Here is a 72,089-nt window from a genome sequence, read left to right on the forward strand (position 1 = left end):
GGATTCCTCACCTTATGAATAGAGTACCACAGCAGTACCGCACTCGGAGGTGGGTACCTGAGTGGTCACACCAAGAAATCTTGCAGCACCAACCATGAAAAATGGCCATGCCTCCTAACCTCCGAGTCCAGGCAATAATGCTTAGCGAAAGTGTGGAGGGAAGCCCAAGTTGCTTCCTTACAAATGTCAGCCACTGGAACACCTCTAGCCAAGGCTGAAGTGGCAGACTTAGCCCTGGTGGAATGAGCCCTAATTCCAACAGGAGGATCCTTCTTTGCCAAAGAATAACAGATTTTAATACAAAGAATTACCCACCTGAACAGTGTTCTCTTATGGAAGGCCTTTGCTTTCCTCTTCCCCACATAGCCAATAAAGAGTTGATCGTCCACTCAAAACTCTCTGGTCCTTTCAATATAAAAGCTTAAAGCCCTCCTTGGGTCAAGCCGATGCAGTCTCTCCTCCTCTTTCGATGGATGGGGAGGAGGGTAAAAGGACGAGAGTGTGATGGATTGCCCCATATGAAAGGGAGTAACTACCTTTGGTAGAAAAGCTGCCCTGGTTCTCAGAACCACCTTGTCTGCATGAAAAGATGTGAAAAGGGGTTTAACACTAAGAGCCTAAAGCTCACTCACACGCCTAGCAGATGTGATGGCTGTGAGGAAAACTGTCTTCAAAACCAAAAGCCTTAATGGGCAAGAATGCAAAGGTTCAAACGGTGAACCCATCAGAAAAGTGAGAACCAAATTCAAATCCCCCTGAAGCATAACAAAAGGAGTGGGAGGAAACCTATTGGTTAGTCCTTTTAAGAACATTACAACTATAGGGGACAAGGAAGGTTGATCAGGAAGGCACAGAAAGGCCGACAGTGCCGATAAATAGCCCTTGACAGTCGCAACTGGGCAAGCCTTCCGCACCAAGGGCAATGCAAACAATAAAATGTTTGACAAATGGGCTCGTAATGGATCAATTTGCTTCTCTCCACACAAATCAACTAATTTTGCCCATCTGCCAGCATAAATAGTCTTGGTAGAGTGTAGCCTGGCCGATAAAATAACTTCCACCACTTCTGGGAGGAGAGAAAAGGAACTCAGATTGCCCCGTTCAATCTCCAGACATGAAGGTGCAGGCTCTGGAGGTGGGGGTGTAGAACCTGCCCCTGCGACTGCGAGAGAAGGTCTGCACTGTAAGGGAGACGGAGCAGAGGGCACATTGAAAGCTGGAGAAGGTCTGTGTACCGCACCCTTCTCTGCCAATCCGGAGCTATTAAGATGACATGGGCCCGGTCTTGGTGAATCTTCCTCAGAACCCGAGGAATCAAGGGTATGGGGGGAAACGCGTAAAGCAAATGGCCATTCCAGAACATCTGAAAAGTGTCCTCTGACACTCGTTGCACCGGATACTGGAGGCTGCAGAACGACGGGCAGTGCGAGTTTTCCAGAGTGGCAAACAGGTCTACCTGGGGAAACCCCCACACCTGGAAGATGTAAGGGATCAGGTCTAGATGGAGCCGCCACTCATGATCAGCCGAGAAATGCCGACTGAGACTGTCCGCATGCACGTTCCGAACTCCAGCCAGATGGTTTGCTACAAATCAAATACGATGGTCCTGAACCCAGGACCAGAGCCACAGAGCCTCTCTGCAGAGAAGGTATGACCCTGCTCCTCCCTGCTTATTTATATACCACATTGCTGTAGTGTTGTCTGTCAGGACTTGGACCAACTGACCCAAAGGGACGGGAGGAAGGCCTTGAGAGCCAGACGTATTGCAAACAATTCCAACAGATTGATATGAAACATCTCCACTGGAGACCAATGACCTTTGACCTCCAGGTCCCCTAGATGAGCTCCCCACCCTAGAGTGGGGGCATCCGTTATAACTGTGGCCACTAAAGGCGGTAGTGAAAACGCCCTTCCTTGGGAAAGGTTGCCGTCCACAGCCCACCATTGTAGGTCCATTGCAGTGTCTGTGGAGATCGTTATCGACTCCTTGAGATCCCCTTTGTGCTGAAACCACTGCCTGCGGAGGCACCACTGAAGAGCCCTCATGTGCCAGCATGCATGAGTGACCAACAGAATGCATGAAGCGAACAGACCAAGCAGACGAAGGACCTTGAGGACTGGAACGACAGCTCCACTTCGAAACATTGGAATTAAGGCCTGAATGTCCTGAATCCGCTGAGGCGGAGGCAAGGCCTGATTCAATGTTGTATCCAGCACCGCCCCTATGAACAGGAGGCATTGAGAGGGCTCCAGGTGAGATTTGGGCACGTTTACTGAAAATCCCAGACCGAACAACAACTGGGTTGTCATCCGCAGGTGATGCAGCACGAGCTCTGGAGACTTGGCTTTGATCAACCAATCGTTCAGGTAAGGGAATACCACTGTTCCCTTCCTCCTGAGACTTGCTGCAACCACCGCCATCACCTTCGTGAAGACTTGAGGTGCGGAAGTAGGACCAAACGGAAGGACTGCAAACTGGTAGTGTTGCGAACCCACCACAAACCGGAGATACTTGCTGTGCGACTTGAGAATAGGGATATGAAAGTAAGCATCCTGCAAATCGACAGACACCATCCAATCCTCTTTGTTCAACACTAGGAGCACCTGCGCTAGAGTCAGCATTTTGAATTTTTCCTGTTTAAGGAACTAATTCAAAACCCTCAGGCCCAGGATAGGCCTCAAACGACCATCCATCTTCAGGATCAGGAAATATCTTCAATAACAACCCTGACCCCTTTCCTGCTCTGGAACCAACACCACTGCACCTTTTGATAAAAGGACTAGAACTTCCTGCTGTAACAACAGGAGATGGTCTTCTGTGCAAAAGGATGGACGGGGAGGGATGGGAGGGAAAAACTCCTGAAAAGGAAGGGCATAACCTTTCCCCTCAATATTGAGGACCCAGGAGTCCGATGTGATTAACTCCCACCCGCAGAGAAAATGAAATAACCTTCCTCCTACAGGAGAAACCTGAGACGTAATGGGTGTAGAACTAAGGCTGCTTTCCTTGCTGCACCCTCCCAGGGGAAAAGGAAGATGCAGGGTGCTGCTGGGTGCCCCCTCTTGTTCTAACTCTACCCCGCCCTCTATAGGATCTCTAGGGCAGACTTGAGGGTTGTTGGCCTGCTGTTTGGAGTACCCCACGAAAGGAAGCTCCTCGTCCGAACCCCCTAAACCTCCTAAAGGATCTGAATGGGGTGGCAGTGGAAGGACTTGGCAGTAGCACTACTCTCCTTAAAGCGCTCTAATGCAGAGTCAGCTTTAGTGCCAAACAATTTGTCCCCATCAAAGGGCAAGTCGAAGAGGGGCGTCTGGACATCCGTAGAGAACCCAGAAGACATCAACCATGCATGTCTTCTGGTGACAGTGGAAGTGCCCATCACTCTGGCCACAAAGTCTGTAGTGTCCATACTCGACTGTATAACTTGCGTAGCAGCAGCCTGAGCATCCGACAGGAGTCCCTGCATCTCCAAAGGCAGATCCGGTAGCACAGCCTTGGCCGCGTCCATCAGAGCATGTATGTATCTGCCCAAAACACAAGTCGCATTGGCAGATTTGAGGGCCATGCTACACGAAGAAAAGGTATTTTTGGCAGACTGCTCCATCCTCTTGGATTCGCAGTCTGAAGGCGTACCAGGGAAGGAACCAGGAGCCGAATGAGATGGGCATGAAGACTGGACCACCAAACTCTCCGGAGTCGGATGTTTCGACAGGAAACCCGGGTCCCCCGGAGCCACTCTATACCTCCTTGCAACCGATCTGCTAACAGCAGATGAAGTCACAGGCTTATTCCAGACTTCCAGAATAAGCTCTGTAAGAGCATCGTTAAAAGGCGATATAGTGATAATAGTGGTTCCACAGCAGCTGAAGCAGGATGGAGGACCTCAGTTAAGATATTAGTCTTGACCTCTGCAGATGGTAGTGGGGGGTCCAGAAAATCTGCCGCCTTCCATACCACAGTATGAAAAGAGGCTGCCTCCTATGTAAATTCCCCAGGAGAGGCTAGATCCCACTCAGAGGAAGTGTCTAGTCCACTTGCCGAGTCCAGCAATTTCTCCTTCCTCCAGGAGGTGCCTCTGATACTCTTGTTCCTCTAAAAGCAGGATAGCCTTTCTCCTTGACCTTAATCTGGCCTCTATTCTTGGCGTAGACATGGAATTGACTGACGTCGAAGATCTCGGCTGACGCGGACCAGGAGACACACTCCGCTCCAAGGATCCATCAGACGCCAGAACCAACTCCATCGGCGCCGAGGACACGCGGAACTGCTTCACCGTGCCAAATGAGTATGGGGCAATATCATTGGCACCATTGGTCTCGCACGTGAAGACACCCGCATCGAAGGTCTTCCGGGCGACACGAAAGGTATCGGCCTAGGCCGGACCAACACCCTCCGCAGGGCAAAAGGGCATAAACTGCGCCGGTCTATATGGAGCCGGAACGCCTATTGAAAAGACCAAAGGACCTGTGGGACCAGCCGGTGCACCACCATGGGCCATAGAGTTAAAGATGTTGAACATGGCATTTAAAAATGCTGCTGAATCCGCACCAGGAACTGGGAAGGCAGGATACCCCTGTTACTCCTGTGGCGTTGGAGCTGGATCCAGAACGTCCGATTGCGCTCCAGGCGAGAAGCGAGGACTCTCCTGAGGCCCAACCACCTCAAAGAATGAAGGTGCCAGAGAGGCTCGAGGACTCTGAGGTGATGGAGTCGTTGTCAGACTAACCTCCCATGTTACACAACGCCGACTTGATAGAGACCTCGATCGGGACCAACCTTTATTTGACCGACACCGGGAATCATGCCGACGCCATTTCTTGTGTGACCTCAAGGATTTTCCGGAAGAAGACCTCCAATGACTCCTATGCTTCTCCTTCTTCTTCACCTTGGCCAAAAAGAGTTAGGTCTCCCGCTCCTTGAGGGCCTTCGAGTTCATTGTCTGGCATGAACCACACTCCTCCACATCGTGCTCAGAACTCAAGTACCACAGGCAGTTATTGCTCAGGTCTTTCACCGGCATGCGCCACCTGCACTCCCGACAAGGCTTGAATCCGGATTTCCGAGGAGGTAACATTGTAACCTACAATTAAACACCTTCGACAACAGTAACTCCCAAGAGCTAGGAAAAAAACTTTATGCTTTGAAGGCACGGAAAAAAGGGAACTGACGTCAGCACGCGGGTGAGGACCTCTTATTGCCACCATGACGTCAGAAGGATTCACGTGGGAGTCTGGCAATTGTGACGTCCTCGTCGACGTGGAGAGCTGGGAAGAAAAATTTCCATTGAATGCTGGTGCATTGGGAGAATTCATAAGGTGAGGAATCCACAGGTAGTTGTATCCATCAGAAATATTACGACCAACCTGTTGTTGGTTGTCAGGTTACATCTTTGACCTGCTTTTACTCTCCTAGGATTGTGTTGTTCCTGCCTTACATTGTTTGTGTGTGAGTATTTGTGTTTGGGGGTACTTGGGCTTCCTGTACTGTTTGGGCAGTTTGTGAGGGTGTGTGCAGTGCTTTTGTCTCCTTAGGATGGGCTATGTATTGTGTGATTAGCATGTGTATGTTGCAGACAAGTTGTTGTGATGGTATTGTGTTGTGTACGTGTGGACATGTGTTTCTTGTTGTGGTGTGTGGCTTTCTGTGCTTTGACTGTGTGAGTGTGCAAGTATTGTGCAAGGTATGATAGCTATAATGTGCTGTGTGTGTGTGTGATGTGTGTGTCAATTGCTAAGTTGTATGATTATGTAAATGTGTGTGTTCGTTTCCTGTTACTTGTATTGTGTTGTATGTGTGATGAGTCCCTGTCCAATGATGGTTGTGAGTGTTTGACAATGTGTTTGTTTTGGTGCGGTTGTGGTGTTATTCTGATGTGTCAGCATGTTGTATGGGATTGTGTGAAACTGGGCCTGTGATGTGTTTTGTGTGTGTGCTGGCTGCAGTGTTCGTGCTGTGTTTGTGTGGGTGTCTATGTTGTTGCACGTGAGTATGCATGTCAGTGTACTGTTAGGTGTGTGTGTTTATGCCCTCGCAGCCCCCTCCCTATGTTATGTTATGTTATGTGACTAAACAACATTTAACAATTTACAAATGTGACAGGTGAGAGCATTTACTTACGTTACTGTCGTCCTCGTTGGCGATGGTTCCATTGCCTTTTGGCAAGCAGGAGCAGCGGGATTACATCTAGTTGTGGTTCCATGGGGGCTCCAGATGAGTATGGCTTCCTGGAGGTGAGTGTCTCCTTTTAGAGAATTTGTTTCTGCCTGGGTTACCGTGGTAGGCTGACCATGGCGGAAATGTTGGCGGTGTAAAGCCTTGTAATAAGTCCGCCGGAAACATGGCCTCCGCTGGCCTATTGGTGGATCCAATCGTCCGTAGTGGTCAGACTGCACTGGCGGCACTGGCAGTGCTTTGGCGGTATTCCATTGGCATCACTGTCAAACTCATGATTTGGCAGTCCTCTATGCCAGCATGAAGGCGGTCTGACCGCCACTGCCAACATGGAGGTCCTCAGACCGCAAAACTCATAATGAGGCCCTATGTCTTTGACTATTTTGGTTGTGGGTTACTGGGAGCTAGTGCTTGATTCCCTTATTTCCTGCAATACCTCCCTGTTGGACCTAGCCCTTTTTACAGGGTCATCCTCAACTTGTTGCCTTCTTCCTCCTAACTTTTCTGACCAGTTTTTGTGGGCCTTAGGACTCTGGGCACTTTACCACTGCTAACCAGTGCTAAAGTGCATATGCTCTCTGTGTAAATTGCATTGGTGAGTGGCTTATTCATCACTGACAAATTTGATTTACTAGTAAGTCCCTAGTAAAGTGCACTAGAGGTGCCCAGGGCCTGTAAATCAAATGCTGCTAGTGGGCCTGCAGCACTGGTTGTGCACTTACATTGGTAGCCCTATACACATGGCTCAAACCTGTCTGCCTGTGCAGTTTTAAACTGCCAATTCGATTTGGCAAGTGTACCCACTTGCCAAGCCTTAACCTTCCCTTTTTATACATGTAAGGTACCCCTAAGGTAGGCCCTAGGTAGCCCCATGGGCATGATGCAGTGTATGTTAAAGGTGGGATAAATACTGATGTATTTTACATGTCCTAATAGTAAAATATTGCCAAATTTGTGTTTCACTGTTACAAGGCCAATCTCTCTCACAGGTTAACATGGGGGCTGCTTTTAAATATTTTTTAAGTGCAAATTCCCTTTCAGAGCAGATACAAATTTTGAGTTTGGTGTCTCTGAACTCACAATTTAAAAATGCAGCTTTTAGTGAAGTTGGTTTTCAGATTGTTAGTTTGAAAATGCCACTTTTAGAAAGTAGCCATTTTTTTGCTTAAACCATTCTGTGAATCTGCCTATTTATGGATTCCCTGACTGGGTCAGACTGGCGGTTGGACTTTTTGTGAATCTCCTCTAGACAGTGACACAAAGGGAGCTGGGGTGTTGCCTGCTTATCCGGATGAGCCATCTGAGCTAGAGTGGAGGGAGGAGTGGTCACCTACACCTGAGTGGAATGTGCCTGCCCTCACACAATGCAGTATTCAAATCCCTGGTGTGTGTCTGGGGGCCTGACCTCAGGAAAGAAGGATCTTGTGAACAACAGAGACTTTCCTTTGAAGTTTGCCTACTTCAAAGGCAGAAAGGAGTATAATTAGTGGACCCAAAATCTCAGATTTTTAGATCACTTCTGGAACCAAGAGGAACCTCTGCCAAAGAGAAGAGCTAAAGATCTGAGGAGAAGAGCTGCCCCTGACTGTGACGCTGCTCTGTTGGGCTATCCTGTAGTTGCTGCTTCTGCCTGTGAGAGGGGACAAAAACTGGACTTTGTTGTGCATTCGTGCTTGAAGAAGAATCTCCAAAGGTTTGAACTGAGCTTGCCTCCTGTTTTGAAGTCTCAGGGCCATCAGAGATTTCCTCTGCCAGCACCTTGACTCTCTTGAGACTCCTGCCCTACCAGGTGGTGCCCTGTCCAGTTCTTGGGCCGTTGAAAGGTGAAGTTGGCAGAAAAAGAGCTGAAATCCACATATAGAACGCCATGCAGGGAAAGTTTCGACACACCATCTGTGCAACATGGCTGATAAATTACACACCACCCGCTTTGCTGCTGAAATTGATGCTCCACCTGCATCGTGACTGGGAGATCAACGCATCGTGGCTGGAGAAACGACGCAACACTCGCATGCGGCAGCTGATAATGAAGCAAAATCCACGCAGCACGTTTTTCTAACACCGTGCAACCGGATTTCTCACGCATCGTCCGTGGGCGTCAAAGTCATTGTGAATCTGCACAGATCCAAGGTGCCCCGTCCAGAAATCGATGCATCCCTCTCTTGCAAGGGAGAAAAAAATGCCCACCTAACCGTAGAAGAAAACAATGCACGGCCTCACTTGCGAGTAAGGGAACAGCGCATCGCTGACTTTTCCTATGCACACTTGCCTGTGCGGCTTTATTTTGAACGGAAACTAGGTACTTTGTGTAAAATCAACATTTCCATTGTTTTCTATGGAGTAAGGCTCTTATTCATTTGAAAATTCATATCTTGACTTGGGTATGTTGGATTTTTGTCATTTTAGTCTTGTTTGATTTAGATAAATTTGACCTATTTTTCTAAACTGGTGTGGTGTCCATTTTGTAGTGTTTTCACTGTATTACTATATGTGTTGGTACAACTACTTTACACATTGCTTCTGGGTTAAGCCTTTCTGCTTGTGCCATGCTACCAAGGGAGCTAGTGGGGGTTAACCAGGTGTGTTTCTCCTTTGTCCTGACTAAGGTGAGGGTCCTTGCTTAAACAGGGGGTAACCTGACTGCCAACCGAAGACTCCATTTCTAACACTCCCTTAGCTCTATTTCTATTATATTTGGAGGGTGGTTGTGCTCTCTTACATGAATTACAACATCATCTTTTGTAGCTGCCCTCACATAGCATGCGTATTTGGAACATTTCCAATTTACATTTTCAGTTGATCCACTTTCTTGCTTGTAGGTGTAGTTCATGTAACTTAGGGCATGATTATGAGTTTGGCGGTTGGACCGCCAGGATGCTGCACCAGCAGTCCCTAACCCACCGTATTATGAAGCAAACAGGCAGAACCGCTGCCAGCCAAGCAAAAAAACAGACTACCAGCGACGCAGTGGTCTACTATCTAGGTGGTTCGACCTCCACCGCCGTCAGCGCCACAGCCAACCACCAAGACTTTTACAAACACACAGTCATCGTGGTGGTCTCCTTGCGGAGGTGAGCCAATGACAGTCGACCACCACAGCCCAAGGTCAGCAAACAGACAAGTGCACAATGAATGAATTAAAAAACAACTCAGCTGATACACATCGGTCCAGTGGACACACCTGCAAATCACACTATAAAACACACCCATTACCGGACTACAATCATTTGCATCTGCACTGGAAGACAAAGAACAATGACCACTGTTATGTGGATTTTCTATAGATTAGGCACCCCTTTTTTCACCATCCCATAATACCTTGCACACACTTTTGTCCATTCACTCCCTAATGCACTTCCCACGTCAACTAACTCCCTGTCACCCAGTTAGTTGTCCACTATGTCGCATCCCAAAAATCCCCATTTTTCTGAAGATGAGATTAGAGTCAAGGTGGATGAAATCTTAAGAGTATAGCCACAATTGTTTGGATCCCAAGTCCAGCATGCACCTCAATAGGAAACTGGAACTGTGGCAAAGGATCGTCGACAGAGTGAATGCTGTAGGCACCACCCTGAGAACAAAGGAGGCCATTAGGAAGGGGTGGAATGACCTGAGTGGCAGTTGTGTTCCCTGGCCTCCAGGCAACAGATGGAGGCCAAAAGGACTGGTGGTGGCTCTCCCAGTGCCCCATTAATGCTCTTTCCCTGGGAGGAGAAGGTCTTGGCCATCCTGCATCCTGAGGGCTTGAGAGGAATACAGGGGGGAGTGGAGTCCGATACGTTACCAGACAAAAACTGTAATAAAACTGCAATGTCCTGCATGCTGACAGCTCAGTTTTTGCCACAGTGTTATTCATGTACTTCACCAACATTCAATACCTGCAACATCTGAGATGTAATACTGTCACCTAACCTGTGTACCTAGCACAGTCTCAACCATCATGTGCCCCCAGTCCTGGATCCTGAGGTGCAACTCAACACTACTGACATTGAGGGTCCAGGACCCAGTTGGAGCTGGCACCCTGTACTAAGGGCACAGACATGTGGGGGTGGGGTGCTTGGGAGGGATGCTGTGGGCCAGGCCAGATACTGTTGGCCAGGACCCTATCAGCCACGTCCTGGGGGTCCAGTAGGAGTCTCAAGGTGTGATGGACCAGGTGTTGACTAAACTCAGGGAAATGAAGCACCTTCAGAGGGTCATAACAGAAAAAATGGATGCCTATACCGACTACATGGGCACCCTAACAGAGGCGCTGAGGAAAATCAACACCTCCCTGAACAGGGCTTTCACCCCACCATCCACCCCTTTCTGTGTGGCAACTACATCACGCCCAAGTACATCTGCGGCAGCAACAGGAAGGGAGTCCTAGCCAGAGGCAAAACCACCCACAGACACCCCTACCTCTCCAGCAGCTGACCCCCCCCCCCACCCTCGCAAGCAGGACATCAAGCAAAGAATTCAGGTGGTGTGGATGGCAAGACACCCACCACTGCCAGCAATAAACCCCTTTCTTAATGTCCTCCTTTCTGCATCACACATACACTCTGTGGACTGATCTGGAACCACATTCCATTTCCAATGGGAGGAATACTCTAGACTTTGAACTTCCAATAGTGTGGCATCTACCCCAACGATTTAATTCACCATGACTGATCCCTTCACTTCATATTTTTTGTTTTGTTCTGTCACAAATATTTTTGTATGTAGTAGCATTGTAATACATTCATTTGTCACAAACTCATTTTTTGCTGTCTTAATTTTCACATTTAGCCATATAGATATGTCGGATCATGTGAACCATGCGATGATGATCCAAGTTACTTGTGCAAGAAGGAATGCATGTTGCATGTACACAGGTCCAGCTCAGGATTACAACCATTCCACACAACCACATACATACAAGTGTCTTGCCAAACACAAAACTGTCATTACATTGATCAGCGCATAGGCTGTCAATATGTCTGAAACATAGTCATTCATGCATGATTGAATCATACTTGGTATATGATCAAATTTACAGGTACAGACCTCCAGACCATGGTAGGAAGGGATTTGTCAGACATTGGCCCTCATTATGACATTTGCTGTAAATCCCGTTTACCGCCACGCTGACGGCCGCCAACTTACCGCCACGCTGGCGAATATCCATTCACCATATTATGACAGACACACACCAATCCAACAGAATACAGCCACATACACAAATCCGCCAGACCAAAGGTAAGTGATAAAGTGGCGGTCCCAAAACCCATACTGTTATGCCAACAAAACAACACCCATCACATTATGACCCACGAATCACCACGGCAGACATTCAACAGCCGTAACCATTGGCGGTACACACCGCCGCACTCAGAATGAACACCCACATACAAAACAACACTACTTGGACAATACCAAAGAAACACACCTGACATTCATACACACACCACACACACCCACAACACTATAAAACACACACCCACATTACCCACAACCCCTTATGTACAACAACTGCCACCAGGAGACTGAGAAGGACAGCATAGAGACAACCAGACACAAACACCGCATACACCCATACACCCCTCACATACTCCTCATCACACACCCCACCACATTACCCAACACACTCTCATCAACACACATCACACAACACCCATGGCACCACAAAGGCACCCCCGTTTCACTGAGGAGGAGTTAAGTGTCATGGTGGAGGAAATCGTCAGGGTAGAGCCACAGCTCTTTGAAGCACTGGTACAGAAAATATCTGTAGCAAGGAAGATGGAGCTATGCATAGAATTGAGGACTGGGTCAACGCCATGGGACAGCATCCAAGAACAACCAACGACATCAGGAAGAGGTGGAACGACCTACGGGTGAAGGTATATTCCATAGCAGCAAGACACCAGCTCACCATACAGAGGACTGACGGTGGACCCCCACCTCCTCCCCCACAGCTCACAGCATGGGAGGAGCAAGTACTGGCAATACTGCATCCTGAGGGACTCGCTGGAGTTGGAGGAGGACTGGACACTGGTAACTGGTAAGCCAACATTTAACAATTATCACCCCCATTCCTGCATTCCAGTACACAAACTCAGCCTCATCACTCCACCACATCCCACACATTCCACCAACACATCTCACTAATCCTAATGCCAGGCCATGCATGCTGTGCCAATGCATGAACATCCCTCCCAGCCCGGCATGGACACTCATCACTAAAGCATGCACAGCATAGAGAAACTAACAATCCCACAATACACAAACATACACAGGCAGAAGCTGGCAGGGTAACACCAACCATAGAGGGGAAGCTACGGAAGTACAAATGTCATACACTTGAAGCATAACACATCATTTACATCCCCACAGGTACCCCAGCCAATGGCAGTGGAAAGAAGGTGTCACCACAATCTAGTCCTCCAACAGAAGAGGCCCCCAGTGATGACAGTAACTCTGGACTTTTGGATCTGGACGACCTACCTGGCCCATCAGGGACCACTGGACAGCCGGTCACCCAAGGCCACTCACAGACCACCACAGAGCCCCCCCATCAGGAGCCAACACCACAGCACCCACTAAGCGTACCCACGCCTCTGTCCCAAGCACACTTCAATCAGCAGGGTGCCCACTTGTACAGGGACCCCAGGCCATACCTCGCCCACAAGACAATCAGGTACCTGAGGTCAGTGGCAGTGGGCACACCGGTCAGGGGACAGAGGGACAGGCCAACAGGGACATTGGGAGGACTTCTGTGCCCCAGGGGGAGGACAGGCCCAGGGAACCGACTCTCCAGGAGGCGCTCACCGAGATCCTGGGAGCCTACCAATATTCCCAGGACACGATGGGCCAGATCCTAGACAACATGCAGGAGAACAGGCGGCTGCAGGAGGGACAGTATCAGTGGACCAGGGAGGACTTGCAGGCCATCAACACCACCCTGATCTCCATAGCAGGGGTGCTGGCAGACATGGCCAACATCATGAGGGTGGCAAGAGCACACCAGTGGGCCCCTGCCACTAGCCAGTCATCACATCCCTCTACTTCCGCTAGTGGCCAGGAGGCCCCGCCACAGGACCCACAGGCCACCAGCATCCCTACCCCTGCAGAAGGTGAACCACCCCGCAAATTTTCCCTAAGAACCAGACAGCAGCCAGAGACACTTGCCAAGACCACCACCAGGAAATGAGACTCTCCTGATTGTCCCACTTCTGCCCTACTCAGTCACCTTGTCCACCTTAAACTGCCATTGCTCCCCTTCCTATGTCCCCATGGACACTGCACCTGTGCTACAAACAGACTGGAACAACACCCTGGACTTTCCTCCATCATCACCCCATTCCATTGCACTTTCCCCTCTATATTTTAGCACAACAATAAACACCCTTGCATAAAACTCGACTACTAGTAATTCATGAATTGCAGATTTGTATTGATTGAAACAGCTACAACCGCTGCAAATGAACTGTACATAGTGTGAGCATAGAATGAATGACCTATTGCTGGCTGTTGTGATCACATCAGGACATTGCTGTCATATCACCAACATCTGTAAAATGAATATCCATAGGTAACAGGAAGTAAGGGAAAGAAGTGGGTAATGCCAGCAAGCCAATGCCACACAGAATACACCAATAGTCATAGAAATGTAAAGTTGCACTGTCTCACCTGTGTGTCATTGGAAGTACTGAAGTATCACTAATGTTCTGCTGTCCTCATCCTCATCCTCTGCCTCCTCATCCTCACTGTCCTCAGGGTCCACTGCTGCCACAAGGGCATCTCCAGTCTCCTCTGCCTGCAGAAGCAGTACATGGCGTCTGAAGCCAAGTTGTGCAACATGCAGCATGCCACTACTATCTGGCACACCTTCCTGGGTGAGTAGCATAGGGATCCACCTGTCAGATGGAGGCACCTGAACATGGCCTTCAGGAGGCTGAAGGTCTTCTCAATGATCCCTCTGCTTCGCCCTAGCATTCCTCACGGGGATCAGCAGCCACAATAGGTTTGGGTACTCAGAGTCACCTGCAAATAGTGAGGGACAACATTTAGCCACATACCATCCTATTTGGCCAACAGCATAGGCATACACCAACATACACTGGGTGGGGACCAAGGCTCACCAATTAGCCACACCCTGTGCCTCTGTAGTTGGGACATCACATTTGGGTTGCTGCTATTCCGTAGGAATTACTAAAAAAGGGGGGGGGGGACCTATAACCCTAACCTGCCTAGGGTCAATAAAACGTCAAAAAATAGGTAGGGACAAATCTAATCTTAAATTTAAAGAACAGTACTTAATTCTGTTACTTTTGGTTCATTTCTTTTTCATATTTATTTCAAACAATTTGAAAAAAAGGAACTATGGTTGTTCAATACATAAATAAACACCACGTCAAATGCAAACACACATAATTAATACATAAACAATAGACAGAACATTACTCACATTACTAACAGATGATTAGGGTTTAACAGTATAAGAAACCCACTGAGGGTTGTGCCCTACACATTTAATCAATGGTCACAATCGTGTGAATACGCTTGTGATCCCCTCCTACTTGCTAAGGTTATGGGCTTTAAATGCACTTAGCTATCATAACGCTGTGTATTTCTTTCCCACAGGCGTTATATGGTGTGGCTCAAGTCTTTGAATTATAATCCATTGTTTAGCAAGCCCACACACTTGCAAGAAAAAAAGTCAACGCGTTTCGGCCTTCTGATTTAGGGCGCGCCGTTACTTAGCAACAAAACAATCCGGAAGACACGTCTTGAGGCAGGTTTGCCGTGATGTGTGGGGACACGGTCTAACGCCATTTGCGGTAAAGGGTTTGAGCCCCGGCGTCATGCTTACTTGAAAACAAACCGATTAACAAGGATTGTACACTAAAACACTAAAGGATGGCAGGCAGCAACTCCCCCCTTCACTTATAGTTCAGAGATGATATTGCCCTTCTCCAGTCCTGATGAGGCCCTGAATCAGAAGGCCGAAACGCGTTGAATTTTTTTCTTGCAAGTGTGTGGGCTTGCTAAACAACGGATTATAATTCAAAGACTTGAGACGCACCATAATAGTTCCTTTTTTCAAATTTTTGAAATAAATATGAGAAAGAAATGAACCAAAAGTAACAGAATTAAGTACTGTTCTTTAAACTTAAGATTAGATTTGTCCTTACCTGTCGCCTATTTTTTGACGTTCTTTAGGACAAAGGCATCATGCACCGACCCAGGATACTTAGCAATGAGGAAGGAGATGTACTAGTCCGTCAGGCACATTATCTGCACGTTCGTGGAGTGGAAACCCTTACGATTCCTGTACACCTCTTCATTTTGCCAGGGAGGGGGTGCTGGTTGGGGGGGAGACAAACACAATATATGTTCTGTCAATCGCCCCAATTATATTGGGGATATGTTCCACTGCATAAAACCCGGCCTTCACAGTGGCCAAATCCTCCACCTGGGGGAAAGCAATGTAGCTGCACATGTGTTTTATCAGGGCAGACAAGACTCTTGCCAGCACTATTGAGAACATTGGCTGTGACATTCCTGCAGCCAAGCCCATTGTCACTTGAAAAGAACCATTTGCCAGGAATTGGAGCACTGATAGAACTTGCACAAGAGAAGATCCCAGTCGGATGACAGACAGCTGAGATCAGGGTCAGGTTCCAAATGGGCACGCAGCTCTGTGATTGTGGCCCTGTCCAGTCTATAGGTGAGGGTAATGTGCCTGTCCTCCATTGTTGCCACGTCCACCAGGGGTCTGTACACGGGGGCATATCTCCATCTCCTATTCATCCGCAGCAGTAAGTACCTAAGGGACACAAGAGTGAGTAGGCTGTCACAATTTGAACAACTATACCACAACTGCAGTCAACATTGTGCAATCATGTTTTGGGACAGTGTAATTTAAAAGGATGTGCCTATGTATCCTGTGACGTAGATATTATCAATAGGCCTGTTCACCCCCCCTGAAATGGCGACCTCCTGTCCTGTGTGGAGGGATAGGTGGAAGTGAGGTAATGCCACCGACGTTTGCTGTGGGGGTAGGCGGTCATGAACCACTGTGCAATTCTTCATTGGTTTATGTTGGGCCCTATGGGGTACAGTGGCTAATGGGGATCTAAGCTGGCGGTGACGGTATGCACTGCCACGGATATGGCCGCCATTTTATTTCACATTCCTCACTTGTTTCTTGACCTTCCATAGGAGAGGAACTACACTGCATGTGCTGCTGTGACCTGTGTCTGGAACCTACCATGGCCCGTGTGACAGGGGAAAGGGCCCCAGCCTTCACTTCGGAGGAGTTGGAGCAACTGGTGGATGGGGTCCTACCCCAGTACAGACAGCTGTATGGGCCTCCAGACCAACAGGTGAGTATACTGGGGGCACTATGCATGTGGCATGAATGCATGGAGTTGTGTGTGAAGGCATCGTGTAAGGGAGGGGTGGATTTTTCCTCTTGGCAGTATACATGGTGTGCAGTGGCCTATGTGTGTGCCAATGGTGATGGAAAAGGTATGGTGGGCCATTTGTGTGACAGGCTGTACTGTCTGTCTAATGGTGTTCTCATGCCTGTATTGCCTCTGCAGGTCAGCGCCCATCAAAAGATGGGAATATGGCGTGCCATCGCCAAGGATGTGTGGACCCTGGGGATCTATGGCAGGCAGAGCACCCACTGTCGGAAACAGAGGGAGGACCTGACATGCTGGGCACTGAAGACCGCTGAGGCCCAGCTGGAGATGGCCTCCCAACGAGGAAGAGGTGCCCGTCGGACCCTGACCCTCCTGATGGCCTGCATACTAGTGGTGGCCTACCCTGAGCTGGACGGGCGCATGAGGGCATCACTGCAGCCACAAGGGGGTGAGTACAGTGGCTATTATTACAACTTATGACTGGTGGGGTGGTGTCCAGTTGGTGGTTGTGTGTTAGTGGGTGCCCCTAAGCCAGGCCAACCATAGCAGCGTAGGTCTTCTAGAGGCTAAGGGTTGAATGGAAAATACTGGTTACCTAGCTTGTTAGTATTCACTTCTATGCAGGGTTGCGTGGGTCCCAGGTGTGCTGCAGTTGGGAGTGTGTGCCCCTCCTCATGCCTTGGTGACTAGCCATTTCACTGGTAGTGCAATGCATAGTGTGTGAGGGTGCTGTGTACGCCAACTGAGGTGTTGGTGCAGGCACTGACCCAGTGTATCCTTTGTCTCTCTCACCCCCTTTCTTCTTTTGTCATCTTGTCCTTTTGTGCATTAGCATAATTTGGCCGAGGAGCTGAGGCACCAGCGACAGAGGAAGCTTCATCCCACAGGACCCTGGAGGCAGATTCCACCGACGCCGGGGGAACCAGTGGGACGGAGGGCGTGGGGAGCACCACTGATGGGAGCTCCTTGGTGGTGGCAGACATCTCTGTGACCAGCCCAGCTGCAGGTACAACCGCCACCCCCATACCAACACTGCCCTCCCAGTAGCTCCTCAGCAAGTTGCCCGTGCCCACTCACACAGGAGGGTGGCCATCTCCTTCGCCCCAGGCACCTCATCCCCTGCCCCAGTGAGCCCTACTGTCTCCCCCCCTCCTCCTCCTCTCACCCAGTTACGTCCACACTCACACCTGCATGCACTACATCAATATCCACTATCAGCATCATCACCAAAACCAAGCAGAACACACACCTCATTGGCAGACACCTCCACAACATCCATGTACGCGTCCCCTGTGTCCTCTCCCACCGTGTCTTTCCCCCACCTCCTAAAGGAAACAAACACAAGCACTCAGACTCCCAACATCCATCCACCTCACAACAGCATACAGCCCATGCACCTGCACCCAAATCCAGCAGACATACTCCTCCGACAACCACTCCCTCATCCTCCACTCCCATTACTCCTCCCTCCTACCGCCCCAACGTCCTAAAAAGCTTTTGCTTTCCCAGATTGACCTCTTCCCTACCCCTCCCCCATCCTGCACGTATGGGCAGGGTACCAAGGACACAGCCCAGCACCTAAGCCAAACAGTCCACAGAGACAGTGGTAGCATCACCTACTCATGGTGGTAGGGATACCAGACCAACAACACTGAAGGGGAAGGAGCCAACACCACCTGGGATGAAAGGGAAGAGTCCAGCACCAGCTGTGAGGAAGGGGAAGGAGCCTGCACCACTTGGGATGAAAGGAAAGAGTCTGGCACCAACTGTGAGGAAAGAGAAGGAGGCTGCAGCACCTGGGATGAAAGGAAAGAGTCCGGCACCAGCTGTGAGAAAGGGGAAGGAGCCTGCACCAGCTGTGAAGAAGGGGAAGGACCCTCCACGAGCTGTGAGGAAGGAGAAGGAGCCTGCACCACCAGGCAGAGAGGGGAAGAGCCCATTCACCTCTGTCAGGAAGGGTAAGGAATCCCCAAACCATGACCAGGAGGACAAGAGAAACTCTACGCTAGCAGAAGCTGTCACGCAAACACCGCCACCACAAACAGCTGTCTCGGGGCCCCCACCGCCAGCTGTGGATGTGCAGCCATCAGTGCAGGGGCTGCCCAGGAGCCACCCCCAACCACCACCAGCATGCAGCCATCAGCCATGGCAGACGCCATGTAGTCCACCCTCCATGGGCTACTGTGCGGGCTGCCCCCTCAAGAATCAGTGGGCAAGTCACGCACTCGAGAGACTGTGGCCTTGCACTCCCCCGGACAAAGAGCAATGGGCATGTTGCCCCCTCCAGAACCACTGGGAAAGACACCCACTTGAGAGACGGTGGCCTTGTACTCCCCAGGGCAAAGCAATGGGGATGTTTCCCCCTCCAGAACCAGTGGGAAAGAAACCCACTAGAGAGACTGTGGCCTTGCACGACCCAGGACAAAGCAATGGGCATGTTGCTCCCTCCAGAACCTGTGGGAAAGACGCCCACTTGAGAGACTATGGCCTTGCACTTCCCAGGACAAAAAGGAATGAGCATGTTGCCCCCTCCAGAACCAGTGGGCTTGTTCCCGCATCCGGCTGAGGTGCCTCCCTCCTTCCCCTGAGATGCCTGCCTATTTAGAAACTGATGCCCCTGCAGTGTTCTATCTGGATGTGGTCAGGATTCGAGTTGGGCCTCCGACTATGCCCTGTGGCCATATGGGCCCTTTGAACTTTGGACTGGGCAGTGTCCTTTTTTATACATGTGTACATATCTGTTTCATTGCAAAATCGGATTATTAATTTTGATGTTGAACTGATTACAATCACGTTCGTCAATTCCGGTTGTCCTTGCATTATTCTGCCGATTTTCGGGGTCAAATTATTTTTCTAGTGAAGCTGGTTGTGTGTATGGTGTGTGTGTGAATGGTGTGTGTGGTGCGTGTGTGTGTGTCACTCTTGTTTTCCTCCCACCCTCCCCTGTGTGCTAAGCAGCTGTAGTCACCGTCGTCGTCTTCGTCAACATTGGTGTTCGTGGTGGAACATGACGTAGAAGATCATAGGGAAAACTTGCAGTTCGGGTTCCATGGCGGTGTGGTTCTTCCCTGTGTCTCCAATGGTGAGTCCTTTCACTTCTGTGCTCTGTTTGCGCCAGGCTTTTGTTGGCTTTGGTACCGCCCTGGAAAAGGTGGCGGTTTGCAGGGTCAAAATATGGTGGGTGGTACTTTGACTTCCGCCTGGCTGTTGGCTGCTACCGCCGTGGTGGCTGTGGTTTCCGCCCTGGCGGTTGGTGTGGTACATTGGCTGTCTATTGGAGATATCACCGCCATGGTCATAATTTGGCGGTATTTACCGCCAGCCTGATGGAGGTATTACCGCCACTTTATCACCCACAGCCAGGGTCGTAATGAGAGCAATTGTCCTGTACAATAGGCACACACTAAAGAGGTTAATGTCATTGGCTGGAGCCATATCGCCTACCATACAAAAGTTATCCAACATCATATACTGTAAGACTCAGACCAATGGCAATACAACAGTTTCTGATCACAGGGTCCTTACAATCCATTGTTTCTGCATCTGGTGGTATGACACAAACAAATGTCAGTGATGTGTTACTGGCACTTTGGCAAACAATGATGAAACACATCAACAGCAACATATAGTTCACACAAAAAGAGGGTCCAGCCAATGGGAAGGTAAAATAACATGAATTTGGGCTAGGACTACAAATTGGCTGACCACATGACACACATGATGCATTAGGGCCACCAAACGACAAGGAACAAGTCCAAAAGAGTCTTCTGCACTCCCATCCTATCACTGTGCAAGCTGTGTTAGCACAGGTCTTCTACACCCAAAGGCTGTGACCTACATTCCCAGGAACAATTCATGTCCACTTCGTATGTCTGAACAGCATCACATACCTGCCAATGTCACAACTCTGAAATGCCCACATGAAGATGTCATGGTGAAGGCACAGGAACAAAGAACAAAACAAGGAGTATAGCTATGAAACTATACATATGACACAAGTCACATAGCAAGCATCTGGAAAACCAAGTACATAACAATAAATCTGACACAAACAAAGCAACATCATCAATATGTGAATGTGTCAAAAGCTACCTCATCAAACACCCTTTGCCAGATGTTGCCTGAACATCAGCTCCCTAACTATTACCAAGTATTAACTCCACACATTATCACTACTAGAGTTAATTGTACATTTAAAGTAATTATATCTCATGACATACACTCATGAGAATTAGCTGCCCATGAGATCTTGGTACAAGTAAGCTCCTTCCTCTTCACCACTATCATCTTCATTTGGCATTTCAAGATTCTCAGCCGGTGGCACTGCAGGCTCCCCCTCCTCTGGGATGTAAGAGATATTCCTCTGCAGTGTGATGTTATGTAGCTTGCAGCATGTCACAGTGATCTGACACACTTGCCTGGGTGAGTAGAGGAGGACTCCCCCAGGCCTGCCCAGACATTGAAATTTGGCCTTCCAGAGACCAAAAGGGTTTGGATATGCTGAATCTCAAGTTTACGAATGAAACATAAGTGCAACAAAGAGTCATCACTTCATGATTGTAGCACCTGACATTGCACACACAAAATCAGGATAGATGTGACTTATCAACCAGCCAGGTCCTTTCTGGTTGCAGTTGTGACATTAGATGGGGTATGTTGCTGTTCCACATTACAAGGAAATCATGGGCTGAACCTGGGAACCGGGCACAGACATTTGAAATGTAGCGATCTGACAAGCAGACAACTTGCACATTGATAGAATGGAAGTAGTTCCTGTTGCAACAGACTTGTTCACTGGCCTGTGGTGGCACCAAGGCAACATGTGTGCCATTATGGGCTCCCACCATATGTGGGAGGTGAGCAAAACCATAGATGTCAGCCTTCAGATTGGCTAAATCTTCACTTCTGGGGAACCTGATATAGCTGTCAATGTGTTTCATCATTGCTGATAGCACATCTCTTAACACAACACTGAACATAGGTTGGGACATGCCACCAGATAGGGCCACTGTATATTGGAAGGTCCCTGTGACCAGGAAGTGTAATAAAGCCATGAGTTGAACAATGGGTGGTATGCATATTGGATTACTATTTTCAGGCATCAGATCTGTCTCCATCTGATGGCATAAATCCACAACTGTTTGCCCATTCAGACGGTACTGTTTGATGATGTGACGCTCTTCCATGGTTTGAAGGTCTGGTAATGGGTGGTACACTGGAGGTTGTCCTTTCCTACTTCTCCCAGGGTACTCATTTGTGACATCAAATGAGTTGGAGCATCAGTAAATGTGTATACACCAACATACATAATACATAGGACAAAAGTATGTGTGACAAAGCAGGAATGACTGGAATAACGTAACACCAATTACACATCAAAGCTATTATTCAAGGACCAAATGTGACCTCACATGTGTTAACAACTTGGATTTGGCCATCACTCATATATCGGCTCCTCATGTGCCCCTTGAAATCTGACAGTCCTTTCCGACCGTCAAAAACACTGTCACCGGTGGTGAACTGGAAACCGCTGTTTTATGCCATATGTGACCAGTAACACACTACACCAGTGGTTCCCAACCTTTGGTCTGCGGACCCCTGGCGGTCTGTGAAGCCGCTCCAGGGGGTCCGTGACTGCTTAGAAAATTAAATAATTAACAGAGTGATAAAGTGAATATAAAGAAAGTGGCTAAATGTACAATTGATTTTTTTAATGTACTGTAAAGTCAAGGAATTTGAAATTGGAGGCTAAAAATGTAATTAGTATCCTCAGTTTGAGTCGTGGGAGTGGTGCTGGTGCATCAAACAGCATATAGTATCGACAATATGTGACTTCAATTGAATTCAGAAACGCTTCAACCTTCAATTATGTTTTTAGAATTGTATTTGTTTGCATTAAATAAAAGGAGTTATCATTTGTTTATGTGTTTGATTCTATATTTTTTGCCTAGGTCTCTCTGGCTTCCAGTAATGACTCAGTGGGGGTCCCCGGATTCAAATAATGAATCAGTGGGGGTTCCCAGGTTCCAGTAATGATAAATTGGAGGTCCACAGAAGTCAAAAGTTTGGGAAGCACTGCATTACACTGTTGATATATTGTTATGAACCAACACAACAAGGCGGCTTTAGGATGTAGGTGATGATCATACACATACATATTTGTGTTGTGACACATTTACCAGGGCCCAAAATTTTATTTTTAAACGCCAAAATGGCGGATGCCTGATCTATTTCAGTGAACATTAGGAACCACCTGCAGCCCCCACCGTTACTCATCCGTGCGGTGGGTGGTTTTAGCTGCAACGGACACAGCCATAGGCTACAGATTTTGACTGTGGCGGTCGCGGGACAATGGCTATGCCCGTTGGTGGTGATGATCGCATACATGTACACTACGTTTTGCAAAATCACTTGACTCCTGACACTGATGCAATCAACACCTCCACCACTTCAGCTGCTGTGTGCCGTCTATAGGAGCAATCATGCCACGCCAAGCAGGCTTGGCCCGAATGCCTTAGTCCATTGACTAGATCAGGAATGGGTACGGAGGTGAATCCCTCAGTTAGTACATATGTGCATTTTGTATCATTGTCAATGTGTGTCATTGACTTATGACAGGTTCCTTACTCCACATCTCTGTTGTCACCTTAATAGAAGTCATATTTGTCCAGTACAGGAGTATTGCACAAGTGACAAACCTACAGTGCAGATAGTTTGTAAATTAGGGGTAGGGCATGACTTGTGACTCAGTAGCTTGGTTAAATGGAAAACATCAGACCAAACATGCCTTTGTATGTTGAATACCATCTCTGTAGTTTGACACATATGGTCAAAAGTGTTTTCTGTGCTTCAAGAGCATACCACATGTTAGAAATGGGGTATTTGGTTGGTAGTCCGGTTAACCCCTGTCCAAGCAAGGACCCTCACTCTAGTCACGGCAAAGGAGAAACACACCTGATTAACCCCCAGTGCCCCCCTTGATAGCTTGGCACGAGCAGGCAGGCTTAACTCAGAAGCAATGTGTTAAATATTTGTAACAACACACACAGTAATGTAGTGAAGAGAAAACAAAATGGACACCACACCAGTTTAGAAAAATAGGCAATATTTATCTAAATCAAACAAGACTGAAACGACAAAAATCCAACATCCACAAGTCAAGATATACATTTTTCAAAACAATAAGAGTCTTACTCCGTAGAAAACGATGGAAACGTTGATTTTACACAAAGTACCTGATTTGTGTAAAAAATAAAGCCGCACAAGCAAGCGTGCGTCAGACAAGTGCGTCGTTTCTTCTGTGGTCGGGTCGGCGATGCGTATTTCTCCCTCGCAAGAGAGCGATTTGTTGATTTCCAGATCCGGCACCTCCGATCCGTGCAGGGTCATGATGAATTTGACGCCCAGGGACGATAAGTGAGTAATCCGGTAAAAAAACGTGCTGCATGGGGTTTGCATCATTATTAGCAGCCGCAAGCGGGTGTTGGGCGTCATTTATCAGCCGCGTTGCAGATGGTGCGTCAAACATTTCCTCGCACTGCATTCTGTGCGTGGATTTCTGTTCTTGTTCTGCCAACTTCACCTTTCAACTGCCCAGGGACTGGATAGGGCACCACTTGGCAGGGTAAGAGTCTCAGCAGAGTGTCCAGGTGCTGGCAGAGGAAGGCTTTGATGGCCCGGAGACTTCACAAAAAGAGACAAGCTCAGTTCAAGCCCTTGGGATTCTTCACAAGCAGGAATGCACAACAAAGCCCAGTGTTCGTTCCCTTTCACAGGCAGAAGCAGCAACTGCAGGATAGCCCAACAAAGCACAGTTACAGGCCAGCGCATCACTTCTCCTCAGCTCTTCTCCTTGGCAGAGGTTCCTCTTGAATACTTGAAGAAAATCTAAAGTCTGTGGTTTTGGGTCCATTACTTAGGCCCCTTTCTGTCTTTGAAGTAGGCAAACTTCAAAGGAAAGTCTCTATTGTACACAAGATCCCGCCTTGCTTCGGCCAGGCCTCAGACACACACCAGGGAGTTGGAGACTGCATTGTGTGAGGGCAGGCACAGCCCATTCAGGTGTAAGTGACCACTCCTCCCTCCACTCTAGCCCAGATGGTTCATCAGGATATGTAGGATACACCCCAGTTCCCTTTGTGTCATTGTCTAGAGGGGATTCACAAACAGCCCAACTGTCAGTCTGACCGAGACAGGGAATCCACAAACAGGCAGAGTCACAGAATGGTTAAGCAAAAAAATGCCTACTTTATAAAAGTGGCATTTTCAAACTAACAATCTAAAAACACACTTCACTAAAATATGTATTTTTAAATTGTGAGATCAGAGACACCAAATTCAAAGTTTCTAATTGCTCCCAAAGGGAATCTAAACTTTAAAGTTATTTAAAGGCAGCCCCCATGTTTACCTATGAGAGAGATAGGCATTGCAACACTGAAAACCAAATGTGGCAGTATTTCACAATTAGGACATGTAAAATACAGCAGTACATGTCCCACCTTTAAAATACACTGCACCCTGCCCATGGGGCTATCTAGGGCCTACCTTAGGAGTGCCTTCCATATATAAAAATGGAAGGTATAGGCTTGGCAAGTGGGTACACTTGCCAAGTTGAATTGGCAGGTTAAAGCTGAACACAGAGACACTGCAGTTGCAGGTCTGAGCCATGGTTACAGGGCTGAGCCATGGTTACAGGGCTACTAGTGTGGGTGGCACAACCAATGCTGCAGTTCCATTTTATTTATATGCCCTGGGCACCTCTAGTGCACTTTACTAGGGACTTACAAGTAAATCAATATACCAATCATGGAAAGCCAATTACACATACATTTTACACAGGAGCACTTGCACTTTAGCACTGGTTAGCAGTGGTAAAGTACCAAAAACAGCAAAAACACAGTCCAAGACACAGTCAAAACATGGGAAGCAGAGGCAAAAAAACAGACAGGGGAGACTACGCCAAGGATGCCAGGTCTAACACGTGTCCTCCTCAGCTGAAAGTGGGGAGAACTACCCTACTTCATAAGAGTTCTCATCACTAAGACGGAAGAATCTGGACAGACCATCAGCATTGGCGTTTCTGTGCCAGGGCAGTGTTCCACTGTAAAGTCCATTCCCAGTAGGGAAATGGACCACCTCAACAGTTTTGGATTCTAACCCCTCATCTGCATCAACAGTCTGAGGGGCCTGTGGTCGGTCTGAACACGGAAGTAAGTCCCAAACAAGTGGGGTCTTAGCTTCCTCAGCCCCCACTCCACAGCAAAAGCATCACGCTCAACTGCACTCCACTTACGTACCCGGAGAAGTAACCTCCTACTAATGAAGGCTATGTGCTGGTCTAGACCGTCTTCATTTAGCTGTGATAACACTGCTCCGACATCATGATGTGAAGCATCAGTCTTTTGGGACCAAGACCACTGGGCTGGCCCAACAGCTACTGGAGAACTCAATGACCTCAAGAGCTACCATTTTGGATAACTCATCCTTAATGTTGGCCCTGACCTTGTCAGTCACTCTGTAAACTGTATGTTTAACAGGAGGACTGTCCCCAGTGTCCACATCATATGTACACAAATGAGTGACCCCTGAGATCACAGAAAATAGAGGGGCAAACTGTCCCAACACTTAGAGACAGTTCTTCTGTTGCTCTGGTGTCAGGGAAGGGGAGAGGTTCACACCCTCCACTGAACCATTTTTCTCTTATGCAGACAGGAAGTCAGGAAGAGGCTCGCTCTCTTCCTACACCCCATCACCGGTTGCCAAAGGCATTGTTACCTCTGTCCTCTCAAAATGAGGCTTGAGGCGATTGAAATGTAGGACCCTACACAAGTTCACAAGATAGGTGACATTACTCTTGCGCTCCAGCTCCACTATCTCAAATGGCCCAGTCCACTTATCTTGGAGAGCTCTGGGCTCCACAGGGGACATCACCCAAACTTTTTGGCCTGGATGGTACTCAATCACAGTGGCATTCTGGTCATACCAGTGCTTCACATCTTCCTGGCTTGCATCCAGGTTCTCTTAGGCAAGCTTCCTGAAGCGAGCTGTCTGGTTCATAAAGCCAGCATGTAACTGAATACATCCTGGGGGGCTTATTCAATGCTTTCTCTACGCCTTCCCTAACCAGACTCAAAGGTCCCCTGACAGGGTGGCCATACAGTAACCCAAAAGGGCTAAATCAAAGACCCTTTTGAGCCACCTCTCTGTAGGCCAACAGAAGGCATGGGAGGAGGATGTCCCACTTACACCTCAAGGGCTCAGACAGGACCATGATCATGCCTTTCAAGGTACGGTTGAATCTCTCAACCAGACCGTTACTTTGGGGGTGGTAAGGAGCGTTGAACCTATAGGTCACCCCACACTCCTTCCACAGAGACTTCATATAGGTTGATGTGAAGTTGATACCACTATAAGATACCACCTATACTCCTAACAATGCACATCCCACTACAGCGGAGGTGACTGACCTCAAAGGAATGGCCTCTGGGTACCGGGTGGCATGGTCCACCAAGACCAGGATGAACCTGTTGCCCATGGCTGTCTTGGCATCAAGGGTCCCCACAATGTCAATGCCAACCCTTTCAAAGGGGGTGCTGACCACGGGATAAAGTTGGAGGGGAGCCTTACATTTCCCCCTACTCTTGCCACTTGACTGACAAGTTTGGCAAGACCTACAGTGTGCATCTGAGTGCCTGCACATTTGGGGGCAGTAAAAGGGAGTGACAAGCCAGTCAAAGGTATTTTCCTGCCCCAAGTGACCAGCTGAAGGCACATCATGAGCCAGACCCTGTAGGAAGGGTCTGGGGCACTGAGGTAACACCAGCACACGGGCTGACCCAGGCTCAGCAACCTTAGGCTCACTGTAAAGGAGGCCATCCTACGAGTATATCAAGTGTGATCCAGGCTCCTTGCCAGACGCCTGCTCTGCAGCCTGCTGCCGCAAACCCACCACAGTAGGGCATGTCTTCTGTGCCTCACAGAATTCATCCCTGGTGGGTCCCCACTCCTGCTGCCATTGAGCCAGCTCAGTGACCACTCCCAGCTCAGCCACCAATTCCCCTGTAGTCTCCAGGGCTTTCCCGTCAGGTTCAGCCTCCTCCTGGACCATGGGAACGTTTGAAACGGGTTTCATGCACCCGTTATCCTTCCTCCTTCTGGCAGACACCTGGGCCACTCCTTTAGGCTCCAGGGTCTCCTGATCACCCTGACAGGCTGCCATCGACCGGGTGGACACACACACCCACCCAGGCAGACCCAACATCTCCAAGTGAAACCTGCATCCACCTCCTTCCAAGGGGAATCCTCCAGGTCATTGCCAAGCAGACAATCTACTGGCATGGTTGGACTCACAGCTACTCTCAAGGCACCTGAGACCCTCCCCCATTCAAAGGGAACCTGTGCCACTCTGCACAGGCGTTCTGAGTTGTCTACCGCAACTACTTGGTGAAGTACATGGGGATCTAACTGCTTTTCAAACACCAGGTGACTTCTCACAGTAGTCACACTGGCTCCTGTGTCTCTTAGAGCCTCAACCCTCTGTCCATTGATGGTCAAACACTGCCTGTACTTCTCAGTGTTCTCAGGCACAAGGGTTCTCTGGACCATCTCAATGTCCCCTAGTGACACAAAGGTAATCTCAGCTGGCTCCCACCGCCCTGGAACCAACTCCTCCCAAAGCTCTACACTGGCCAAACCCTGTGAATGAGCACCAGTGGGCGCCTGTGTCCACGTGGGACATTTGGGGTCCCCCCTCACATGACCCACCTGGTCACATGCATAACATTTGCGGGAACCCCCCTCTGCAGGTTTCCCTTTGGCAAACCAAGACTTCTTTTCAACTGGGGGATGGAATCCTTACCTTGGGAACTAGGTTGGGTCCCTTTAGAGAATTCCCCCTGTTTGCACTTACCCCCTTATTCTTCTGAGAGGGACCCTGGCCACTCTTGGTGTTGTCTCCCCATACCTCCTCTGGACCCTGGTGCTCTCCCAACGTTCCGCTTCCTGTGTAAACTTCCTGGGGTAAATCAGCTTGCTGTCAATCAGGTGCTGGTGCAGCTCTGGAAAACACAGAGGCCCTCATTACAACACTTGCGGTTGGTGATAAAGTGTTGGTAACACCACCAACAAGCCAGCGGTAAAATAAATGGAACTATGACCACTGCGGAAACCGCTCACACAGACAGCCACTTGACCACACCGATCGCCTTGACAGTAGCAACAAGCACTGCGGCGGTAACCACCAACAGACAGGTGGAAGACAATGTACCGCCCACCGTATTACAATAGGTATATCTGCCAGCTTTTCCGGGGTGGTCCAACGGCATCAAAAGCACGGCAGAAACAGAACACAGAAGGGAAACGACTCACCTATGGACACTCAGGGAAGAACCACGCCGCCATGGAGCCTGAACTGCAGGTGTTCCCTATGCTAGTCTACCTCCTCCTACACCATGAATACCCACGCCGGCGAAGACGACCACGGTGAGTGCTGCAGCCTAGCACACAAGGAAGGGCGGAGGAAACAGAGTGACACACACACGCAACACCCCCACCCCTAACACCATACACACAACCAGATGCACAAACATTACATATTCACCCCGTACCCCTCAGGAATAATGCAAGGACAAAAGGAAGTGATTAAAGTGAGTGTAATAAGATAAAATACTAGAAATACGTCCTCAAAAATAAAAACAGTATATACATATATACAAAGGGAGGGACACTGCCCAATCCACAATGTCCGTGGGCCACAGGGCCACATCACATAGGCCAAGGCCCCACTTGACTCCTGCATCAACGCGGAGGGAACACTGCAGGGGCATCAGGTCGAAAATACATAGGCACCTCAGGGGGACGGGGAACGTGGGGGCACCTCAGCCGGAAGATGGTACAACACCACTGGTCCTGGAGGGGGCAACATGCCCTGTGCGATGTCCTGGGGAGTGCAAAGCCACAGTCTCTCAAGTGGGTGGTTTGCCCACTGCTTGGTCGCAGGGAGTGCAAAGCCACAGTCTCTCAAGTGGGATGTTTGCCCACTGCCTGGCCCTGGGGAGTACAAAGCCACAGTCTTTCAAGTGGGTGCTTTGCCCACTGCCTGGTCCTGGGGAGTGCAAAGCCACAGTCTGTCAAGTGAGTGTTTTGCCCACTGCTTGGTCCTGGGGATGTCAAAGCCACAGTCTCTCAGGTGGGTGGTTTGCCCACTGCCTGGTCCTTGGGAGTGACCCACTGCCTGTTCCTGGGGAGTGCAAAGCCACAGTCTCTCAAGGGGTGGTTTGCCCACTGCTTGGTCCTGGGGAGTGCAAGGCCATAGTCTCTCAAGTGGGTGGTTTGCCTACTGCTTGGTCCTGGGGAGTGCAAAGCCACAGTCTCTCAAGTGGGTGGTTTGCCCATTGCTTGGTCCTGGGGAGTGCAAGGCCACAGTCTCTCAAGTGGATGGCTTCTCCACTGGTTCTGGCGGGGGCTTTGAGCCCAGTGTGATTCGTCCTGGCAAGGATGGGGTGAGTGAATAGCTTCTTTCACTGGTTCTGGAGGGGGCTATGTTCCCTGTGATGCAGATCTTGGGGAGTGCAAAGTCACAGTCTCTCAATTGGATGCCTTCTTCCACTGGTTCTGGAGGGGGCTTTGTGCTCAGTGTGCATCATCCTGGCAAGGATGGGGTGAGTGGATGCCTTCTTCCACTGGTTCTTGAGGGGGCTTGGTGCCCAGTGTGCTTCATCCTGGCAAGGATGGGGTGAGTGGATGCCTTCTTCCACTGGTTCTTGAGGGGGCTTTGTGCCCAGTGTGCTTCATCTTGGCAAGGATGGGGTGAGTGGATGGCTTCTTCTACTGGTTCTGGAGGGGGCTTTGTGCCCCGTGATGCAGATCTTGCAGAGTGCAAGGTCACATTCTCTCACCTGGGTGTCATACCCACATGATTTGCAGGGTTCAGGATGCATTACAGTCCATGGTGTCAGGACTACACACTGCCTGCCGGCGGCGACGGCTGCTCAGTGGTGGCATTGGCGGTGCTGGTGTCAGGGCTGGCAGTGGAGGGGGGAGGCTTCAGCCATCCCCTGCAGCCTCGGACGGCTGCCCACTGGGGCTGCTGCTGCCAGCGGTGCTAGTGGCGGTGCAAGTGGCGGTGCTGGCAGTGGTGGGGGGAGGCTCCAGCCCTTCCTCTGCAGCCTCGGATGGCTGCTTTCTGGGGCTGCTGCTGCTGGCAGTGATGGGGGGAGGCTCCACCCCTTCCCCTGCAGCCTCGGACGGCTGCCCACTGGGGCTGCTGCTTCTGGTGGCGGTGCTGGTAGCAGTGATGCCAGTGGTGGGGGGAGGCTCCAGCCCTTCCCCTGCAGCCTCGAACGGCTGTCCACTGGGGCTGCTGCTGCTGGCAGAGGCTCCAGCCCTTCCCCTGCAGCCTCGGACAACTGCCCACTGGGGGCTGCTGCTGCTGGTGGCGGTACTGGTGGCGGTGATGCCAGTGGTGGGGGGAGGCTCCAGCCCTTCCCCTGCAGCCTCAGACATCTGAACCGCCATGGTTGGGGGTGGGGGCTCAGAATCAGTCCAAGCACCAGGCCTCCTGTCCTTCCTGTCTGGAGGTGCAGACCCTTTGCCCTTGCCATCTGGTGGTGACTCCTTGTGCTTGCCATCTGGTGGTACATCCTTACCCTTGCCAGCTGGTAGTGCCTCCCTGCCCTTGCCAGCTGGTGGTGCCTCCTTGCCCTTGCCAGCTGGTGGTGCATCCTTGCATTTCCCCTTGGCAGCTGGTGCAGGCACACTGCCAGTGCTGATGGGTGTTCCTTGGAGCCTCTCACACCTGCAGTACCTGCAGACACTACTGTGGCCGTGGACTGAGTGACTGAGGTGCCAGCCTGGGTTCTGACCACCATGGCCCGACGTGAAGGACAGAGGTGGGGGTGAGGGGGGTGTAGGGGGAGAAGTCAACGGCAGAGAGGAAAAGCTTCTTAGGGACACTGGGGTGGGAGAAGGATGAAGGTTTGGGAGTGGAGGAAGAGGGAGTGGTTGTTAGAGATGTCTGTCTGGGGGGCGTGGCTAAGATGGCAGCCGGAGCGGACGCTTGAGCTCGGAGCTCCGCTCACGGTCCGCCTTTTCTTTTAAAATATCCTGGCCCCTGAAGTGCCATCAGTATCCGGGACTCCCCCACGGCTCCTGGAGCTAGCCCTGAGCATACAACGGCCGGTCGGGCCACTTCGGCGGTGGCCCGGACCCGTATCGAGGAGCGGGCGTGGCTGTGGCCTCAGCTCCGCAGAACGTCGTCCCCTCACCTACGAAGGAACCGGGCTGAATTCTATGACTCCACTCCGACCAGCGCGGGAAAACTGACGCCCAGCCGCTGCCTGAAGGGCTGGGAGTCGCTCGGCCGGAGGCGGCGCGGGAGTCCTTCCCCCCTTTGTACCGACTGCGCTCTACCCGCGCGGCTGAGGCCCTGTGAGCGATCGGCGAGCGGGGTGACATCCCAGAAGGTGAGCGGCTGCCTGCGGGGAGATCGAACTTGATTGGTGGACTGTCTGGGAGCGCGGTGAACGTTGCGAGCAGACGCCTAGGTTAGGTGCCGCTCACTGCATCTACCCCTGGCCCAAAGAGAGCTTCCTGGTCCGCGACGACGCGGCCGGGAACAAAGACAAAGACAAGGACAGTGATCCATTGTTGGTGCCCGCCCGCCCCTCCCCCCAGCATAGTAAAACCCAGCGGCGCTGAACTCTGTAAGGAGTGGAGACTGCTTGAGGAACGGGAAGGGCACAAAAAAGAAAAAAAGAAAAAAAAAAAAAAACAGGAAGAGAGCTGCCAAACAATAAAAAGAGGATCTGGGTAGCAACTGCGGATCGTGCACCGTGCTTCCAGAGATAACACTAACAGAAGTAACAAAGACATCCACGCGGCCATTTCGTGCAGTAAGCATAGCAGTAATAGCCAGCACAGACTTGGCCACTGGCTTTCCCCTCCAGGATCCACCTAGGAAGTTGGCTCACTCCACCTACCTCTGCGGCAAAATCCGCGCCATGCTTAAACCTAAACATCCCAAACTGGGGGCCCCTTCGGAAGGGGACCCCTCCCTCGTCATGGGGCGCTCAGCCGTTCAGGACGCCACACTGCTCCAATTGAGCGAGACACTTAAAACGCACTCCCACCAATTCGACAAAATCATGCAAGCAATAATGGAGACGAAAACATCACTGGAAAGTAAAATTGATGCTGGGGCATTGGAAGTCTCACAGCTCTGCGCGGACCACCGCAAATTAAAAGACAAAGTGCAAACCACAGAACTCTCAATCGAACAAATCCAACCAGAAGTAACAAACATGAAAAGCAAAATCCAACATCTAGAAACAGAACTAGCATAGCTGCAACGCAGGACAGAAGAAGCAGAGGGTCGATCGAGACGCAACAACATAAGATTTGTCGGCATCCCGGAGCGCATGGAACTACCTACAGCCGAAGACTTCATAGAGAAATGGCTAAAGGAAATAATGAACATACAAAGCACCACAAATGGGCCAGTAATAGAAAGAGCCCACAGAATCCCAAGCAGACCCCCACGACCTGGTGCACCGCCACGCCCGCTGATAGCCCGCTTCCTGAATTACAGGGAGAGAGACTCAGTCCTCCAACACTACCGAAAATCCAACCCCATTCGCTTGGAAAACAGCACCATATCTGCCTACCCAGATTACACGATGGAAGTGCAACGTAAACGTGCCACATATATCAAAATAAAGCAATTACTGCGGGAACACAATATCACCTACTCACTAGTGTTCCCCGCCCGGCTCCGTGTAATCATAGACGAAAAAACACTCATGTTCTCTACTCCAGATGATGCCTGGACATGGATCAATGCAAAAGGAATGGCCGACTCCCCTAAAAGCAAAGACGCAACTGAAGAATGGACCACGCCAGCACACAACAAGAAAAAGAAAACTAAGATAATATCTCGTCCGTCGAGATCACAAATAGAGGCCGATCAGGCGCAAAGCTTAAAAGAAACCAGCACATTCACTGGATCCCAAACTGATAATAGTAGCGTGGCGTGCATCTCAGACAGTAGCTCTCCTGGGGGGGAATCTGGCTCTCCCCTCTCTCAGCTCCTGGTCGGACCCGACCTTACCCCGCGCTCTGCCGACGAACTTTAGTGTTAACCTACGCGCCGCTGCCGCGCTCCCCCGAGCGCCGAACTGGGGCTGGGAGACTCCCTACTCCCCATTTGGACTAGATCAAAATCATGCGAGCTGAGGCCGCGGCGGCCATGTTGACTGCTCGCCGAGACGTACCGGAGGGCTAGACCACAATACAAGGCGCAAAGGGGCAGAATTATCCTGGAGTTGGACTACGTGGTGTCCAACCTCTACTAACCCACGCTCCCCCTCAACTGAAAATTCCCCAAATGGAACCTTATCGTTTGAACTGCTGCTTAGGCACCGGTTGTGCCAATTTGTTTCAAATCGGGCCTCTCCCGATATATCCTTTATCGTGGTATATTATTGTCTCTTTCTCCTTCCTGTTTTCTTATTGTTGTTTGGCGCCATCTCCCCTTCTCTGGGCCAGGGCGGGATGTCAGGCGGGGGCGAGGCGGCCGCGCTGCATGCGCGAGGTGCACATGCGAGGTGCACACGCGCTGGGAGGATGATAACTCATGCTGGACCCTGGGGATGGGATCCCGGGAATATAACTTCAATGCGCTAAACCCCATCCCAATATAATGAATAAAACACCTACATACAATATAATGACCTGGAACGTTAAGGGCATGGCGGGCACCAAAAAACGCAGCAGAGTACACACACACCTGAAAAGACACTGCATCCATATAGCTATCCTCCAAGAAACACACATTCCCTCAGCGGAGATCCCTCGGCTAATGAAGGGTTGGGCGGGACAGACATATGGCTCAGGTAATTCATCCTTCGCCAGAGGGGTCCTCGTGTGGATAGCCCCCGGGGTTCCCTACATAGTACAACGCAGTGTTACTGACAAAGATGGCAGGTATATACATCTAATGGGCCAATTAGACGGTGAGATATTGGTGATTAACGGATTATACACCCCTAACGTAGGGCAAGGAGACTTTCTACACAATACTATATCCCACATATCTAATGACTCACTCACAGCATGCATTTGGGGTGGGGACATGAACTGTGTACCACAAATAGATATAGATAGATCACATCCCCCTATAACCGCCACCCCAGTCACCAAAAACTCGCAATTGTTACGGAAATGGATGTCGGATCACCGCCTAATAGACACCTGGAGGCACTTACACCCACAAGACCGGGAGTTCTCCTATTATTCCCCAGTACACCTTCTTCATACCCGCATAGACCTCATACTTACAACGCCGGATTTGATACACAAAATCACGAGTGCTGAATACACTGCCAGGGTGATCTCAGACCACTCCCCATTTATAGCCCACATTAGATGGGGTAGACCACGTGCCTGCATCCCAACATGGCGGCTGCAAAACCAGCTACTACAGGACCCGCCATTCAGAACGGACTTATCCGAACATCTCTCCTCCTACTTCACTCAAAATGACGGGACATCGAACTCCAGAGCAATCGAGTGGGATGCTCACAAAGCAGTAATAAGAGGGGCTTGCATATCAAAGACAGTAGGAGAAAGGCAAACATTAGCACGCGAACTCCGCAATCTAGAAGCGGAAGTCCACCTCTCTGAGAATAAACTAGCAAGCGGCACGATTGGCCAAGCTGAGCTATCTGAAGTAAGAGCAAAGTGGTACGAAACAGACAAACGACTAAGCCTCTTCGACTATCGACACCACATGGCCCGCATGCACTCTGAGGGGGACAGACCAGGGAAACTTCTATCATGGCTAACAAGAACTAATCCGCTGAATTCTCCTATAGGCGCCATTCGCCTAAGCACAGGTTTAATTGTAAATACCCAAGCAGACATTAATAATGCCTTCAGAGAATACTATTGCACACTATACAAAGCTCCCCTTCCTCCCCCCACAACTAATATTGACGAGTTCTTCAAAGACATCACCATAAACTGCCTGACCACTGAACAAACAGCTGAACTGGACAGGCCTATAGACATAAAAAGAAATACAACAGGCACTGCAACAACTAGCGCAAAATAAAGCACCTGGCAGCGATGGTCTTCCTCCGGAGTATTACACCACGTTCTCACCACAGATTTTAACCCCATATTTCACGATGTTATCCGAAGCTAAAGAACGGGGCCAACTACCCGAAACTAGCCGGGAAGCTTTAATAGCAGTACTCCCTAAACCAGGCCGCGACCCTCTGGATGTACGCTCATACAGACCACTATCACTTCTGAACACAGACTTTAAACTACTAGGTAAACTCCTGGCCAACCGATTGCTCCCATATATGGCGGACTTGATCCATCCAGATCAGTCCGGTTTTATCCCTGGCCGCAGCACCCATGGCAATATCAGAAACTTATTGCGATTAATGGCGAACTCCCCAGCGGACGATTACTTCCGAGTAGCGGTATCTCTAGACATAGAAAAAGCTTTTGACACGCTTGGTTGGCCCTTTCTGATGGAAACCCTCCATCGCATGGGCTTCGGACGGGCATATATTGCATGGGTGAGAGTGCTTTACACTAACCCAACCGCACGGGTCAAAACAGGTTACACGATCTCCCAATCATTTAATATTGAAAGGGGAACTAGGCAAGGATGTCCATTATCTCCTCTCTTGTTCGCCCTCGCCATCGAACCCCTAGTGGCCCGCTTACGGTTGGTAGCCCCTATCTGGGGCATCCAAGATGACCACACATACCGCATAGTTTCTTTGTACGCAGACGATGCCCTTATCTTTCTTCGCAACTATAATGACTCTCTGCCTGACTTACTGAAGCTATTGCGTGAATTCGGCTCACTCGCCGGATTAGAGGTGAACTGGACAAAATCGTGCATATACCCCATGCGGCCGGTTCCTGAGGTTCACAGGTCACTCTCCAACCCAGGCGACTTGAAGTGGTGCTTCACAACTTTTAAATACCTCGGCATAAATATATATCATGACGCACAAGATCTCAGGGACGGGAATCTAGGGCAGGCGATCAGATCCATCAGAGGCTCCTTACCCTTCTGGAGCTCACTCCCGCTTTCACCTATGGGAAGAGTGGCCATTGCCAAAATGATAATCCTTCCCCGACTCCTCTATTTTTTCATGGCTCTACCGCTGATAATACCAGCCTCATTCTTTAAACCACTGAATAGTCAACTAACTGCCTTAATTTGGGGCAACGGAAGGCGACGTGTAGCATTAACTAAAATACATCAATCTTTGGCTAGGGGCGGCATGGGAGTTCCCAGATTGGAACTATACTACGCGGCCGCCCAGTTACAATGGATATCCGCCTGGCTCGGTAGCCCTGACAAAGCGGAATCACAGCAGATCCACTCCTCCTTAGGTAACACGGGAGTACTCCAGTACCTTATGAATCGCGAGCACCCCAATCACCCACATAATATACTATTGAAAACAGCGCACAGGATATGGGGGCGCTACGTAGTATCAGATGCCCAATCTCCGCCGTACTCCCCCAGGATCCCCCTACTGGCAAACTCAAAACTCGCAAGTATAGCTCCTAGGGTGGGCCTGAATGGATGGGTTGATAAAGGCATAAGCACAATTGGAGAACTATACAATGACGGCCACCTCCTAAAGTTCAACGCTCTCTCCACTAAATATAACTTGGGGCAAGGCGGCTTCATAACATTTGGTGCAGTACGACAGGTGCTTCGGGTCTGCTGGAATTCCGGCAACGATGAGCCTGACATCTCCCCTACGCTTCACGACATACTCAGCAGCATAACCGCCCCACTAAATGTTTCCAGAATATACACGATCCTCGCCTCTCACTTAGAGCACAATCAAGACCAGGCAAAAAATAGATGGGACGGTGTGCTATCTGAACCCCTGACACAGCGCGCTTGGTCCCAGGCTCTGAACATGGTAAAAGAAGTGTCACGCAACCCACGATTTTGTTACACCCACTTCAATTATGTACACCAAACCTACCTATCACCCCACCACATTACACGTATGTTCCCCCAATCGCCCCAGGTCTGCCCTAGATGCGCAACTCCCGATGTCAATTTCTTTCATATGACCTGGGACTGCCTCCCAGTCCGTACAATATGGCAAGATATCATAACCCAGTTGTCAGAGTGCACGGCCATTGCACTCCCTCTCACTCCGGAATTGTGCTTGCTCGGTATAGGTCCCTACCCCAAAAACCGGAAGCACTCACTAAGATGCATAGCCTTAGAACTGGTGATGTATGGGCGCCTTATAGCCATGCACTGGAAGGCCCTGGCCGCCCCTGGAATAGATTTGTGGCGCGCAGAGCTGCTGCGTTGGGCCAGAGCCGAGGCACGGACGTTGCAGCTCCTGTTGGCTAAGGGAATCCCGATCAAGGGATTGAAGACATGGAATTTCTTTATCACAAAAATAGAAAACAAAGACGATGATCGCCCGCCATGAACACCTCTACATCCCAGGCACTAAAATAGCAACACCCGTTAACATTTTTGAACACCCACAGATACGCCATAGCGACCCTCCGCAAATGTATCAGACTACATTATCACAATTGACAGGTTAGGCACAGCCTGAGTGGAGAGTGGTCAAGAACTCGAGCACTGCTGGCTCGGCGCACCTCTGGACGGCTCCCCCCCACCACAGGACCACACTAACTGAGCTCCCGCCAACTCTCCCCTTTCTTGGCCCTCCCACTCTCCCCCTCTTTTTTTTTTTTTTTTCTCTTTCTCTCTGTAGTATCCCACCCCCTTAAAATTTTTCTAAAAGCGCTTCCCCCAGACCTTGCCTCACCGATTGAGTGCCTGCCGTTGCCCGGTTTAACACCTTGGGCACCTGCGAACGCGGTTACTTTTGGTCAAACGATTGCTCTAATAAGGTTTGAGGGATATGTGCATATCACTGCATTGTATCATGTGTACTTGTATATTTTCACTATGTTCACTTGTTGATTTAAATAAAATAAAAACATATCTAAAAAAAAAAAAAGAGATGTCTGTCTGCTGTGTTTGGGTGCAGGTGCATGGGCTAGATGCTGTTGTGAGGTGGATGGCTGTTGGGTGTCTGAGTGCTTGCGTTTGTGTACTTTGGGAGGAGGGGGCACAGACACAGTGGGAGAGGACACAGGAGACGTGTGCATGGATGTGGGGGTGGTGACTGCCAGTGAGGGGTGTGTAGTGATAGGAGTGATGGTGATGGGGGTAGTGGATGAGGATGTAGTGCATGCAGGTGTGAGTGGAGACGCTACTGGGAGGGAGGTGGACGAGGAGGAGGAGGGGGACACAGTGGAGGCAGTGGATGTTGGTGTATCTGCATCTGGATGGTGTTGGTGTGAGTGCCTGTGGGATGATGTGTGGTGCTTATGTGTGCCTGAGCAACTCAAGTGTGTTGTCTTGTGTGCATGCTGGTCTGAATGTGTGATTGGGATAGGTTGGGGTTCAGGGGAATGGGACTGGGCAGAGGAAGTTGGAGGGGGGAGGCTACAGACAGGAACAGTGGCAGCCATCAGGGAGGAGGCCAGAGCCTGGATTGATCTCTGTTGGGCCGCCATGCCAGTGTGAATGCCATCCAGGAATGCATTTGTTTGTTGCAAATGGCCTGCCAGCCCCGATATGGCACTCACTAAGGCTGACTGCCCAACAGAGATAGATCACGAGAGGTCAATAGCCTCCTCACTCAGGGCAGCAGAGCTAACTGGGGCAGGACCTGAGGTGCCTGGGACAAAGGAGATGCCCACCCTCCTGGGTGAGCAGGCACGGGAAACTCGCTGAGGGGCTGCTGGGAGGGAGTCTCTGGTACAGGGTTGGCAGTTGTACCTGTAGTTGGGGTGGGCACAGAGGTGTCAGCCACCACTAGGGAGCTTCCATCAGAGGAGGTATCACTGTCAGAACTGTCCCCTCCTTTCTCCGTCGTGTTGCTCCCCTCGCCCTACGTCCCACTGGTGCCCTCACCGTCGGTGGATTCGGCCTCCTGGGCCCTGTGGGATGCAGCTCCCTCTATCACCGGTGCCTCTGCTAAATGATGCTAATGCACAGAAGGACAGGGTGACAAAACAAAAAGGGGGAGGAAGAGACAGAGGATACACTTGATCAGTGGCAGCAACAACACAACCGTTGGCTTACAAGACACACACACACATACACACACAGGGAACCTCCCTACGCACTAGGCAATACACTACCAGTCACAATGCTAGTCACCAGGCCATGGATAGGAATACCTAACGCCAATTGCAGCATACCTAAGACCCACAAAGCCTTGCCCAGTAGTGGATGCCTACTAGCTGGGCTTGGAGGTGGGGTTCATCATCCCTTGCCCACCATGGAACCTACCCTGCAATGTCCGGCCTGGCCTAGGGGCACCAAAAGACCCACATCCCTCATCCGAAGACCACTCCACCACACACAAGTAGTATAATGTGAAACCGTACTCACCCCCTTGTGGCTGTTTTGATGTCCTCAAGCGCCCAACCAGCTCCGGATAGGCCACCGCCAGTAAGCGGAACATGAGGGGGTTCAGGGTTTGACGGGCACCCCTTTCTCGTTGGGAGGCCATCCCCAGCTGGGCCTCTGCAGTCTTTCTTGCCCAGTGTTCCAGGTCCTCCCACCGTTTGCGACAGTGGGTGCTCCGCCTGCAGTAGACCCCCAGGGTCCGCACAGCCTTGGCGATGGCACGCCATATACCCTTTTTCTGATGGGCGCTGACCTAAAGAGAAATAAACATAGTAAAAAGGTATCAGTCATACCGTTCAGCCTGTTACACTCATGGCCCACCATATCCCTCCCAATTCCTTACGCACAGACATTGGCCACCATATATGAAGCATGCTGCCCAAGACCCTCCAACCACCCCCCTTACACGAGGACCTCACATACAGCACTCCATGCATTCATGCCCCATGCATCGTGCTCACAGTGTACTCACCTGTTGGTCTGGAGGCCCATACAGCATTCGGTACTGGGGTAGGACCCCATCCACCAGTCTCTCGAACTCCACAGCGGTGAAGGCAGAGCCCCTTTCCCCAGTGACACGAGCCATGGTTGGTTCCAGACACAGGTCACAGCAGCACTTGCAGAGTCGGTCCTCTCCAGTTGAAGGTCAGGTAGCAAATGAGTGAACAGATAGAAAATGGCGGTCACGTTCGCGGCAGTGCGTACCATCACAACCGGCATACATCACCGTTGGCCACTGTAACCCATAGGGGTTAATTACAACCAATGAGGAGTTGCACAGCGGTACTCAACCGCCTCCCGCAATGGCGCACAACGTCAGCGACATTACCTCATTTCCACGTGTCCATTCACACAGAACAGGATAACGCCATTTCAGGGGGGCAGGCCATGGCACCTAACTGCGTCACAGCACACATAGGCACCATTTGGGCCTATACAACAACGCACTGTTTCAGTCACAACATGCAATGCACTGTACATTTTGGAAATGTTGAATACTGACAAGCTGCTCATTGTTTTGCCCCATAGATCGCAACCGCTGCAGATGAATAGGAGACAGAAACAGCCCCTCGTGTACAGGCCCTTAGTGGACTTGACAACAATGGAGGACAGGCCCATTATCCTCACCTTAAGACTTGACCGGGCCACAATTCAAGAGCTGTGTGCCCAATTGGAGCTAGACCTGATCTCTGCTATCTGTCACCCCACTGGGATTCCACCCTTTTGTGCAAATGCTACCTGTGCTCCATTTCTTGGCAACTGGTTCTTTCCAACTGACAGTAGGCCTGGCAGCAAAAATGTCACAGCCAATGTTCTCAATAGTGCTAACAAGAGTGTTGTTGGCCCTAATGAAAGACATGCACAGCTAGATTGTTTTCCCCCAGGTGGAGGATTTGGCCACAGTGAAAGCTGACTTCTATGCAATGGGACATATCCCCAACATCATTGGGGCAACAGATGTTACACATATTGCCTTTGTTCCCCCCTCCCCCCGGAGAAATGAACAGGTGTTCAGCAATAGAAAGAGCTTTCACTCGATGAATGTGCAGATAGTGTGCCTGGCGGACCAGTACATCACCCATGTCAATGCAAAGTATCCAGGCTCTCTGCATGATGCCTTTATCCTGAGGAACAGCAGCATCCCATATGTGATGGTTCAACTCCAGAGGCACTGGGTGTGGCTGGGTTGGCCCTAAGGGTTAGTGTTTGGCTAACAGGTATCCCTCGATATTTGCAAGTGACTCTGGTTACCCCAACCTCTCATGGCTATTGACCCCAGTGAGGAATCCCAGGACAAGGGCAGAGGAACGTTACAATGAGGCACATGGGCGAACAAGAAGAATTATAGAGCGAACATTCGGCGTCTTGAAGGCCAGGTTTCGGTGCCACCATCCAACAGGTGGTTCCTTGTGCTACTCACCCAAGAAGGTGTGCCAGATCATCGAGGCATGTTACATGTTAAACAACCTTGCCTTACGTTGCCAGGTGCCTTTTCTGCAGGAGGATGAGGCTGAGGATGGGCGTGTGGCAGCGGTGGAGCCTGTGGACAGTGACGAAGAGGAGGCAGAGGATGACGATGTGGACAATAGAACATCAATCATACAACAGTACTTCCAGTGACACACAGGTAAGACACTGTAACTTCCATTGACAGTTTTGTATTGGATATTGTCACTGGCAGGCTGATATTCCCACTACTATGGCCACTTATTGTACCCTTTAGCATGTCTATATACAGATATATGTGCCCCACTGTGGCTCCTGGTGTGTTGACTCCAGCAATCTACAGGCCATTCCTATGTATACATTAGTGTACAGTTGAATTGTAATGTTTACAGATTGTTAAGTGAATACATAATTCAATTGACAGACTCAATATTCATATTTTTTATAAGGGTGTTTATTTATATGCTAATAAGTGGATTAGCACTTATGCCTCATAGGCATGGTTACCCCCTGACGTTGTGCCTTTTGTTGATGCCAGTTATGATTGAAAATGTGCTGGGACCCTGCTAACCAGACCCCAGCATCACTGTTCTTTCCCTAAACTGTACCTTTGTTCCCACAATTGGCACACAGATAAGTCCCTTATACCAAGGGCCCTGATGCTGAGGAAGGTCTCTAAGGGCTGCATCATGTCTTATGCAACCCTGGGGACCCCCACTCAGCACATGCACACTGCCTCGCAGCTTGTGTATGCTGGTGGGGAGAAAATCACTAAGTCGACATGGGACCCCCCTCAGAGGACCATACCCACATCACACTGCCTGTGGCATGGGTAAGTCACCCCTCTAGCAGGCCTTACAGCCCTAAGGCAGGGTGCACTATACCACAGGTGAGGGCACATGTGCATGAGCACTATGACGCTACAGTGTCTAACCAAAACCTTAAACATTGTAAGTGAAGGGTAGCCATAAAGAGTATATGATCTGGGAGTTTGTCAAACACTAACTCCACAGCTCCATAAAGGCTACACTGAAATCTGGGAAATTTGGTACCAAACTTCTCAGCACAATAAATGCACACTGATGCCAGTGTGGGATTTATTGTAAAATGCACCCAGAGGGCATCTTAGAGATACCCCCTGAATACTAGTCCGACTCCTAGTGCTAGGCTGACCAGTTTCTGCCAGCCTGCCACAACCAGACGACTTTCTGGTCACATGGGGAGAGTGCCATTGTCACTCTGTGGCCAGGAACAAAGCCTGTACTGGGTACAGGTGCATCTCACCTCCCCCTGCAGGAACTGTAACACCTGGCAGTGAGCTTCAAAGGCTCATGCCTTTTGTTACAGCACACCAGGGCATCCCAGGTAGCGGAGATGCCCGCCCCTCCAGCCACTGCCCCCACTTTTGGTGGCAAGGCAGGAGAGGATAATGAGAAAAACAAGGTGGAGTCACCCACCAGTCAGGATCGCCCCTAAGGTGTCCTGAGCTGAGGTGACCCCTGCCTTTAGAAATCCTCCATCTTGAGTTTGGAGGATTCCACCCAATGGGATTAGGGATGTGCCTCCTTCCCCTCAGGGAGGAGGCACAAAGAGGGTGTAGCCACCCTCCAGGACAGTAGCCATTGGCTACTGCCCTCCTGACCTTTTAGTATTTAGTATTTAGGAACGACCCAGAACCCAGGAAATCAGATTCCTGCAACCTACACAAAGAAGAAGGACTGCTGACCTGAAAGCCCTGCAGAGACGACAGAGACAACTGACTTGGCACCAGCCCTACTGGCCTGTCTCGAGACTCAAAGAACCTACACAGCGACGCATCCGACACGGACCAGCGACCTCTGAAGCCTCAGAGGACTGCCCTGAACCGAAGGACCAAGAAACTCCAGAGAACAGCGGACCTGTTCACCTACAGCAAACATTTTGCAATAAAGAAGCAACTTTCAAAGAACTCACTCTTCCTGCCGGACGCATGAGACTTCACCCTCTGCACCTGACGCCCCCGCTCGAGCTTCAGAGAACCAACACTGCAGAGAGGACTCCCAGGCAACTGCGACCTTGTGAATAACCTCAGAAGACACCACTGGACCCCCACAGCGACGCCTGCAGAGAGGATCTAGAGACTCCCCCTGACTGCGACTGCCTGGAACAAAGAACCCGATGCCTGGATCAAACACTGCACCCGCAGCCCCCAGGACCTAAAGGAACTGAACTCCAGTGCAGGAGTGACCATCAGGCGACCCTCTGCTTAGCCCAGTTGGTGGCTGGCCCAAGAAGCCCCCCTGTGCCCTGCCTGCATTGCTAGAGTGACCCCCGTGTCCCTCTGTTGATTTCTACAGAAAACCCGAGGCCTACTAAGTACACTGCACCCAGCCGCTCCTGTGCCACTGAGGGTGTGTTATGTGTGCCATTTTGTGTCCCCCCAGTGCTCTACAAACCCCCCTGGTCTACCCTCTGAAGACGCAGGTACTTACCTGTTGGCAGACTGGAACCGGAGCACCCCTATTCTCCATAGGTATCTATGTGTTTCGGGCCCTCCTTTGACCTCTGCACCTGACCGGCCCTATGTTGCTGGTGTGGTGACTTTGGGGTTGCCTTGAACCCCCAACGGTGGGCTGCCTATGCCCAGGAAACTGAACTTGTAAGTGGTTTACTTACCTCATAAACTTAACCTTACTTACCTCCCCAAGGAACTGCTGATTTTTGTACTGTGTCCACTTTTAAAATAGCTTATTGCCATTTTAACCTATACTGTGTATGTTACTGCTCTAATTCAAAGTTCCTTACTTACCTGTGTGGAGTACCTTGCATTTTATATATTTACTTCAAATCTTGAATCTTGTGGTTCTAAAATAAATTAAGAAAATATATTTTCTATATAAAGACTTTTGGCCTGGAGTTAAGTCTTTGAGTGTGTGTTCCTCATTTATTGCCTGTGTGTGTACCACAAATGCTTAACACTACCCTCTGATAAGCCTACTGCTCGACCACACTACCACAAAATAGAGCATTAGAATTATCTAATTTTGCCACTATCAACCTCTAAGGGGAACTCTTGGACTCTGTGCACACTATCTCTCACTTTGAGATAGTATATACAGAGCCAACTTCCTACCTTGGTGGAACAGCGGTGGAGTCTAAGACCTTGCATTTGCTAGACTACTCAGCCAATACCTGATCACACAACTAAATTCCCAAATTAAAACTGTTTTTTAAAATGTTAGCTATTTTTCAAATTTTTTAAAAGTCCTGCTAGGGCCTTGTGTAAGTCCCTGTTACCATTTCTTTTAGAGTTTAAAAGTTTGTAAAAGTTTGGATTTAAGTTCTAGAAGTAGTTTTTAGATTTTTAAAAACTTATCCCAACTTTTAGAGTAATAATGTCTAGCACAGATGAGATGGTGGTGGAACTCAACCTCACCCCTTACCTGCATCTAGGGATGTCAGAGATAAGGACTCTTTGTAAGCTAAAAAATATAAAGACTGGGTCCAACCCTACCAAAGTAAAGCTCCAGGAGCTTTTGGCAGAGTTTTCAAGGGACCACCCCTCTGAGTATAATCCTACAGATGGGCTACTTAGTGAACAGGAGGATGATTTCCCCCCTCCTGTCCTAACCAGGGAAAACAGGGTTTCTCAAACCCTGACTCTGCAAATCATAGACAGCAAGACTGGTTCTTCCACAGGGGAGACCAGTAACTCTGGAAGCATTGAGGGCAGCCTCAATGAAGATGACCTCCTGTTAGCCAGGATGGCAAAAAGATTGGCTTTGGAGAGACAGTTCCTAGCCACAGAAAGGGAAAGACATGAGATGGGTTTAGCTCCCAGCAATGGTGGCAGCAACATAATTAGGGTCAGAGAGAATAGTGACAGCTTAAAAATACCCAAAGGGATTGTAACAAAATATGAAGATGGTGCTGATATCACCAAATGGTTCACGGATTTAAAGGGGCTTGTGCAAACAGAAAAGTAAACAGATCTCACTGGGGTGCTCTCCTTTGGGAAATGTTCACTGGAAAGAGTAGGGATAGACTCCTCACACTCTCTGGTAAAGATGCAGAATCCTATGACCTCATGAAGGCTACCCTCATTGAGGGCTTTGGTTTCTCAACTGAGGAGTACAGGATTAGAGTCGGGGGGGGGATAAAAAATCCTCGACCCAGACCTGGGTTGATTTTGTTGTCTTCTCAGTCAAAACACCAGATGGTTGGATAACTGGCAGTGGTGTAAATGATTAGGATGGGCTGTATAACTTGTTTATGAAAGACAATCTGTTAAGTAATTCTTTCAATGACAAACTGCATCAACATCTGGTAGACCTAGTTCCAATTTCTTCCCAAGAATTGGGAAAGAAGGCAGACCATTGGGTCAAGACTAGGGTGACCAAGACTTCCACAGGGGGTGACCGAAAGAAAGGGGTCACAAAGCCTCCACAGGGGAAGAGTGGAGAGACATCCAAGGGAAAAATTAGAGTCTTCAACAGGGCCCCAAAAACCTGCTCAGGAGGGTGGGCCCTGAGCCTCTTCACAATCCCCAAATGGGTATAAGGGAAAAAACTTTGATCCCAAGAAGGCCTGGTGTTGAATCTGTAATCAGCATGGACACCAAACTGGGACAAGGCCTGTCCCAGGAAAAGTCCCACAACAAATACTACTCCAGTTAACACTGGAATAGCCAGTCTCCAGGTGGGATCAACAGTGTGCCTAGAGGAAATAAGAGTTCACACTGAAGCTACATTAGTCTCTGAGGGTGGAGTGGATTTAGCCACACTTGCTGCCTGGACGCCTAACATGCAAAAATACAGGCAGCAGCTCTTAATCAATGGGACTAGAGTAGAAGCCCTGAGGGATACAGGTGCCAGTGTCACAATGGTGACAGATAAACTGGTTTCCCCAGGACAGTACCTGGCTGGACAGACATATCAAGTCACAACTGCTGACAATCAAACTAAAGTCCATCCCATGGCAATGATAACTTTAGAATGGGGAGGGGTCACTGGCCTGAAACAGGTGGTAGTCTCCTCTGCAATACCAGTAGAATGTTTGCTAGGGAATGATCCGGAGTCCTCATCATGGGCTGAGGTAGATCTCAAGAGGAGCCATGCTGGGTATCCCTGAACTGGTGTGTTTCAAGACAGGGGCACAAAGCAGGGCTCAGGGTGAAAAAGAAGTATGGGAGTCTGGAATAATGGCCCAACCTTCCAAGAGAAAAGGAAAGAACACTGGGGAACCAGCTTCAACACAGCAAAATAAACCAAACCTCCCTTCACAGGAAGAAGTTCTATCCCCTGAGGGAACGGAGTCCGTGGAGCTGGAACCTTACCAGGTTGAGCTCTTGGGCCCAGGGGGGCCCTCAAGGGAACAGCTGTGAAAGGGGCAAGAAACGTGTCCCTCTCTTGAAGGCCTAAGACAGCAAGCAGCTGAGCAAGAAAAAGGAAATGTCAGATGGACTCCTTTACACTGAGGCAAAATATCCCAAACCTGGACCCACTAGGAGAGTGGTAGTGCCTCAGGAGTTTAGGAAGTTCATTCTGACCTTAGCCTGTGACATTCCCCTTGCTGTGCATTTGGGACAAACCAAGACATGGGAGAGATTAGTCAACCATTTCTACTGGCCCAATATGTCCCAGAAGGTGAAGAAGTTTTGCACCTCCTGTGTCACCTGTCAAGCCAGTGGTAAGACAGGTGGCCATCCAAAGGCCCCCCTCATTCCACTTCCAGTGGTGGGGGTCCCCTTTGAAGGAGTGGGAGTGGACATAGTGGGTCCACTGGAACCTCCCAAAGCATCAGGGAACCAGTATATCCTAGTAGTAGTGGATCATGCTACTAGGTACCCTGAAGCAATTCCCCTTAGGTCTACTGCTGCCCCTGCAGTAGTCAAAGCATTCATTGGTATTTTTACCAGAGTGGGATTTCCTAAAGAGGTGGTTTCTGACAGAGGTACCAACTTCATGTCAGCTCACCTAAAGCACATGTGGAATGAGTGTGGGGTGACATATAAATTCACCACACCATACCATCCACAAACCAATGGTCTTGTTGAGAGATTTAACAAGACATTGAAGGGCATGATCATGGGGCTCCATGAAAAACTCATAAGGAGATGGGATGACCTCTTGCCATGCCTGCTTTTCGCCTACAGAGAGGTGCCACAGAAGGAAGTAGGGGTTTCCCCCTTTGAGCTTCTGTTTGGCCATCCTGTTAGGGGACCACTGGCACTTGTCAAAGAAGGCTGGGACAGTCCTCTCCATGAGCCGAAACAAGATGTGGTGGACTATGTACTAGGCCTACGTTCAAGGATGGCAGAGTACATGGAAAAGGCAAGCAAAAACCTTGAGGCCAGCCAACAACTCCAGAAGTTGTGGTATGACTAGAAGGCTGCTATGGTTGAGTTTCAGCCAGGGCAGAAAGTCTAGGTTCTGGAGCCTGTGACTCCCAGGGCACTTCAGGACAGATGGAGTGGCCCTTACCCAGTTCTTGAGAAAAAGAGTCAGGTCACCTACCTGGTGGACTTAGGGACTAGCAGGACCCCCAAAAGGGTGATCCATGTGAACCGCCTCAAACTCTTTCATGACAGGGCAGATGTAAACATGTCAATGGTTACAGATGAGGACCAGGAAGCTGAGAGTGAACTTCTCCCTGATCTCCTCTCCACTGACCCTAAAGATGGCTCAGTAGGTGGAGTGATCTATTCAGACACCCTCTCTGGCCAACAGCAGGCTGACTGCAGGCAAGTCCTCCAGCAGTTTGCTGAGCTCTTTTCTTTGACCCCTGGTCAGACACACCTGTGTACCCATGATGTGGACACAGGAGACAGTATGCCTGTCAAGAATAAAATATTCAGAGAGTCTGACCAAGTCAAGGAAACCATCAAAGTGGAAGTCCACAAGATGCTGGAGTTGTGAGTGATTGAGCACTCTGACAGTCCCTGGGCTAGCCCAGTGGTCTTGGTCCCCAAAACTCACACAAAAGATGGCAAGAGAGAGATTAGGTTTTGTGTGGACTACAGAGGGCTCAACTCTGTCTTCAAGACAGATGCTCACCCCATCCCAAGGGCAGATGAGCTAATAGACAAATCAGGTGCTGCCAAATACTTAAGTACCTTTGACTCAACAGCAGGGTACTGGCAAATAAAAATGGCACCTGGAGCAAAAGAGAAAACAGCATTCTCTACACCTGATGAGTACTACCAGTTTGCTGTGATGCCCTTTGGTTTAAAGAATGCCCCTGCCACTTCCAAAGGTTGGAGAATCAAGTCCTTGCTGGCTTGGAGTCCTTTAGTGCAGCTTATCTTAATGATATTGCTATCTTTAGCTCCAACTGGCAGGATCACCTGGTCCACCTAAAGAAGGTTTTGCAGGCCCTGCAACCAGGAGGCCTCTCTACCAAGGCATCTAAAAGTCAGATAGGGCAGGGTACTGTGGTTTACTTGGGACACCTTGCAGGTAGAGGCCAAGTTCAGCCACTCCAACCCAACATCCAGACTATTCTGGACTGGGTAGCTCCAAAAACCCAGACTCAAGTCAGGGCATTCCTTGGCTTGACTGGATACTATAGGAGGTTTGTGAAGGGAAATGGATCAATAGTGACACCCCTCACAGAACTCACCTCCAAGAAAATGCCCAAGAAAGTGAACTGGACCGTGGACTGTCAAAATGACTTGGACACCCTAAAGCAAGTTATGTGTACAGCACCGGTTTTCAAAGCTCCAGATTACTCTAAGCAGTTCATTGTGCAAACAGATGCCTCTGAGCATGGGATAGGAGCAGTCCTGTCCCAAACAAATGATGATGGCTTTGACCAGCCTGTTGCTTTCATTAGCAGGAGGTTACTCCCCAGGGAGCAGCGTTGGAGTGCCACTGAGAGGGAGGCCTTTGCTGTGGTGTTGTCCCTGAAGAAGTTGAGACCATACCTTTTTGGTACTCACTTCATAGTTCAAACTGACCACAGACCTCTCAGATGGCTGATGCAAGTGAAAGGAATGAACTTTGTAGTGGAACACAGACCTGGACTGCCCATGCCAATGCTGATGGCCTTTCCAGGTTCTTCCACTTAGAAAATGAAGACTCTCTTGGGAAAGGTTAGTCTCATCCTCTTTCGTTTGGGAGGGGGGGTGTAAAGAAATGCCTCCTTGGCATGGTTACCCCCTGACATTTTGCCTTTTGTTGATTCCAGTTATAACTGAAAGAGTGCTGTGACCCTGCTAACCAGGCCCCTGCACCAGTGTTCTTTCCCTAAACTGTACCTTTGTACCCACAATTGGCACAGCCCTGGCGCACAGATAAGTCCCTTGTAAATAGTACCCCTGGTACCAAAGGCCTTGATGCCAAGGAAGGTCTCTAAGGGCTGCAGCATGTTTTATGCCACCCTGGGGACCCCTCACTCAGCACATGCACACTGCCTCGCAGCTTGTGTGTGCTGGTGGGGAGAAAATGACTAAGTAGACAAGGCGCTCCCCTCAGAGTGCCATGCCCACCTCACACTGCCTGTGGCATAGGTAAGTCCCCCCTCTAGCAGGCCTTACAGTCCTAGGGCAGGGTGCACTATACCACAGGTGAGGGCATATGTGCATGAGCACTATGCCCCTACAGTGTCTAAGCAAAACCTCAGACATTGTAAGTGCAGGGTAGCCATAAAGAGTATATGGTCTGGGATTTTGTCAAACATGAACTCTACAATTCCATAATGGCTACAATGAAATCTGGGAAATTTGGTATCAAACTTCTCAGCACAATAAATGCACACTGATGCCAGTGTGGAATTTATTGTAAAATGCACCCAGAGGGCATCTTAGAGCTGCCCCCTGAATACCAGTCTGCTCCTAGTGCTAGGCTGACCAGTTTCTGCCAGCCTGCCACAACCACACAAGTTTCTGGCCACATGAGGAGTACCATTGTCACCCTTTGGCCAAGAACAAAGCCTGTACTTGGTGGAGGTGCTTCTCACCTCCCCCTGCAGGAACTGTAACACCTGGTGGTGAGCCTCAAAGGCTCATGCCATTTGTTACAGCACCCCAGGGCATCCCAGCTAGTGGGTATGCCCGCCCCTCCAGCAACTGTCCCCCCTTTTGGCGGCAAGGCAGGAGAGGATAATGAGAAAAACAAGGAGGAGTCACCCGCCAGTCATTACAGCCCCTAAGGTGTCCTGAGCTGAGGTGACCCTGCCTTTAGAAATCCTCCATTTTGAGTTTGGAGGATTCCCCCAATAGGATTAGGGATGTGACCCCTCCCCTCAAGGAGGAGGCACAAAGAGGGTCTAGCCACTCTCCAGGACAGTAGCCATTGGCTACTGCCCTCCTGACCTAAACACACCCCTACATTTAGTATTTAGGGGCCGACCTAGAACCCAGGAAATCAGATTCTTGCAACCTACACAAAGAAGAAGGACTGCTGACCTGAAAGCCCTGCAGAGACGACGGAGGCGACAACTGACTTGGACACAGCCCTACCGGCATGTCTCCAGACTCAAAGAACCTGCACAGCGACGCATCCAACAATGACCAGCAACCTCTGAAGCCTCAGAGGACTGCCCTGAACCGAACGACCAAGAAACTCCAGAGAACATTGGCACTGTTCACCTAGAGCAACATTTTTGCAACAAAGAAGCAACTGTCAAAGAACTCACTCTTTCCGCCAGAAGCGTGAGACTTCACCCTCTGCACCCGATGCCCCCGGCTTGAGCTTCAGAGAACCAACACTGCAGAGAGAACTCCCAGGCGACTGCGACCTTGTCAGTAACCTGAGACAATCCCCCGTGCACCCCAACAGCGACGCCTGCAGAGAGGATCCAGAACCTCCCCCTGACCGTGACAGCCTGGAACAAAGAACCTGATGCCTGGACCCAGCACTGCATCTGCAGCCCCCAGGTCCGAAAGGAATTGAACTCCAGTGCAGGAGTGACCATCAGGTGACCTTCTGCCTAGCCCAGTTGGTGGCTGGCCCGAGAAACCCCCCTGTGCCCTTCCTGCATTGCTAGAGTGACCCCTGGGTTCTTACATTGATTTCTACAGAAAACCCGACGCCTACTAAGCACACTGCACCCGGCCACCCCTGTGCCGTTGAGGGTGTGTTTTGTGTGCCTGTTTGTGTCCCCCCCCCAGTGCTCTACAGAACCCCCTGGTCTGCCCTCCGAAGACGCAGGTACTTACCTGTTGGCAGACTGGAACCGGAGCACCCCTGTTCTCCAAAGACACCTATGTTTTTTGGGCCCTCCTCTGACCGCTGCACCTAACGGGCCCTGTGTTGCTGGTGCGGTGACTTTGGGGTTACCTTGAACCCCCAACGGTGGGCTGCCTATGCCCAGGAAACTGAACTTGTAAGTGCTTTACATACCTCAGAAACTTAACCTTACTTACCTCCCCCAGGAACTGTTGATTTTTCCACTTTTAAAATAGCTTATTGCCATTTTAACCTATACTGTGTATATTACTGCTCTAATTCAAAGTTCCTTACTTACCTGTGTCGAGTACCTTGCATTTAATGTATTTATTTCAAATCTTGTGGATAAAAACTATTGGCCTGGAGTTAAGTCTTTGAGTGTGTGTTCCTCATTTCTTGCCTGTGTGTGTACAACAAATGCTTAACACTACTCTCTGATAAGCCTACTGCTCGACCACACTACCACAAAATAGAGCATTAGAATTATCTAATTTTGCCACTATCTTACCTCTAAGGGGAACCCTTGGATTCTGTGCACACTATCTCTCACTTTTGGATAGTATATACAGAGCCAACTTCCTACAGTATTGCTATAGGCTGGGGTGATGGTGGAGGAGAGTCCAGGGAAAAGTTCCATTCTATTTGTACCACAGGTGCACTATCCAAGGGGGCATAAGAAATGGAGCAATGGCAGTTCAAGGTGGACAGGGTGACAGAGTGGGGCACAAGGGTGACATTCAGGAGAGTTTCATTTCCTGATGGGGGTCTTGGCAATGTTCTCTGGCTTCTGCCTGGATCGCAGGGGTGCTGATGGCCTGTTGTTCCTGTGGCGGGGCCTCCTGTCCACTGGCGTCAGCGGAGGTGGAGGGCTGTTCTTCGGTGTGGCTAGTGTCAGAGGCCCAGTGGTGTGCCACTGCCTCCCTCAGGGTGTTGCCCATGTCTGCCAGCACCCCTGCAATGGTGACCAGGGTAGTGTGGATGTCCCTCAGGTCCTCCCTGACCCCCAGATACTGTCCCTCCTGCAGCCGCTGGGTCTCCTGCATACTGTCTGGTGTCTGGCCCATCGTCTCGTGGGAATGGTGGTATGCTCCAAGGATGCTGGTGAGTGCCTTGTGGAGAGTCGGTTCTCTGAGCCTGTCCTCCCCCTGTCGCACAGCAGTCCTCCCAGCTTTCCTGTTGTCCTGTGCCTTTGTCCCCTGAACCGTGCCCACTGACACTGACCCCAGGTCCCTGGTCGTCCTGTGTTTGAGGGGCTGCCTTGGGACCCTGTATTGGTGGACACACTGCTGATTGACATGTCCTGAGGACAGAGGTATGGGCCCACTGGGTGGGTGCTGTGGTGGTGTTTCCTGAGGGGGGAGGCTCTGTGGGGGTATGGGGCTGTGCCTGGGTAACCAACTGTCCAGAGGTCCCTGAGGAGCCAGGTTGGTCATCGTGATCCAAGCGTGCAGAGCTGCTGTCATCACTGTGGCCCTTTTCTGAGGGGGACTGGATGTTGCTGGCACCTCTTCTCCGGTGGCGTTGGGTGGGGGACCTGACGGGATGTAAATGCAATGTTATTGTATCTGCATGTGACATCTTGCGCATGGGTGTGTTGCCCTGTATGGTTGTGATTGCCCTGGCAGCTTAGTTTTGTGTGAGTGGTTATTTGGTTGGATAGGTGATTGTCTCAAGTGTGCATGTTTTGGTAATGGGTGTCCATGTAGGTCTGTGATGAGTGTCCAGGCATTGGTGTCGCATGCAGGGCTTGGTAGTGGGAGGGGTGGGTTGTGATGGTAGGGTGTATGTGAGGTGGTGGAGTGATGGGGCGAGGTTACGGGTAGGGGTTTGTGATGGCATGCAGTGCTCTGTACTGGTATCTGGTGTCTTGCTACCAAAGAACGTACCTTCCCCCATAGGTTGTTCCACCTCTTCCTGATGCCATCCCTTGTTCTGGGGTGCTGTCCCACGGCGTTGATCCTGTCCACGATTCTCCGCCATAGCTCCATCTTCCTGGCAATGGATGTCTGCTGCACCTGTGATCCAAATAGCTGTGGCTCTACCCAGATGATTTCCTCCACTATGACCCTTACCTCCTCCTCTGAGAACCTGGGGTGTCTTTGTGGTGCCATGGGTGTAATGTGAGTGGTGTGTGGGGTGATATGTTGGGGTGTGTGCTGTGAGGTGCGTGGATGGTGTATGGGTGATGGTGTTCTGTGGCTCTGGTTCTGTGGGTGATCTTGGTGTGTCTCTCCCTCAGTTATCAATTTTCTTGAGTTGTAAAGGGTTGTTGGCAATGTGTGTGTGTGGTATAGTGGTGTGGGTGTGTGGGTGTTGGGTGTGTATTATTCAAAATGTCCAATGTGGTGTTGTTTTGTTAGGTTGTATTTTGAGCGCAGCGGTATGCACCGCCAATGGTTTAGCGCCATTGAGTGTCTGCCGCGGTGATTCGTGGGTCATAATGCTGTGGGCGTAATGGTGTGGGTATCTCCATTTTATCACTGACCTTTGGTCTGGCGGACTTGTGTGTGTGTCTGTATAGTAACGGATTGCTATGTGTGTGTCATAATATGGGTAGGGGTAAACCGCTGCGGCGGTTGTATGTTGGCGGCAATCGGCATGGCGGTAAGCAGGATTTACCGCTAATGTCATTATGAGGGCCAGACTATACAAATGTTCCCAAACAATTTACTTGTACAGCCCCTCAAATGTTGTTACCTTATTGCCCTTCACCCAACCATCCAGTGACCTGCAAAAAGAGTCAACATATTACAACCATGTTTGGGATTCCTTCTTTTTGTAGGACCTAAATTTGTCCTTATACTACTCAGGGGTGAGACCATACCTTGTGAATAGGGCAACTTCATGATAGAGTAAGTAAGCCCATGAGAATCTCCTAAGGATGTCAGAGTATCCCTCCCCTCTACCTCAAAGTGCTTCCGCAGCCCTGCCCCCCAAGGTGCTCCAGGGACCAGATTCACATAGAGAGCAGACTCATACCTCTTAAACCACAGACATAAGTCATCCTCCTTCGTGTAATCCTTCACTAGGGTCCTTTGGGATGTGTACCCTCTTGTCAGGCTGAACCGAGGTACTGCTGCCACCGTTTCTACTAGACTGGCTCCTCTGATCTGATTCCCTCAAACTAAGCTCATGAGACAGCAGTATCTCCTTCCCTTCAACGGCTGGTCTCCTCTCTTACATCTCCCTTTGCATCCTAAACTTCTCTAAATCTAAATTCTCTAAAGATCACCGAAAATATGGAAGCAGGAAAAAGTCAAAAAAGAGCAAAAGCAAAAACAAGAAGTATGTTGTCACGTAATGGTATGCACTGAAAACAGTAGTGTACACATAGTCACTGTAAGTCAAGTACTAATCAAGTCTGATTCTCACAGCTGAATACCAATGTTATAAATGGGGTCTTTGGTTGGCAGTTAGGTTACCCCCTGTCCAAGCAAGGACCCTTATTCTAGTAGGGCAAAGGAGAAACACACCTGTTTAACCCCCACTCACCCCTTGGTAGCTTGTCACGAGCAGGCAGGCTTAACTCAGAAGCAATCTGTTAAGTATTTATACCAACACACACAGTAATATAGTGAAGACACTACAAAATGAACACCACACCAGTTTAGAGAAATAGGCAATATTTATCTAAATCAAACAAAACCAAAACAACAAAAATCCATCATACACAAGTCAAGATATGAATTTTCAAAAGAATAAGAGTCTTACTCCATAAAAAACAATGGAAATGTTGATTTTACACAAAGTACCTGGTTTGCTTCAAAAATAAAGTCGCACGGGTAAGCGTGCGTCAGAAAAGTCAGCGATGTGTTGATTCCTTACTCGCAAGTGAGGTCTTGCGTCGTTTCTTCTCCAGTAGGGTTACCAATGTGTCATCTTTCTCCCTCACAAGAGAGCGATGCGTCAATTTCTGGACGGGGCACCTCGAATCCGTGCAGGTTCACAAAGACTTTGATGCCCAGCGACGATGCGTGACAAATCCAGTCACACAGTGTTAGACAAACATGCTGCGTGGGGTTTGTATTGTTATCAGCAGCCACAAGCGGTGTTGTGTGTCGTTTCTCCAGCTGCGATGCGTCGATCTCCCAGCCGCGATACAGGTGAAGTGTTGATTTCAGCCACGAAGCCGGTGGCGCGTTATTAGCTGCGTTGCAGATGGTACAATCAAAATTTCCACGCACAGCGTTCTGTGCGTGGATTTCAACTCTTGTTCTGCCAACTTCACCTTTCAACAGCCCAGGGACTGCAGCACTTGGCAGGGCAAGAGTCTCAGCAGAGTGTCCAGGTGCTGGCAGAGGAAGCCTTTGATGGCCCTGAGACTTCACAAAAGGAGGCAAGCTCAGTTCAAGCCCTTGGAGATACTTCTTAAGCAGGAATGCACAACAAAGTCCAGTGTTTGTTCCCTTTCAGAGGCAGAAGCAGCAACTGCAGGATGCCCAACAAAGCACAGTCACAGGCCAGGGCATATTCAGCTCTTCTCTTTTGCAGAGGTTCCTCTTGAATACTTGAAGAAAATCTAAAGTCTGGGGTTTTGGGTCCATCACTTATTTCCATTTCTGCCTTTGAAGTAGGCAAACTTCAAAGTAAAGTCTCTGTTGTTCACAAGATCCTGCCTTGCCCAGGCCAGACCTCAGACATACACCAGGGAGTTGCAGACTGCATTGTGTGAGGGCAGGCACAGTCCATTCAGGTATAAGTGACCACTCCTCCCTCCACTCCAGCCCAGATGGCTCATCTGGATATGTAGGCTACAGGCCAGCTCCCTTGTGTCACTGTCTAGAGGGGATTCACAAACAACCCAAGTGTCAATCTGACCCAGACAGGTTTAAGCAAGAAAATGCCCACTTTCTAAAAGTGGCATTTTCAAACTAACAATCTGAAAACCAACTTCACTAAAATATGTATTTTTAAACTGTGAGTTCAGACACACCAACCTCCATATTTATATCTGCTCCCAAAGGGAATCTGCACTTTAAAGTTATTCAAAGGCAGCCCCCATGTTAATCTATGAGAGTGAGAGGCCTTGCAACAGTGAAAACCAAATGTGGCAGTATTTCACTGTTAGGACATGTAAAACACATCAGTGCATGTCCCACCTTAAACATACACTGCATCCTGCCCATGGGGCAAACTAGGGCCTACCTTAGGGGTGCCTTACATGTATAAAAAGGGAAGGTCTAGGTTTGGCAAGTCGGTACACTTACCAACTCGAATCGGCAGGTTAAAGCTGCACACACAGACACTGCAGTGGGAGGTCTGAACCATGTTTACAGGGCTATTAAGGCACAACCAGTGCTGCAGGTCCACTAGTAGCATTTGATTTACAGGCCCTGGGCTCGTCTAGTACACTTTATTAGGGACTTACTGGTAAATCAAATATACCAATCATGGTAAGCATTTACACTGGAGCACTTGCACTTTAGCACTGGTTAGCTGTGGTAAAGTGCCAACAGTACCAAAAACAGCACAACATGGGAAGCAGAGGCAAAAAAGACAGGGGAGACAAGGCCAAGGATGCCAGGTCTAACACCACACAAACCCACCCTGAAGTGGCATGAGTCTACACTGGGTAGGCCACATGTCCACACATGCATAAGGAAGAGACTTTCTGTGCCTATCATGGCAGCCCTTTCTTTGTCATTCAAGTCTTAGGGTGAAGTCTGTACTATGGTAGTTGCATGTAGGGACTGTATGCATTGAGTCAATGTTGCAGACTGTAAATGTGGCTGTCCAGACAGGAATAAGGAGTTTACCCTTCAGAAGGCCACAGTTGTGTACTGTTTTTCATTGTGGCTCTCATCACAGTACATGTTGCATGAGCCTGGGCTGCCTGATGTCAGTAGGCTTGCTTAGTCAGTGTAGGCCACAAGCAGGGTAGCGGGTTAGTCTGCAGATGACTCCAAAACTGTGTAGTCATGTCCCTGTACTTATCAGCGAGTGTGCATTACATTTGTGGTATGTTGACAAGTTTACTTTTTGTGTTTGGTGTTTTTGAAATGTGTGTGACAAAACAATTGGTGTAAAAAATTGTATTTGTAAACTTTTGATCTGTCTCTTGCATCCACACAGGTCAACGCCGATCAGAAGAAGGGGATTTGGAGAGCCATTCCCCGAAGGTGTGGACCCTGGAGGTCCATAGCCGGCGGAGCACCCACTGTCGGAAGAGATGGGAGAACCTGAGATGCTGGGACTGGAAGATGGCAGAGGTCCAGTTGGGGCTGTCCTCCCAATGTGGATGGGGCACATGTCGATGCGTGACTCACCTAATGGCCTGCATTCTGGCAGGGGCCTCCCCTGACCTTGATGGGCATTTAAGGGGAGCACAGCAGCTACAAGAGGGTGAGTCCAGGGCATATTCCTGCCTGTTACATTGCCAAGTTCATGTGTTACATTCTGCCATCTCCCCCCCGAAGATTGGGGATGGGCCATGTATGACACACAAGGTAACTGTTTGTGTACGTATGGACGTTGGTGCATGTTGATGTGATTTGCCTATTAGCCCAGTGACCTAGGACACAACCGAGTACAGTCCAAAACCAATTCACTTTCCAGGGCCAACACATGGCTGAGTACAGTGATCAATCAGGTCATGTTGATTGTTGTTGTGGGTGTGATTCGCACACAACAGTCCACTACTCTTCAGTGTGACAGCCCAAACAACATGAAATATTAGATCACTGTCCTCAGCCATGTGTCTGCTAAATTGAGTATATTGGCACCTGTACCCCACAGGCCATTGGTCCTTAGTGTGTCACGAGTGCTGGTGCCTCACTACTGTCTCTCATGTGAAGGTGGCCTTCATTCACATGACAGAGCGTACATTGCTCTTTGGCTGCAGTCATAGAGCAATACTTTCTCTTGGTAAGTGGTGAATGTCCATTGACATGATTTTGGTGACGTCACTGTTGCTATCATTCCTTGTGCCTACACGTTAGCACGTGTACCTTTCACTTTTGCCATATCATTTTCATTACTGTTTCATGCATGGTCTACCTGTCTTCATGGGATGATGTCTGAATTCCCTCACATATGTGTGCTTAAGAAGGAGATGCTCACATTCACTGGAAAAGATGTCATAACCCTGCTTGGCCCTCTGCCGCACCACTGTGAGCTGCAAATTTGAAGCAGTACTGCTGTGTACAGGTATGTTTATTCTTCCAGGTCGCTGCCTGGCAAAGTTTTTGAAGGGACACACCTGCAAACAGAACCATTGAAGTGAACATAATTCTTGTAGAATGAGCACACACCGATGTGCATAATGGTCTGCCTGCTTTCTGGTGACAGAACTGAATGGCACTGGATAGCCATCTAGAAATTCTCTGCTTTGAGATAGTATATCCTTTCCTTGAAGCAGTGTATGCTACAAATAGATTATTAGATTTACGAAAACTCTTTGTTTTGTCCAAGTAGAACTTTAAACATCTCTTGATGGCTAAAGAGTGTAAGGCCCTTCATCTGGCGTGTTAGGGTCTGTAAACATGTTTTTCAGAATTGCACATTCATGGAGGGTGAAAGTCTGATAGGCCTTTAGGAATAAACTTAGGGTTTGTGCGAAGAATTGCCCTATTGTCTCTAAATTGGAGGAAAGGTTCCTGAATGGCGAGAGCCTGTATTTCACTGACTCTTCTGGCTGAAGTTAAGGCCAAGAGGAGGGCTATCTTCCAGAAAAGGAATTTAATATTTGCTCTGAGGATAGGCACAAAAGGGTCTTTCATAAGCTGTGAAAGTACAATGTTGGGCTGCCAAAGTGGAGGTGGAGGCCTCACTGGGAGGAAGACCAAGAATAATCCTTTGAGGAATTGTTTGACGAAGCTGGTAGACCATAATGAAGGTGGCGTGGGTGATTGCCTGAAGCTGGAAAAAGCTGCTTATCGGACTTTAATGGATGCATGATCCAGAACAGATTGTGCCAGATGCAGAAGATACAGCAGATTTTGTTCTGGTTAAGACGAAAGTGGATTACCTTAGGAAATAGGTTTTATTTGTGCTGTCTGCGCGAGCTCGGACTACAATGCTCGTTCAGTCTGGTGGAATATTTAGATGTACAAATTCTTTTAATTCAAAAGCCAGGCTGACAAGTAAAGGGATTCGGGTGCACTACTTGGCCCTGGATCATTGACAGCAAAGAAGGTAACGCTTCAGCTCAATGTCACGCCTTTCCGAGAAGAGGAGAGCTTTGTGAACCAATGTTGGCGTGGCCATATTGGAGCTCTGAGAATGATCTGGCATGGTTCGGTTTTGAGCTTCATGAGGACTCTTGGGAAGAGAGGAATCAGAGAAAATGTGTAGGCTAACATTCAGGAACATGCAATCAAAAATGCATTGCCTCGTGACCCCGGGTGTGGGTGTCAGCTTGCATAAAACTGGCATTTCCGATTTTGTGGGTTTTCGAAGAGGTCCAGATTCGGTTTGCCCCACTGGAGAAAGATGATGTCCAGGATCCTTTGATTGTTTTCCCACTCATGGCAAGAGGTCGTCAGTCTGCTGAGAATGTCCGCTATGTTATTTTGTCTGCCGGGGAAATGTTCTGCTCAGAGATGCACTCTCTGATGGATGGACCACTCCAAGATAGTTTATGCTTCTTGGGACAACGGGTGAAAATCTTGTGCCACCCTGCTTGTTGATGCAGTGCATTGTGGTTCTATTGTCCGAGCAGATGAGCACTGCAGACTTTTTTATTCTGGGAAGGAAACCTGTATGGCTGGATGCACTGGCTTGACTTCAAGTATAATTGATTAGGAAATGTAGAAGAGAAGATTGCCATTTGCTGTTTACCTGAGGATAAGCTCCCCATCCCCCTAGGGAGGAATCAGTGGTAATGATTAAAGGTTAAGCCTGAGTTAGAAAAGGCAGACAGATTGACAGAAGTCCCAGGATAGGGCATTGACCAGGTCTGGAGTGACTTGGATGAGGTTGTGGAAGGATCATGTATCCATTGCCTAAATAAATCCTCTTGCAACCGATGCATCCGCAGATGGCAGAATGGTACCAGAGGAATGCAAGATGACATCATCCCTAGGAGAGATATGTAGAGGCCAACGGAAAGTGACTTTTTTCTTGGTAAAAATTTTGCTAAAGCCATCAATTTTAGCTGCCTCTCTGGTGTAAGATACCTTTATTGAGCGTTGTGCGCTGTGTGTATAGCGTTGCCCCTAAAAATGTTATTCGTTGTAATGGGTAAAGAACTGACGTGTATTCAGTGTGAGGACCAGCTTGTTGAATAGATTCATACAGACAGTTGTTGACATCTGTGCGGCCTGACTGGAAGGTGCCTTGACCAACCAGTCATCGAGAGAAGGGAACACTTGGTTTTTGTGTTGTCTAAAATAGGCTGCTACAGGTGCCAAACACTTTGTGAAACACCTTGAATTGATAATGGCTGCCAGCTACCATGAACCTTAGATATTTTCTGTGTTCTGGGTGGATAGGAACATGAAGAATGTGTCATGGAGATCGCGGGCTGACATACAGGACATCATTATGACTTTGGCGGTGTCTGGGTGAGACCGCCAAAACCACGGGCCCCAGAAGACTGCCAGTGCTGGAGGTCTTCTGCCCACCATGTAATGGGTACTGATGGATTTCCGCCACACTTTTGGCAGATATCCGGCAGTAGCCATGCTGGCGGACGGCAGTGCAACGGCATTGCTACCACCTGCACCTCCCGCCAGAAGGACACCGGCAGCCGTATAAAGACCATTAATACGGCCTGGCAGTGTCCTGCCGGCGGGGCGCTGTGGCGGTGGCAGCGCCCCTTCCCTGCCGGACAACCTCCTCGTCGGACAAGTCGGGCGTCCGACAGGGGAGGGCGATGGGAGGGTGGGGGGTGTTGTGTGTGCGTGCCTGAGTGTGTGGTGTCTGCGTGTGTGTATGTATGTGTGTGTGCGTGTGTGAATGCAACTGTGAGTGTTGTGGTGTATGTGTGGTTGTATGCGTGTGAGTGAATGCATGCATAAAAGTGAGTGCGTCTGCATGTCAGAGTGTACATGTGTTTGGATGTTTGTGTGTATGTGTGCCTAAATGTGTGTGAGTATGTGTAAGTGAATGCGGGTATGGATGCGTGTGAGTGAATTTGTGTATGGATTAGTGTGAGTGGATGCACGTCTGGAACTGTAGGTGAGTGGGAGTATGAGTGGTGCGTGTGGGTTTCTGTGTGCATGTATGCGGGGAGGGGATGGGTGAGCTATGTGAGTGAGGGGTGGGGGCGCTATGTGAGTAGGTGGAGGGTGCTGTGACTGTGGGGGGGGGTGGGAGGGTCAGGTGCTTGCTAGGAGGAGGAGCCGTATATCGGTGACAGGGAAGAAATTCCCTGTCACCAGTAGCCCTGGTTTTCGTGGTAGGAGGTGGGCGGGGTCCTAATACCACCGGCTGTCCTCTGCGGACCGCTGGGTCGGAAAGGAACATCTCCGGCCCAGCGGTTCATACCGCTATGGAGGTATGGGTGGAGATGTGGCGTGATGGCAGTGGCCAACCCGGCACATATCCTTACCACCAGCCTGTTGGTGTGATATTGCCACACTACTGCTGCCGGTCGGAAGACCAACAGGGTCATAATGACCACCATAGTCTCCTTGGTCCAGGAGCTGCAGTATATCCTGCAGTGTTCCCATGTGGAATGACTGTTTCAATAGACAGGAATTCAGATTTCTCAGATCCAGAATCGGTTGCCACACCTTTGACTTATTGCGGCCCAAGAAGAAACAGGAATAGAAACCTCTTCCTTTCTGGGATACAGGAACTCTCTCTATAGTTTCTTTTTTGAGCATCATTTGACCTCCAACTTGAGGAGTTGCAGATGTTTTTGCAGGGAGGTTTGTGATGGAGTTGGAAGCGGTTTCTGATTGAAACCTAATTTATGGTCGAAGTGAATAAGGTCTAAGACCCATTGGTCAATTGTTATTTCTTGCCAGCACTGAAGATGATTGGTTATTCTAAGTCCAAGCCAGGATGGAGAAAGTAGGGGACCAGCTGGTGCCTGTAACAGGTCATTGACGGCGGCCAGTATCCTTTCCTTGCCATCCCTGTATTGCAGGGTCCCCAATCAGTTTGCTGTGTCAGTGTCCATTTTAATGGCCTGCAGGGCTGAAAAAGTTTTCACCATCGTAAGGAAGGTCTAAGATTTTATTTTGAACCTCCGGCCTGAAGGAGGTGGCCTTGATCAAGCCCTGTCTTCTTAACACTGCCACTCCTGCTAGTTGTGGGAAACCAGTAGTGGCAATGTTCATGGCGCAATCAATAATTTCAGATGTTGTGTGCTCACCCTCCTGCAAGACTTTCTTGGCTTCAGCTTTTACGCCCTCAGGAAGTTTCTGTAAGTACGGAGTGATATCAGCCACATCTGGCAATCACATCGATCGAGAACCACCAAAGAGTTTGCGCTGTAAGCGCTGGCAATGAGGAAAAACGCTTTCTGATGTTATCAAGGTGTCGATCCCCTGCGTCTGGAGGCGCTGAAATTGGTGCTGAAGGGTTTTTAGACTGGCGCTAGGCTACCCGTGTGATTATGGAATCTGGTTCAGGGTGCCCTATGAGACAGGCAGGATCATCTTCCGGGCCTTTTACTTTTTTTTGAGGCATGGATACACCGCATCAACTGTGGCCTGATTTTTCATCACCTTTATGCCCTCATCCCAGATGTAATCGACAATGGTCATAGCCCTAATGCTTTTTCGAAAGGGCTTCTTAAAATCATAAAGAAAACAGTCTGTCTGTTTTGTAGGCATTGGAAGTTTAAGCTGTCTTGCTGCTCATTTGAGAGGTAATGGAAGGTCCCTATGTCCTCAGGAGGAGAACCTGCAGGAGACGGCATTTGAGATAATGGCATTGGTAAAGAGGTAATCATCCCATTCAGTATGATTTCGCGGAGCTCACACTCTTCTCTGCCATCATCAGAAGATGTAGGATGGAGGAAAGCTGTTTGCAGAGTGTGCCGTGCTAATGGAGGCGTAAGTAATGGCCACGGAGCTTATGGAGTCAACAACTGCATAGGTGGATACTTTGCCAGTGAGAAATGTGTCTAGTGGGAGGTGACATTGGAGGGAAATGACTTTGGTAATCAGTTAACATGAACTGCTGGTCAGAAACTAGTGATAAAGGAAGTCACACCATTTCTTCCTGGTATTGCGGGTGGAATTGTTCTGGAGTGTGAAGTGCCCATGGTCGTAATATTCGTCCTCGTCATACTCATACTCATCTCCTTGACATTTGACATGCAACTCAAATGAACTGTGCGCAACGCCAAAGGGATCATCATCCTCAGAGTCATATTTGTGTAAAAGGTAGGTAGGCAGCAATGGTGACACCTTACTTGGTCAAGTACGAGCAGGTGTGAGATGTTTTGTTTTTTCCTGCTTTCGTAACTTCTCCAGAGATTTTTCTCTTGTTGAAGAGGATGTTGTTGGGGTCGTGGATGGTGCTTTGAGCGGCAAAGCTGTTGAGGCAGATTTTGCCATCAACGGAAGAGCCATCATCGACTAGAATGCTGCTGGAATTATCTTCACCATCAACGGTACAGAAGTGTGATTCTTGAAGAGGAGGTCGTCGTCAAGAAGGACGTGGTCGTCAACAGAGTGGAGATGGTACTGGTAGTGAATGTCATAGATGCTGCGGTAAATGTCTTTGTCGTCAATGGCACTGATGATGATTTTCTTGGATTTCTTTTACCTGGGTGGGGCTAGGTGGTCAAATGATGAAGCATGACACTATATAGTGTGTGAGACCACCTAGTCCGTAACGGAAACACCCCCATCATCACTTCACAACCCATCACAGCACCCATTCACCATGCACTCACCTAGTAAGGTTAAGGAGCACCAGTAAATTTCCCCTGGGTACAGCTCCTCATTCTAAGTGAACCCCATACTTTTTTGTGTTTTTGGTCTTATACATAGGGAGATAGTATGGGTCGATTCCTTTGGTCTGTTTGATTTAAGTCTCCCTGACTCTCTGTATGTGTTATGACTTAAGTTTGGTTCCCTTTAAAAAAAAAAAAAAAAACGATGATAGTTACTAAACTGAAGGGCATAGGGTCTTTCTATTCTATACTGCACTGGTTATCTGAGGTACAGTGGGACCTCCATCTCGACAACGGAGAATGATTCAAGGATGTGAATCTATGCAAGATCCAATACTAGCGTAAATATACAACATTTTAAAAATAAGTTTGTTATTTACTGGTAAAACTATGCAACTCCTTTAATTTTGTACACTTGCTTGTATGTTATTTTTAGATGTTTCACACAGTTTTGCAGCTTTTCCGTTGGAGGTGTTCTAGTGTGGAGCAGGTGTTTTCTGTTGGATGGAGTCAGTTTCCCTTTGAATGTTAATTTGTTGGTAGTTTGTAGAGGTTGAGGTCATTAGATTTATTTTTACTCGCTATTCAGGTGAGTTTATATTTTCATTAAGTTATGCATACTTTGTTATATCTTTTTGCTGTTTTTTTTTTTAGCAAGTTGTCACTTTTCAAAGTAGTAGCGTTTTCATTTAGGCAGTACATGTAAGGGAATAGAAGGGGGGGAGTGTTTTATGAATTATTTTCTATTTTACATTTTAAATGTATTTCCAAGTAAGTTTTAGTTTAAATTTCAGTTTTACTTACTTGATTAGAGAGTTATTGACATGCATATATTTCTTCTTTAATGGTCTGGTCAGGGAATCCGGCAGAGTTTCAGAGGTTCCTTGTCTTGCAGCCTTTGTCATTTTTGAAGTATTTAGATGTTGGGCAAAGTGGAAAGCATTATTTCTCTGGGCTTTTTGTAAATATGGCACCGTGATCACATTGAGAAAGGCAAAGAATGCTGAAACGCGTCTGTGGCGCAATAAATTGGATCTAAAGTACCCGTGAGTGCTCCATCTCTTCTTCTTGTTTTAAATGAATAATGTGCTGCCACTTGCACATAATGGATGCACCCGTCAAGAGTTCGGCATTATTTAGTGGACTTTGGTTAGGAATATATTATATATATATATATATATATATATATATATATATATATATATATATATATATATATATTTTATCTAGGTTGTCTGAAAGTCTGTTGTTAATGCTGACTTTTTTAGCTGTATTGCCATGATTTTAGGTATGTAGCTTAGTGGGGTGAACTGTAAATATTTTGGTGATGTAATTAATGTATATTTAATTTAAACATATATAAAATATTTTAGGTTTATTTCAAAATACCGTATTTTCCGGCGTATAAGACGACTGGGTGTATAAGACGACCCCCTACTTTTCCTGTTAAAATATAGGGTTTGGGCTATACTCGCCGTATAAGACTACCCCTCTTCCAACGCACACCAAATAAAAATTAAAAAACATCAGATTTGATTTTAATATGGTAATTTTAATTCAAATGCTTATGACATGCAGGTACGTAGTAGGAAAACTGTCACTTATAAACATAAGGCTGTTTGTCATCAAACAAGTAAACATAAAACAGTGCAAGTGGATTAAACTTTTCCTAATTCACTCTTAAGCTGAAAGGAAGGATAAGACAATAAACCCATGGGAACTGCCATGCTGTTTGTTTTCTAAGCTGTCAACCAAACTGGAACTGAAGATGATAGGAGGAAGATAACAAACAAACAGAGAGAGAGAGCAAGTGCTGGGCAAATCCTGGGGAGTCAGCAACACCCATCATAACTCCAAGCTCTTTTTACAGGACTTGCTGGCTTGACAGTTTCTCTTTAAAAGCCTTCAAAATCCTCCTGTTCGTCATCTGATATCATAAGTAAATCAATTACATCTTGTGGTACATTTGTAAGGCAGTCATCGTATGGATCTAATTCCGCATCAGATGGTGTGGTCTCAGCTTCGGCTTTCTCTTTATCATGCCACAAGTAGTCGTCTTCCATACCATCTAATGAATTTGATATGCCACACTTCTTGAAAGACTTGATTACTGTTTCTGCATCAATATCATTCCAGGCTTTTATGACAAACTTGCACAAAACATCCAACTGTGGAGCACGCATGTTTCCTCCTTCTGTGAATGACTTTTCGCCGCTAACCATCCACTCATTCCACTGTTCTCAAATGCGATCTTTAAATGGCTTGTTTAGGCACACATCCAGTGGCTGTACCAACGATGTCAATCCTGCAGGAATAACTGCTGCATCTGTGTTTATTCTTGCCAGCCTTTGCTTGGTGCTGGGAGTTAAATGAGCCCTGAACATATCCCACACCAGTAGACTACGTTTTTGAATAAGTCCACCTGGTCGCCTGCTCCTTACATTATCAAGCCATAGCTTTACCCCTTCTTCATCCATACAGCCTTTTTCATGTACATGTACAAAACAACCAACAGGAAACTTGAGTTTCGGCATTGTTTTTCTTTAAAAAAATAATCATTGGTCTCAGTTTGGCACCATCAGCTGTGCATGCTAGTACCACTGTAAAACTGGACTTCTCATGTCCTGTTGTTTTAATTAAAATTGTTTTTGGATGGACAGTTCTATTTCCAACCATATCAAAATTCATTGGAGTTTCATCCATATTTCCGATACTACTTAACGCATAGCCATGTTTATTGCGCTGTTGTATTACATATCGATGGAAACTATTTACTTTGGCTTCAAGATCTGCAGGTAATTTTTGTGCAATTTTCGTCTTTTGCCTCAGTACCAGATTATGCCTTTCAAAGAATCTAGTACACCAGGATACAGTGGCTTTAAATCTGTTGCTGTGATCTGGGTTAGATTTGGCCCACTGAAGGGCAAACAAACGTATTTGATTTCGTGTCACTATATAACCACTTTGGCGATGCTCATTCACCATGTCTGCTACATGTTTTTCGAGTTCTGGCCAATGTGGGGTGCCTCTTCTTAATGCACACTTACCCCTTGGCATACTCCTTAATGCTTTTTCATTTGCTTTCCAGTCCCGAACCATCTTTTCTGTTAGTCCATATTGTCTTGCAGCAGTACAGTTATTATGTTCCATGGCAAAGTTTACAACTTGAAGTTTGAAACTGGCTTCATATTTCTTTCTTCTTGCTGGTGGAGCCAGGATGGGGTCTTGTCTGTTAGCCATTTGCATACTGTACTGTATGTACTGGTGCTGTACTGTATGTACTGGTGCTGTACTGTATGAACTGGTACAGATACTGGTACTGGTACTGGTGCTGTGCTGTACTGTACTGTATTCACCACCACATGTATCTGCTCACCAGATTGCCTTCCCTCAGAATCACCAACAATACAACAACCAGCCAATCACGGAGAATGAATATTACATTTAAGATTGTTGAAACTGCAGTACAACCAAAGTTAAATGCGGTCAAAATATATATTTTTTTATAATATTGTCATATCCCAATCCAAAATGGCCGTTACTATATGGTAATCTCCTAACATGTGCCATGCGCGAGAAGAAAGAAACAGAAAACAGAAAATAAATGTTGTTTCTATGGTACCGTAATAGCGCGCTTTGAATAGCCAGGGGCACGCGCAGGAACACGCGCCTGCCCAGACAACTGCCAGCGAGGACGCGGAACCCATCGTACGCTTGGAATTCATTTCCCAATGCAGCGTACGGTGGTTCAGCTACAGGGCGCCTGTCCCTGAAGTTTCGGCACGCCGTATACCGGCGTATAAGACGACCCCCGACTTTTGAGGAGATTTTCAGGGGTTAAAAAGTCGTCTTATACGCCGGAAAATACGGTAATTGTTTTAGGTAAAAAGTGTTGGATAAAGGGATGATGTTGTCCAAAGTACCACCTTCAGAGAGCGCATTGTATTCTGTGGTGATTAGACAAGCATCTGAAGACCTGAACTTAGAGCTACGCTCAGTAGAAATCAAGGCAAATGTCTCGACTGAAGTTTTGCATCCAGAGCCATTCTCACTTGAGCCTTTATTTTCATTTAATAAAGCTCTGACTAATACCCTTGTGGGTACTTGTGTGAAGCCCCGCTTCTGCCCACCAATGAATTCACAGGTGGACAGGCACAATAAACCAGTGCCCAGAGACCTTGTCTTTCTTACACAGCACCGACTCTTGAGTGTTTGGTGGTCCAAGCACTCACCAGTAAAGTTAACCCTAATGCACTTCCTACAACCCCTCCGGACAGAGCCCAAAGGGTCTGAAGAGTTCGGAAAGCAAATGTTTTCCTCCAACGGACTGGTGTTTGGCTCTGCCCATTAGGCCGCTATATGCACGTCAGTTTGGGATATGGCTAGTTAGATTTTACAGGTGGTCCTAGATGGGTTTCGGCCTCTTTTGGCTCAAACCATTCAGGATGGTAAGGCTACTGAAAAACAAGTCATTCGGGTTGGCCTGAAAACTACTGACTGCTTGGAACTTGCAGTGAACACTAGTGTGGTGGTTCACTGCCACACATGAATGGGATCCACTTGCTTTTCTGTAAACCTACAGGTATCTCTAAAGGATATGTCTTCTATGGGTCCTTTCTCTTTGACAAAAAGGCTGATTCTGCCCTTTAGTGTTTTAAAGAAAGCAGAGTCACAGCATGTTTCTTGGCCTTTCTACTCCTGTCCTGCAGCACCCTCAGCAGTTCTAACTCTTTCAAAGTTACTCAGAGGGCTTGTGTATAGGTATCACCAGGCTCCACCACCACCACCATATCAATCACCTAAGTCCTTTCAGTTAGTGCAACAGGATAGGGAGCAGTCAGATTTTAGGCAGATCACCAGGGAAACCATTCCACTCAGTCCTCCGCCCCTGCGGCATCAGCTTCCAAGCCACTTTAGTTTGCCCATAGCAGCACACAGCCACCCTGTGGAAGGCAGGATCATACATTTTCTCTCAGAGTGGCATGCCATATCATCTGACAGATGAGTCCTCCATATTGACCAGCAAGGCACGCTGTACCATCCTTTCTGACTCACCCCAACTCTCTGCTGCACCAGAGCATCCATTTTGCTGCAGGAGGAATAGGGTCTACTGGCCAAAGGGGCCATCAAGAAGATACTGGCCTCTGAAGAAAGGACATGTTACTACTCCCAGTATTTCCTTCTACAGAAGGAAGGAGGCCTTCATCCTATTTTGAATCTTCACACTCTAAATGCCTTCTTCTGGAAGGAAAAAAAAATTCAAAATGCTCACTTTGACCCAAGTTCTGTCTGCCCTGGTTTCAGTGACTGGATGGTTGCCTTAGACCTGCAGGATGAGTTTCATTTGTTCTTCCTGCATTCCCACAGATGTTACCTGCTATTCAAGGTTGACCAGGAGCATTTTCAGTTTGCTACTCTCCCCTCTGCTGTTAAAACGCCTCTCGCTTGCTCCCAAAAGTGATGAAAATGGTCATTGCCCATCTTTGACGTTGGGGAAAACAGTTTTTACCTACTTCACCAACCGACTAGTGAAGGCTTGTCACAGTCATTCGTACACCACCCCCAGGCAGTGAATTTGTTGAGGTTCTCGATCAATGAGCTGAAGTCACACCTGACTCCTTCACAGAGGCTTCTTTTATAGAACCTGTTTGGGACACTGCGCAGTTCAGAGCCTTTCCTACTTCACAATGAGTCCAGGATTTTTGGGTGATGATCCTGATGTTCCAACTTCAGTCTCGGATCTTGGTGAGAGCAGCTCTGATACTTCTGGGCCTCATGGCCTCATGCATCCTGCGTATCAACTTCAACTGGTGGCATATACAGGCTCTGCAGTAGGATCTGAAGTTATAGAGTTCCCAGCACCAAGAAAACATGTCTGATGTCTTCCAGGTTTTAGAGGAGGCTGCACAAAATCCCCAGTTGTAGCTGCTCCACCACACCCTGAGCAGCAGCAGATTTCTCTCCCTTCTCCACCCAGAACTTACAATGGTAATGGATTCATCTCTGCTAGGCTGGGGCGGTCATTTGGGATAAGAAGAGATCAGAATACTTTGGTCTCTTGCAGACACCAAGTTCCATGAAGATCTTCCTGCCCTCCATCAAGAGATGGCTTGTGCAGGTGTTCACAGACAACACCACTGCCATGTGGTAGTGCAACAGGCAGGACAGAGTGGCGTCCTATGCCAAAAGTATTTGCACCTCTGGAATTGGTGGGAGCATCAGGGCATTTCCCTGATCGTGAACCATTTGACAGGTTCTTTGAAAACCAGGACAGACAAGCTCAGCCTGTGACACCGGGTAGACCAAGAATGCCAGTAGCATACGGAGGTTGTGCAGGACATCTTCTGACAGTGAGGGAAGCAATGGCTGGATCTTTTTGCCACCATGGAGATTGCACAGTGTCAAGACTTCTGTGCCTTGGAGTTACAAAGAACGCCCCCTATAGGAGACGCACTCAGTCTAGAGTGGAGCATGGGTCTCCTGTACGTCTTTCCACCCTGGCCTCTCTTGTTCGAGTTCTGAAGAAGATCAGGAATGACCAGGCCCAAATCGTCCTAGTAGCTCTGGAATGGGCAAGGAAAGTGTGGTACACAGAACGTTTGGGCATGACAATTTGCACTCTCATCGGGCTATTAATGCAGGAGGAATTTCGGTTGCAGCAGAACCAGGGGAAAGTTATGCGCTCAAAGCTGCGCAATATACACCTCCATACATGAAGATTGACCTGCAGCAGTTAACGGCATTTGATATGGTATCTGAGTTGTGGATGTCATCCTTTTGTCTTGGTAATCTCCCACAAAGTACATTTATGTTGAATGCTGGGACAAATTTTTGGCCTGGTATACAGTGTGCAAAACAGACCACCCACAAGGCCAAATTGTCTGATGTATTAGTTTTTGTTTTGTTCTTGGCCTAGCAAGGTCTTGCAACAGGCTCTCTCATAGAGGTTCTTTTTTTGCCGTTTCAGCTTTTTTCTGTTTGCCGGAACAACAGTCCTAGTTTAAATCACCTCTAGTGATGGGTTGTATTAAAGGTTGGACTTACATGTTCCCTTCCAAACAATTTGTGATGCAACAGTGGGATCTGAATTTGGTCCTGACTTTCTTTATGTGTATCCCCTTCAAACCCATTCACA

This window comes from Pleurodeles waltl, chromosome 9 (genome assembly GCF_031143425.1).
Source record: "Pleurodeles waltl isolate 20211129_DDA chromosome 9, aPleWal1.hap1.20221129, whole genome shotgun sequence".
In the NCBI taxonomy this organism is placed as follows: domain Eukaryota; kingdom Metazoa; phylum Chordata; class Amphibia; order Caudata; family Salamandridae; genus Pleurodeles; species Pleurodeles waltl.